This window comes from Capricornis sumatraensis, chromosome 7 (genome assembly GCF_032405125.1).
Source record: "Capricornis sumatraensis isolate serow.1 chromosome 7, serow.2, whole genome shotgun sequence".
NCBI lineage: Eukaryota > Metazoa > Chordata > Mammalia > Artiodactyla > Bovidae > Capricornis > Capricornis sumatraensis.
The window spans coordinates 11827180-11899268 of NC_091075.1; the positions used below are offsets into that span (position 1 = coordinate 11827180).

The 72089-nt window shown below is 36.0% G+C and overlaps 1 pseudogene; it reads right to left on the minus strand.

The window, feature by feature from the left end:
- Nucleotides 1-16688: 16688 nt before the first annotated feature.
- Nucleotides 16689-31024, minus strand: LOC138082258 (peroxiredoxin-6 pseudogene; annotated as a pseudogene).
- Between the last annotated feature and the right edge of the window lie 41065 nt (nt 31025-72089).

A 72089-nucleotide genomic window follows, 5' to 3' on the forward strand; every position in this document is an offset into this window, starting at 1 on the left:
CCAGCCATCTCATCCTCAGTCGTCCCCTTCTCCTCCTGCCCTCAATCCCTCCCAGCATCAGAGACTTTTCCAATGAGTCAACTCTTTGCATGAGGTGGCCAAAGTACTGGAGTTTCAGCTTAAGCATATCCCCATTTAATGTGTTTTTGGCCTCTCTAGAAAGAAGGCTGGCTTTGAAAAGTAGCTATGAGCTATGCAACTTATTCGCATGGTGACTCCAGTTACAGCTATAGTTCTAGAAAGTATTTGAACAAAGACTTTCACAATGAGTGTTCAATATGGAACTGGTAAGTTCTTTCTGTTTATGTGAAGCCCTAGCAGAATTCATTTACTTCTACTTGGCAAATAGTAGCCCATCTCCATGGTCAGTCCTGCTCTATGTCACATGAAGAGCTACAAAGATCTTAACTATCATGATGTTCCAAAAAAACATCACCCTAGCACTTCACAGGGCATCAGCCTTGCCTATAACACTGATGACATTAAGATAATTGGACCTGATGGGTAAAGTTTTGCAAGCATTTTAAATGCTTTCTTATGACTAGCATGTAGGAGATGAAGGCAAAACATTCAGAAGCCTTTTACCTCAGTGAAGTTTTGGGGGTTCCAGGAGTCTAAAGCATGATGAGACAAAATAAGCTGCTGCAAATTTTGGTGAAAATGTTTAGATGTGGAAGGCAAAAATAGGCCCTATCTGAGTGTATTACACTGATCCATTTACCAGGTAAGCCAAACCACTTCCACTTGTGAGTGGAGTCCACAGCAGGAATGGTCTCTATAGCAATCCCACAATGCCATAGCCAGACATGACACATGAGCCTCTGACTCAGCTAATCCAGATTATTTAGTCAAAGATTTTTTTAAGTTGCTGAAGATTTGTGTTTAACTCTAAAACAAGTAATTTTAATACAATTTAACCTGATAAGCCATGAAGAAAAACTGAAAAAAAAAATCTTCACAATAGAAACATAAGACAATAAAAGGGAATAAAAGGTATATACATCAGGAAGGATGAAATAAAATTGTCTTTGTTTTCAGGGGTCATGGTTATCTATGTATGAAATTCCACAGAATCTACAACAGCAACAACAACAACAACAAAAAAAAAACACAAGAATTAATAAGTGATTATAGAAAGGTGACAGAATACAGGTTTGTTATTTCGTTGATAAGACTTGTCCAACTCTTTTGTGACCCTGTGAACTGTAGCCTGCCAAACTCCTCTGTCCATTGGATTTCTCAGGCAAGAATACTGGAGGGGGTTGTCATTTCTTATTCTAGGGGTTCTTCCAGACCCAGGTCTCTTGCATTGCAGGTGGAGTCTTTACTGACTGAGACACCAGGGAAGTTCCAGTAAACCTACACAAACGAACCTGTCTACAAAACAGAAACAGACTCACGGACATAAAGAACAGAACTGTGGCTGTCGAGGGGTATAGGGGGGCAGAGGGATGGAGTGGGAGGTTGGGATTAGCACATATAAGCTATGAAATATATGGGATATATAGGCAACAAGGTCCAACTGCATAGCTCAGAGAATTATATTCAGTATCCTGTGACAGATCATAATGTAAAATAATGTATATACATGTATAACCAAATCACTTTGCTATACAGCAGAAATTAATACATTGTAAATCTACTTTAATTAAAATAATCACCAAAAAATAAAATTAAGCATCATAATATTGATAATAATAATTGTGCCTAGTTTACAGTTATTAAAAACCAAATCATCTGGGTCAAAATTTTAAATGAGTTTATTTTATTTTATAAAGTTGAATAACTGTTGATAATTATAATAATCATCTCTCATTATACATGACAAGTTCCTTTAACCATATCTGAGTTTGTTAATGAAATGACTTTTGTAATGTCCTTAAGGATAAGGGCTGGTTGTAAGCTAAACCAACCACATGATTAGAGGGTTGAAAGTTTCAGTACCACCACTACTTTCATCTTTGGGAAGAGCAGAGGAGCTTGATATTGAGTTCAGTCACTGATAACCAATGATTTAATCAATTGCAGCTATTGTATTCATAAAAACTCAACAGGATGGATGGAAGCTCCATATGAAGGTACTGGGAGAGGGTATGGGAACTCAGAGCCCATTTCTACATACCTTACTCTATGCTACTCTTCCACCTGGCTGGTCTTGCATTTAACACGTTTTCTAAGCCAGTTACTTAGTAAGTGAACTCTTTCTAGAAAGTACTGGGTTATGCCAGACCTTCTAGCAAAGAAACAGAACCTGAGAAGAGGGTCCTCCAACTGAAAATCTGCAGCTCAGAAACAAAGATAACAACCTGGTCTAGAAAATGAGTTCTGAAATGGAGTGATAAGGTTGATTGAATCCTTAACCTACAGGTGATGCTAACTCCAGGCAAATAGTGTCATATCAGAACTGAACTGTAGGGTAAGAACTGCAGTCTCAAAATTCCTTGGTGTGAGGAAAATCCCTACATATTTGACAACCAAAAATGAACTACTGACAGTAAAGGAGACACATAAGATTGTTTTCTTTCCAGTACACAACGATGTTAAGTTTCCCAACTCTCTTGAAATTACACAGAACCAACTGAATTCCAGCCAAAAACGTAAACAGACTTGAAATATACCACCTTCATCTCAACCTAACCTCCTCACTCTTTCTCACTCCATCTGCCAGTCAGATGCAGCAAAATCCTGTCAATAGTTCAAGGACTAGAAAGGATCCCAGATATCTATGTTGCCCTGAAGTTGGTCTACTATATACCCAATAGTGTGTGTGTGTGTGTGTGTGTGTGTGCATGCACACTAAGTTGTTTTAGTCATTTCAAACTCTGTGTGACCCTATGGACTATAGCCCGCTAGGCTCATCTGTCCATGGGCTTCTCTAGGCAAGAATACTGCAGTGGGTTACCATTCCTTTATCCAGAAGATCTTCCTGACCCAGGGATAGAACACACATCTCTTATGTCTCCTGCATTGGCAGGCAGGTTCTTTACCATGGCACCACCTGGGAAGCCCATATACCCAATAGTATCATTCTGTAAAGAAAAAATGTTTCATTGATTTAATGAATGGGACTTTTGAATTATTTTAAACAAGGTTAATTTTTCTTCATCGATACATTTTTAAAAAAATGTGGACAAATTTCTGCCTTCTGGGAAGAATATACATGTGACTCACTTTGTTTTATTTTATTCCCGTTCTTGCCTTATCCTGGATAACTTCAATTGTTTTCACAATTTCTTAATCTTTTCTGTAGCAATAACTTTCACTTTATTTTTCTTCAGTAAACACCTGAGGCCACAGTCAGGATTTATTATTTCCCTGAACTGAACTATATTCTAAATCATGAATTTCAAATCCCTCTATCTGATAGCAAACTTGTTTCCACTAAGTATATTTTTTCATTCACTTTAGTGTTTAAATCCTTTCATATATTTTTAGATTATAATTTGCTTCTTGGTTTTATTTTGCAAACTAAATGCATCATCACGATTGGACATTCAGGTCATGCTTCTCTTCAGTTCCCTTCTCCTGCTTTGCTGCTTTCATATAAACACACTCCCAAACTGGATCTCTCTAATCAAAAATTTTCCCCCACTCCTGAGCTTTGCTGGGAAAAAAAAAAAAAAAAAAACAACTACATAACTTGGTCAGATGGGGCAGATTTACAGTTTCCAATTTTAGCTGAATGCTCAAAATTGCTTGGCAATTCTATCTCTTGTCCATTCAAATGACTCTTGGTTTGATGGCTCTGACCTATATGATGGTGTTGGCAAGCTCTCTTCCCCAGTGTCCTATTAGACAAATTCTTCACGTATACCCATTTGTGAATTTATAAGCTGCAGTCCTCATGTTGTGTTACTCTGGCATTACTCTCTTACTTCAGCTTCCACTTGCCCACACCTGCTTCCCTGGCTTATGGAAAGCTTTACCACACAGCAGCTTGCTATCCTGAAATGCCAGCAGGGGAGCTGTCTCCCAATTTTTTGAGGACATTTCTTACTTGGAGGGTCAGAATGATGCAGAGTTTTCAATGGAGGAAAAGGGGTTCTTGCCAACCTGTTGCCACATGGCATTATTTAAATACTACTTCCCTGGTGGCTCAGGTGGTAAAGAATCTGCCTGCAAGGTAGGAGACCCAGGTTTAAACCATGGGTTGGGAAGATCACCTGGAGAAGAGAATAGCTACTCACTCCATTCTCTTGCCTGGAGAATTCCATGAACAGGGAAGCCTGGGGAGCTACAATTCATAGGGGCACAGAATCGGACACAACTGAGTGATTAACACTTTCAACTTTTAGAGACTCAAAGTATTTCTATAACTCTAAAAGTTTGAGCCCTCCTTCCTCAATCCAAGATGCTCAAATTTGATCCATGTGAGATAAAGAAAAGAGACACACTACCTTCTTTTTTCTCCTTTTTCCTCAAATGTTTGCTTCTATCCAAATCTCTTTTCACCTACCAGGTATAAAGCAAAATATTTCTTGAATACTACTGAAGGCTAAGATTTCATGGGGTCTGTAAAGAAGTATTAATAGACTAAGCATGTTGTCTAACACACACTAGGAGTGATAACACATATTCTTTGTTATACTTATCTAAATTAATCATTGTCTATATATTTCTCAATTTAGCTTATGAAAATAGAACATTCTACCTAAGCCACCTTATTTTTTGATGTTCACATCTGTTCTGCTAACTATAGGCTAAAATTTTTACCTTAAACTTAAAAGAGAAAAAATAATTTTCCCATTCATTTATTCAACAAAAATTCCATCATTCATTCAACATGCAATGAACTATAATGTTAATATACACGCTTTCAAAGCTCATCTTTGTATCCAAGGAACAAATAGTGTAAAGACATGTAATTGAAAACTAAGTTAAATAAAATGTTTAAATTGCTATTATTAAAATCTCTGTAATATATTGTAAGGTCAAATGAAGTGTTAATCATCCATTCGTGTTCAATTCTTTGTGATCTTCACCAGGCTCCTCTGTCCATGGAATTATCCAGGCAAGAATACTGGGGTGAGGCATTGCCATCCCCTTCTCCAGGAGATCTTCCTGCCCCAAGGACTGAACCTGGGTCTTCTACATTGTAGGCAGATTCTTTACCATCTGAGCCACCAGGGAAGCCCCGATGATAAAGTTATTTTGTGACTTGACTAGGAAAGTACTGAGAAATGATGTCAAATGAAGGGAGGGAGCAATTTGATTTGGAATGAAAAACAGACTTCTTTGAAGAAATGGATTGTTTAGTAGGATGTGATTATATAAGGGGTGGGCTCTATCTCCTATAGAAATTAATTACAAGCATCAAATTAATACACGTGGAATGATTCTGTCACATGAGAAACAATGTGTACAATTTAAACATGCAGATGAGTATGTGTGAGTGTACATGCTACCATAAAAAGAAGACCTATTCTTGGCCTCCTTTTCACTAAAAAAAAAAAAAAAAAAGTATGCATTTCTTTTCACTTCTATGGACTATCTGGGAAAATCTGTGAGTGGGTGTCTTTTATTTAAGTTTAGCTATTTACCCATTTTGACATTCTACCCAAGGTATCTTTCATCATTTTCTCCTTCTTCTTGAATTTAAATTTTAATAATTTATTTGCAAATATTTACAGAAAAATTACTTGAGGGAAAATACTATGCCATAAATTATTAATGAGCACTCTTGAGGGGGAATTATATTGATGATTAAGGTTTGATCTTGGCCTTCAAACTATCATCCTCAGACAGCAAGGAAATGATAACTTTGCATCATTCAGATAGGCCTCAGTTTTCAGAAATGGAGCATGAGTATGTGTAGCTCTCTATTTTTTTCTTTTATTCATAAAACAAATTTTAAAACTTACCTCTCAGCCAAAAGATAATAATTTTTCTCTAATTGGGGAATAGGTTTAAGGTCATATACATGTAAAAGCTCTTAAAATCAACTATACTGATAGGAACTTTAAAAAATATACTGAAGTATGATTGATATGAAAAAAGCTATACAAATTCAGTGTATAGACATTGCTGAGTTTGTGTACATCTATGAAAGCTTTCCAGGTGGCTCGGTGGTAAAGAATGAAGGCTTTCCAGGTGGCTCGGTAGTAAAGAATCTGTATTCCAATGCAGGAGACATGGGTTTCATCACTGGGTTGGGAATATCCTCTGTAGAAGAGAATGGCTAGCCACTCCAGTATTCTTATTGGGGAAATCCCATGGAAAGAGGAGCCTGGTGGGTTATGGTCTATGTGGTTGCAAAGAGTCAGACATGAGTTAGCCACTATGCATGCATACATATTAACTACTATGAAACCATCACCATTACAGGGGATAAAAAATAATTTTCCTCTACCCTCTGAATTCTTATCAGATATCTCTATAATAAAAGAGATTAACAAGAGAAAAGCAAACTGTAGTTTATTAATATGTATGCCTTATGCATTTTGGGAGATATCCAGGGAAAATGGGTAATTCAAAGTGGTGACTTAGAATTCAGGATTATATACTATTTTCATAGGGAAAAGGGACAAAAGATGAGGCATCTTAGAAGAGAGTAAAAGAATTTTTTTGGAGAGATGAATGGATATTCAGAATAATAGATGGGAAGTATGATGGTTTGTGACAAAGTTTGTCTGGCTGTGGTATCCACGTCTAGTCTCCTTTCCTATGATGAGTCAATCTTCCCTGGTTGATGAAACTCCCAGAAAGGAAATTTATGATAGCTGAGTTATTTTAAAGCATCTGTCTTTAGGCAGATGCAGAGAGTTCAGAGAAAGCTTCTCCCTGAATTAGGTGTTTTTCAAATACATATAGATCAAAATAATCAATATACCAAAACAGCATATTTGGGCTTGGCATGTTCTAAATACCTACAGTCAAATTTTGTACAGCATATTCTGCTACCCTTCAATACAATCAAAATCATAAACATATTCAGAACTTCACAAAGTTTCTTTTATTAATATTTTTTATGTGTGGCAAGACACGATTGCCTCAACAAATTTTAAGTATACAAATCAGCATTGTTAGCTATAAGCACCATGCTATATAGCAGATCTTGAGAATTTATTTATCTTGCATAACTGAAACTCTGTACCCTCTGACCATTACCTCATTTCTCTCTTTGTGAATCCCCTGGAAACAAATATTCTACTCTCTGCTTCTGCATATCACTACCTTAGATGCCACACAGAAATGAGATAATGCAGTATTTGTCTTTGTGTCTGGTTTATTTTTCACCTAGTATACTGTTGTTGTAAATTGCATGATTTCCTTCTTTTTTTAAAGTTTGAGTGATATTCCCTTGTACATGTACACTAAATTTTCTTTATTCATTCATCCATTGATAGACATTTAGTTTATTTCTATATTTTGACTATTGTGAAAACTAAAGGTGCAGTGAACACAGGAGTGCAGGTATCTTTTGAGATCCTGAAGACAGTTCCTTTGGTTATATACCCAGAAGGGAGATTACTGGATTGCATAGTACTGCTATGTTTATTTTTTTGAGAACCTTCCATACTGTGTTCCAGAATGGCTGTGTCAATTTATATTCTTGCCAACGGTATACCAGAACTTCCTATGCTCCACTTTCCCACTAACATTTTCTATCTTTTTGACCTTTTAATAATAGCCATTCTAAGATGCCTGAGGTGATATCTCAGTTGTTTTGGTTTGCATTTCTCTGGTGATTAGTAATGGTGAGCACGTGTCCACCAAAGAGCACATGTCTTTTTTGAAGAAATGTCTATTCAGTTGCTCATTTCCCCCCCATGTTTTTGACAAAGGATTTATTTGCTGATCCCTAAGAAGCAGAATTCAGAAAAACATCTCTCTCCCCCGCTGCAAGAAGAAAGCTATAATAAAACATTTTCCATCCTCCTCTCCCCTCTTCCAATGGTGGACCCTTCCATGTGCACATTATCATAGAGCAGACTGACATCCAGAAATTGTCAGAAAGGCACCTGGCATGGTCATGTTACTCATGCATTCTGCTACTCCTCCCTCGCAGGCAAGTGGAAACTTTTCTGTAGTTTCTTGCTTTCAGTAGAAATTTACTGAAAATTTTTCTTGATAGCAAAACATTTAAAGATTCTCTCCCCAGGCTCATCTTTCATTTATCTACTAGAAAAGTACTGATTGAAAAAAAAAAATTTTCTCCCCACTTGTGATCAAAACATGGAATACTGAAGAACTTCCAGATTACTCTTAAATTCTTGGGATACACATGTAGATATGTACAGAGGAAGTAGAACCCCAAGTTGTATTCCTTCCCAAAATGGGCAACAGAGGATTTGATTAGAATAGCTAAAAACACACACACACACAACCCAAAAAACAAACCCCTGATAGTCATTTTATTGGGTTGGCCCAATTAGTCTTTCATTTAGTTTTTTTGTTTTGCTTTGTTTTTGGTTTAGTATATATATATATATATTTATTTATTTTAATTGGAGGCTGATTACCTTACAATATTGTATTGGTTTTGCCATACACTGACATGAATCCGGCATAGGTGTACATGTGTTCTCCATCCTGAACCCCCTCCCATCTCCCTCCCCATCCCATCTCTCTGGGTCATCCCAGTGCACCAGCCCCGAACATCCTGTATCATGCATCAAACCTGGAATGGCGATTTGTTTCTTATATGATAATGTCCATGTTTCAACGCCATTCTCGCAAATCATCCCACCCTTGCTCTCTCCCACAGAGAACAAAAGACTGTTCTATACATCTGTGTCTCTTTTGCTGTCTCGCATACAGGGTCATCATTACCATCTTTCTAAATTCCATATATATGTGTTAGTATACTGTATTGGTGTTTTTCTTTCTGGCTTACTTCACTCTGTATAATAGGCTCCAGTTCCATCCACCTCATTAGAACTGATTCAAATGTATTCTTTTTAATAGCTGAGTAATACTCCATTGTGTATATGTACCACAGCTTTCTTATCCGTTTGTCTGCTGATGGACATCTAGGTTGTTTCCATGTCCTGGCTATTATAAACAGTGCTGCGATGAACATTGGGGTACATTTGTCTCTTTCAATTCTGGTTTCCTCGGTGTGTATGCCTAGCAGTGCGATTGCTGGGCCATATGGCAGTTCTATTTCCAGTTTTTTAAGGAATCTCCACACTGTTCTCCATAGTGGCTGTACTAGTTTGCATTCCCACCAACAGTATAAGAGGATTCCCTTTTCTCCACACCCTCTCCAGCATTTATTGCTTGGAGACTTTTGGATCGCAGCCATTCTGACAGGCGTGAAATGGTACCTCATTGTGGTTTTGATTTGCATTTCTCAGATAATGAGTGATGTTGGACATCTTTTCATGTGTTTGTTAGCCATTTGTATGTCTTCTTTGGACAAATGTCTATTTAGTTTCTAGACCCATTTTTTGATTGGGTCATTTATTTTGCTGAAATTGAGCTGCAGGAGTTGCTTGTATATTTTTGAGATTAGTTGTTTGTCAGTTGCTTCATTTGCTATTATTTCCTTCCATTCTGAAGGCTATCTTTTTACCTTGTTTATGGTTTCCTTTGTTGTGCAGAAGCTTTTAAGTTTAATTAGGTTCTGTTTGTTTATTTTTGCTTGTATTTACAATATTCTGGGAGGTGGGTCATAGAGGATCCTGCTGTGATTTATGTTGGAGAGTGTTTTGTCTATGTTCTCCTCTAGGAGTTTTATAGTTTCTGGTCTTTAATCCATTTTGAGTTTATTTTTGTGTATCGTGTTAGAAAGTGTTCTAGTTCCATACTTTTACAAGTGGTTGACCAGTTTTACCAGAACCACTTGTAAAAGAGATTATCTTTTCTCCATTGTATATTCTTGCCTCTGTCAAAGATAAGGTATCCATAGGTGCATGGATTTATCTCTGTGCTTTCTATTTTGTTCCATTGATCTATATTTCTGTCTTTGTGCCAGTACCATACTGTCTTGATGACTGTGGCTTCATAGTAGAGCCTTAAGTTAGGCAGGTTGATTCCTTCAGTTCCATTCTTCTTTCTCAAGATTGCTTTGGCTATTCAAAGTTTTTTGTATTTCCATACAAATTGTGAAATTATTTTTTCTAGCTCTGTGAAAAATACCGTTGGTAGCTTGATAGGGATTGCATTGAATCTATAGATTGCTTTGGGTAGTATATTCATTTTCAATATATTGATTCTTCTGACTCATGAATCTAGTATATTTCTCCATCTATTAGTGTCCTCTTTGATTTCTTTCACCAGTGTTTTATAGTTTTCTATATATAGGTCTTTTGTTTCTTTAGGTAGATATATTCCTAAGTATTTTATTCTTTTCGTTGCAATGGTGAATGGAATTGTTTCCTTAATTTTTCTTTATTTTCTCATTATTAATATACAGGAATTCAAAGGATTTCTGTGTGTTGATTTAATAGCCTGCAACTTTACTATATTCATTGATTAGCTCTAGTAATTTTCTGGTGGAGTCTTTAGGGTTTTCTATGTAGCGGATCATGTCCTCTGCAAACAGTGAGAGTTTTACTTCTTCTTTTCCAATGTGGATTCCTTTTATTTCTTTTTCTGCTCATATTTCTGTGGCCAAAACTTCCAAAACTATGTTGACCAGTGCTTGTTAGGGTGGACACACTTGTCTTGTTTCTGACTCTAGGGGAAATGCTTTCAATTTTTCACCATTGAAGATAATGTTTGCTATGGGTTTGTCATGCATAGCTTTTATTATGTTGAGGTATAGTCCTTCTATTCCTGCTTTCTGGAGGGTTTTTTTTTTTTAATCATAAGTGGATGTTGAATTTTGTCAAAGGCTTTCTCTGTATCTATTGAGATAATTATATGGTGTTTATTTTTTAATTTGTTAATCTGGTGAATTACATTGATTGATTTGCAGATATTGAAGAATCCTTGCATCCCTGGGATAAAGCCCACCTGGTCGTGGTGTATGATCTTTTTAATGTGTTGTTGGATTCTGATTGCTAGAATTTTGTTGAGGATTTTTGCATCTATGTTCATCAGTGATATTGCCCTGTGGTTTTCTTTTTTTGTGGCATCTTTGTCAGGTTTTGGTATTAGAGTGATGGTGGCCTCATAGACTGAGTTTGGAAGTTTACCTTCCTCTGCAATTTTCTGGAAGAGTTTGAGTGGGGTAGGTGTTAGCTCTTCTCAAAATTTTTGGTAGAATTCAGCTGTGAAGCCTGGGCTTTAGTTTGCTGGAAGATTTCTGATTACAGTTTCAATTTCCATGCTTGTGATGGGTCTGTTAAGATTTTCTATTTCTTCCTGGTTCAGTTTTGGAAAGCTGTACTTTTCGAATAATTTGTCCATTTCTTCCACTCCATTTTATTGGCATATAACTGCTGATAGTAGTCTCTTATGATCCTTTGTGTTTCTGTGTTGTCTGTTGTGATCTTTCCATTTTCATTTCTAATTTTATTGATTTTATTTTTCTCCCTTTGTTTCTTGATGAGTCTGGCTAATGGTTTGTCAATTTTATTTATCTTCTCAAAGAACCAGCTTTTGGCTTTGTTGATTTTTGCTATGGTCTCTTTTGTTTCTTTTGCATTTATTTCTGCCCTAATTTTTAATATTTATTTCCTTCTACTAACCCTGGGGTTCTTCTTTTCTTCCTTTCCTAGTTGTTTTAGGTGTAGAGTTAGGTTATTTATTTGATTTTTTTCTTGTTTCTTGAGGTATGCCTGTATTGCTATGAACCTTCCCCTTAGCAGTGTTTTTCCAGTGTCCCACAGGTTTTGGGTTGTTGTGTTTTCATTTTCATTCGTTTCTATGCATATTTTGATTTCTTTTTTTATTTCTTCGGTGATGTGTTGGTTATTCAGAAGCGTGTTTTTCAGCCTCCATATGTTGGAATTTTTAATAAATTTTCTTCTTATAATTGACATCTAATATTACTGCATTGTGGTCACAAAAGATGCTTGGAATGATTTCATTTTTTTTGAATTTACCAAGGCTAGATTTATGGCCCAGAATGTGATCTATCCTGGAGAAGGTTCCGTATGCACTTGATAGAAAGGTGAAATTCATTGTTTTGGGGTGAAATGTCCTGTAGATATCACTTAGGTCTAACTGGTCTATTGTATCATTTAAAGTTTGTGTTTCCTTGTTAATTTTTTGTTTAGTTGATCTATCCATTAGTGTGAGTTGGGTATTAAAGTCTCCCACTATTTGTTTTTAGCATTAGTCTTACATATTGAGGTGCTCCTATGATGAGTGCATATACATTTATAATTATTATATTTTCTACTATATTGATCCTTTGATCATTATGTAGTGTCCTTCTTTGTCTCTTTTCACAGCCTTTGTTTTAAATTTTATTTTATCTGATATGAGTATTGCTACTTCTGCTTTCTTTGGTCTCTATTTGTGTGGAATATCTTTTCCCAGCCCTTCACTTTCAGTCTGTATGTGTCACTTGTTTTGAGGTGGGTCTCTTGTAGACAACATATGCATCCATTCAGCCAGTCTTTGTCTTTTGGTTGGGGCATTCAACCCATTTACATTTAAGGTAATTATTGATAAGTGCAATCCCATTGCCATTTATTTATTGTTTGGGGTTCAAGTTTATATACCCTTTGTGTGTTTCCTGTCTAGAGAAGATCCTTTAGCATTTGTTGGAGAACTGGTTTGGTGGTGCTGAATTCTCTCAGCTTTTGCTTGTCTATAAAACTTATGATCTCTCCTTCATATTTGAATGAGATCCTTGCTGGGTATAGTAATCTGGGCTGTAGATTATTTTCTTTCATCACTTTAAGTATGTCTTGCCATTCCCTCCTGGCCCGAAGAGTTTCAATTGAAAGATCAGCTGTTATCCTTATGGGAATCCCCTTGTGCATTATTTGTTGTTTTTCCCTTGCTGCTTTTAATATTTGTTCTTTGTGTTTTATCTTTGTTAATTTGATTAATATGCGTCTTGGGGTGTTTTGCCTTGGGTTTATCCTGTTTGGGACTCTCTGTGTTTCTTAGACTTGGGTGATTATTTCCTTCCCTATTTTAGAGATGTTTTAAACTATTATCTCATCAAGTATTTTCTCATGGTCTTTCTGTCTTCTTCTTCTGGGACTCCTATGATTTGAATGTTGGGGCATTTAACATTGTCCCAAAGGTCTCTGAGAGTGTCCTCACTTCTTTTAATTCGTTTTTCATTTTTCCTCTCTGATTCATTTATTTCTCTTATTCTATCTTCTACGTCACTTATCATCTCTTCTGCCTCCGCTATTCTACTGTTGGTTCCCTCCCAGAGTCTTTTTGATCTCAGTTATTGCATTGTTTGTTATATATTGATTCTTTTTATTTCTTGTAGGTCCTTGTTAAACCTTTCTTGCATCTTCTCAATCCTTGTCTCCAGGCTATTTATCTGTAACTCCATTTCGTTTTCAAGACTGGATCATTTCACTATCATTATTTGGAATTATTTATCAAGTAGATTCCTTATCTCTCCTTCTTTTGTTTGGTTTGGTGGGCATTTATCCTGTTCCTTTACCTGCTGGGTATTTCTCTGCCTCTTCAACTTGTTTATATTGCTGTGTTTTGGGTGGCCTTTCTGTATTTTGGCAGTTTGTGGAGTTCTCTTTTTTGTGGAGTCTCCTTGCTGTGGGTGGGGTTGGACAGGTGGCTTGTAAAGGTTTCCTGAATAGGGAAGTTTATGTCGGTGTTCTGGTGGAGCTGGATTTCTTCTCTGTGGAGTGCAATGAAGTGTCCAGTAATAAGTGATAAGATGTCAGTGGATTTGGAGTGACTTTGGGCACCCTGTATATTGAAGCTCAAGGCTATGTTGCTGTGTTGCTGGAGAATTTGCATGGTATGTCTTACTCTGGAACTTGGTGGCCCTTGGGTGGTGCTTGGTTTCAGTGTAGGTATGGAGGCATTTGATGAGCACCTATCAGTTAATGTTCCCTGAAGTCAAGAGTTCTCTGGTGTTCTCAGGATTTTGACTTAAGCCTCCTGCCTCTGGTTTTCAGTCTTATTCTTACAGTAGCCTCAAGACCTCTCCATCTATACAGCACTTATGATAAAACATCTAGGTTAAAGATGAAAAGTTTCTCCACAGTGAGGGACACCCAGAGAGGTACACAGAGTTACAGGGAGAAGAGAAGACAGAGGAGTGAGATAGAGGTGACAGGAAGAGAAGCTAAGTTGCTTCAGTCATGTCCAACTCTGTGCGACTCCATGGACTGCAGCCTACCAGGTTCCTCCGTCCATGGGATTTTCCAGGCAAGAGTACTGGAGTGGGTTGCCATTGCCTTCTTCTCAGGAGGAGAAGAGGGGGAATCAAGAGAGAAGAGAACAAGCTAGCCAATAAACACTTCCCTATGTGTTCTCCACAGACTGGATCCCTCCGAGATGTTCACGGAGTTACACAAAGAAGAGAAGAGGGAGGAAGGAGACAGAGGTGGCCAAGAGGATAAAAGGGGGGAACCAAAAGGGGAGAGACAGATCTAGCCAGTAATCAGTCCCCTAAGTGTTCTCCACAGTCTGGAACACATAAAGAGATTCACAAAGTTCGGTAGAGAAGAGAAGTGTGAGGGAGCAGATAGAAGTGAACTGATGGAGAAAAAGGAGAGTCCAAAGTGGGAGAAAGAAGTCAAAGAAGTCTCACTCCCAAGTAAAAATGGGTACTGAAGATTGGGTTCTTAAACGTACAAAATTGATAACAAATACCAAAAAGCAAAGATTAAAAATCAAGAGTAGAGTTTGGATTCTCAAAAATACAATATTAAAGAAAAAAGTCACAAAAATTATAAAATATATATATATGTATATATATGAAGTTTGCTTTTAAAAAGGGGCCTTTTTTTTTGCAAAGTAATAGTAGGTTATAAAAATGAAAATTAAAGAAGTAATAGAGGACTTAAAATATATATATTATATTTTTAATTTAAAGAATGATAATAATAAAAATATATCTAGGACTTTCTCTGGTGTTGTTGTGGACAGTGTAAGATCAGTTCATTTTCAGATAGTTCCTTGATCCGGCTTATAATTCTCAAGATCTATAGGCCCCTTCCTATGTAGTTGGTGCTAACTACAGGGTTTTAATCTGTTGCACCTGTCACTTCCAAGGTGGTTCCCTCTGTTTTGCTTCTTCTGTTTGCTGGTCTCTTCAGTGTCTAATTTCCGCCCTGACTCAAGGGGGAAGTGGTTGACACTTTTTTTAGGCTCACTTGTTCAGTTGTACTGTGGGGAGGGAGAAACACTGCAAACAAATAACACTGGTGTCTGTGGGGAGTGTTTGCAGTGTCTCGGCCACACTGGGTTTGCCCCCACTCACGGCGTGTCTGCCTTCCCTGTCTACACTGCTTAGGCTCTAGGTTGCTCTGCTGGGAACCATCTGAGGGTGGCCCTGGGTTGTATGCACTCCCCAGGTCTAAGCTGCTCAGGTTCAGGTTCTCGGGTACTCCACAGAAACGAGACTCAGTTGGGCCTGTGTTTGTGCCCTTTCCAGGTCCAAGCAGCTCAGGTGACCTGGTGTTTGGTGAGCACAGTTGCTGCAACTTATCGCCGCCCATGTCCCTGCCACTCAATTTTCTGGGTGTACAACCGGCACACCTTCTCAGACAGATGTTGACCATCCAGAATCCCAAGAAGTCTTGGTTAGCAACAAAGCCTGCTTGCAGTTTGGTAGATGACGCCTCTGTGGGGCTGTGAATGCCCCCTTCCAGCTCTGGCTGCCCTTGCCTGCCTGTCTCTGGTGGGAAATGGGCGGGTCCACAGCTGGCTAGCTCTGCTCAGTCCTTTGTTCTATGAGCGGGCCTGGCAGTGCCTTAGGTTAGGGCTTCATGCAGGGTAGCTATCCCACAGTCTGGTTTGCTATTGCAAGTTAGTTCCTCAGATTTCCCTTGGGGCATTCAGGTCCGTTCCTTACTCTAAGCAATACAGGCCGTGCCTCCCTACTCAGCCCCCGCTTGCTAGTGGTGGATGTGGGCGTCTGTATTGCTTCTCTGATGGGAGTTACCATTGGGCATGTAATCTATGGGTTTTAATTATTTATTTATTTTTCCTCCCTGTTATGTTGCCCTCTGAGGTTCCAAGTCTCACCACAGACTCACCAGTAAGAGTGGTACCTGGTATTTGGAAACTTCTCTCTTTTTTAAGACTCCCTTCCCAGGACAGATCTCCATCCCTACCTCTTTTGTCTCTCTTTTTATCTTTTATATTTTTTCCTGCCTCCTTTCAAAGACAATGGGCTGCTTTTCTGGGTGCCTGATGTCCTCTGCCAGCATTCAGAAGTTGTTTTGTGGAATTTACTCAGCATTAAAATGTTCTTTTGATGAATTTGTTGGGAAGAAAGTGGTCTCCCTGTCCTATTCCTCTGCCATCTTAGTACCGCCCTGCCCCCCACCCCACCCTGTTTTTTCCATTCAGGTTTTAAAAAGTGAAATGAGCATTTCGGCTGACACTATGATGGAGCAAAGCAGGCTTTTTCAACCATAAACTGATACCACCTCTTGGTCATAAACCCTGCAGAGATTCAAGATGAGTCTCAAATTTCAAAAAGAGTCAGCAGAGAGTGCAAAGATATATGAACAGAGGAGAAAGCTGCTGAAGGCACAAAGGACCCCAAGGGATTTTTAGAACGATTTTCATTTAATAAGCCAGAGTACCAACCTAAAGACCTTGGCTGTCATCACACCAGAATATTTTTAATGGCTTGCTGCAGGGAAGCATGATGGACAGCTGCCGTCCTCTGGCTCACAGTGTTAGGAGGGCAGCTCCAGCACCAACTCCATAGCAAGCCTATGGCTAGGGGTGTGGTAGAGGTATTTCTTGCCAGATGGGAGCTCATTGGTGAGAAGACTCCTTTAGGGAAAAGTTTTTTGGCTTTCTCTTCAGGAACGGTTGGAAGGACCATCATGCTGTCCCCCTTCTTCCATTCAACCAGGGTGACCTCCTTCTTCTCTGCTCTCAGCTGGAAAGAGAATCTCATCAAAGTTCCTGCCAGTGGTAGCTGAGTAGAGGATGGACAGTTTTGGTTTATTATCAGGACCAAAAATAAACGCCACATGAGCGGTCACAGGCATGCCCTTTTTGTCATTCTCTGCTGGGTCCAGCATACCCAACTGGATGGCAAGGTCCCCATTCTTATCATCAGTGATGGGAAAGCATAACTTTTCTGTGGCTCTTCACCATTGTAAGTGTTGATATCCTTGCTCCATGCAACATAGTCTTCCACGCTGTCTATGGAAAGAGCAATCATCTTAATTTTTCTCTTGGCAAATTCTGGTGCCAGCTTTGCTGCTCTGCCGAGTTCCGTGGTACACACTGGGGTAAAATCCCGAGGGTGCGAGAAGAGAATTATCTATGAGTCTCCCAGATAGTCATGGAAACGGATGAAGCTGATGGTAGTACTTGCCTCGAAGTTGGGAGCCTCATTCCGCAGGAGGAGACCTCCACAAGTGGCGGCAGTGGTGATAGGGACGTAGGAGGAAGTGCAGGACTGCCCGCCACTAGCCTATGGTTCTAGTTTCTCCAGTTGCTCATTTTTAATGTGCTTAGTTTTCATTATTGAGTGATAGAATTTTCTTATATATTTTGGATATTAATCCTTTATCAGGCATATGGTTTACAAATATTTTCTCCCATTCCATAGGAAATTTTATTGATTACTTCCTTTGTTCATTTTTCTTAGTTGCCTGTGCTTTTGTATCATATAAAAAATTCATTGTAAAGACCAAGGTAGAAATTATTTTTATTTTTTTAATCCAAGAGTTTTACAATTTAAAGTCTGTCTAAGTTTTTAATTAAAGTTGATTTCTGTACATGGTGTAAGATAAGTGTCCAATTTCATTCTTTTGTATATGAATATTCAATTTTCTCAACAGTATTCATTGAAGAAGTTATTTTTTCCCCACCTTATATTCTTGGCACCTTTGTTAAAGATCATTTGATTATACATGTGTGGGTTTATTTGAGGGTCTTCATTCTGTTCTGTTGGTCTATGTGTTTCTTTATATGCCAGTATCATACTGTTTTGATTGTTATATTATAGCTTTGTAGTACAAATAGAAAATTAAAAGTATGATGCCTATAACTTTTTTTCTTCTTTCACAAGATTGTTTTTAGCTATTTTGAATCTTTGTGGTTCCATTTGATCCTTAGGATTATTTTTCCAACATTTGTGAAAAATGACATTGAAATTTTGCCATGGATTTTATTAAATCTGTAAATTACTTTTTCTAGTACAGATGTTTGGTGATGGTGAAGTCGCTCAGTCATGTCCGACTCTTTGCAACCCTGTGGACTGTAGCCGACCAGGCTCCTCCGTCCATGGGATTCTCCAGGCAAGAATACTGGAATAGGTTGCCATTTCCTTCTCCAACAGATGTTTAAACAATACTAATTCTTCAAACAGACCTTCCCTATTGGCTCAGCAGTAAAGAAACTGCCTGCCAATGCAGGAGATGAAGAATCGATCTGGAGAAGGAAATGGCAACCCACTCCAGTATTTTTGCTTGGGAAATCCCATGGACAGAGGAGCTTGGTGGGCTACAGAGTCAAAAAAGAGTCAGACATGACTTAGACAAACAACAATAGCAATACTTGAACATATACTATTTTTCCATTCATGTGTATTTTCTTCAATTTCTTCCCTTAATTTCTTGTAGTTTTCAATGTACAAGTCTTTAACTTCCTTGGTTAAATTAATCCTCAAGTATTTTATTCTTTTTGATGTTATTATAAAAATGAGTGTTTTCTTAATTTCTTTTTATTTTCTGAGAGTTTATGCTTAATGTATAGAAATGCAACTGATACTTCAATGTTGCTTTTGTATTCCTGAAACTTTGCTGAAATTAATAACATGGAAGGAAAGAAAAAAATAGAATTGTATTCGGTAAAAGATTCTGATAGACTGAAGCATTTCCAGTGACACTACCAATGTCTTAGCTCTCAACTTCTGTTTCCTGAACTCTTGCTAAATCCAAATTGGCCAGCCAGTGGCTATTCACTCATTCAACAAACATTCAATTATTCATCATGGGCTTAATTGCAGCCCCAGTCTTAATTATGCTGCATCCAGTCCTATAATTAAGACAACCTCAGTTTCTCCAATGCTGGCCAAAAATTTCAACAGATTTTTCAACAATGTTTAGAATCAAGTCATACCAAACTCTAGTAACCTTTCCCAATCTATCTTATAAATTTTTGTTTCCTGTTTTCACAGAGGCATCTTTTTTTTTTTATTTTTTAAACTGTTCTCATATAGCAAAGATGTAGTAAAAATTACAGTTAATGTATTTGGTTGTCTTTCTCCTTCAACGACTCCAATTTTAGCATAGTTTCTAAAAATGTAACTAATTTGGAATTAATGAAATTTTTCTTTTTATTTTCCTAACAAAATGCAATATGGTAAGACAGTATATTGAAAAGAAGTACAATAATTCCTTGGCATCCATGAGGGATTGGTTATACTCTTCCCTCAAATCTCCCCACAAGGCCCCCATAGTAAACCTGAGATGCTTGGATTCCTTAGTCAGTTCCACATTCATGATTCAACCAACTGGGACAAGACCAGCTGTTGGCTGACTCTGGATGTCAAATGGCTGATTTCATGGGCAAGATGGTGCAGGATATACTGAAAATTGCTATTTTAGTCAATTTGATGTTTTTAGATTATGCCTCTGCCTTATTTGATTGAATAGGTCATATAATGACACTAAATTTTATTTTACTTATTAAATATGTTCTGTTCAAAATTTATGTGCTAGTTGTTCTGTAAAACCAAATATAATGCTATTTATATTTCTCTAAATAATTCTCATTAGCAAATTAAGGTTTTCCTTCTTAAAAATAAAACTAATGCAATGCTTTTTGATATATTTTTGATTCCTGTTCATTAATGTGTTATGACAGTCATGCACATGCACACTTACACATCCTTTCACTTAAGTTGGTAAGTAATTATAGCAACAGGAATTTGAATTCTGTACTTATAGTTATTCCTTCTTGATTCTTACTAGTTATTATTATTTTCTGTAGTGATGAGATACATTACAATAGTAAACTAATTATAATATATTATTTTTTAATTTATCAGGATTAATGAATATAGAGCCATAATATATTTCTTACAAAAAATCTGCCTTTTGGATATCAGATTTTTTTCTTTTTGGTTAAGATAAGATAACACTGATTTTGCATTAGCAGAGTATGTGTGTGTGTGTGTGTGTGTGCATGTACACGAGTGTGTGTGTATGTGTGTGTATCTATGTTAAAATACCTTTTAAATTAAAATGTCAAATTCAGCTTAGCACTGGAAGGGCAGTCTATGCTTGTTTGAGGAATGGCTGTTAAGTTGTCTTTTGTCCTGTCAAATTGCAAGCTCTGCTATGGTGATTATTTTAGGCCGAAGGATCACAGAACTCTATATCGATAGTGGCCTGATAAAACTGGAAGAAAGTTGAGACAGTCTATTAATTGTTTTGGAGATTGGATTTTGCACTTTGAATTATTTAATGATATTTTTGCCACCTTCCCTACTGATGAATGAATAAGTCAGGAATTCATTCAAGTTAGCCATGAATAAAGAAGTTGAAATCCACCAGGGTAGCAATTTCCATGAAAAGTTGAATATTTTAGCCTTGTGCTCTAGTTGTAGTTGTAGAGGTCATGTTTGTTCTGTTATTTGCAAAAGCAAATTTTTACTTGTATGTATTTTTTTTTGAATTTTCTCAATGACTATCCATTTAGAAAAAAATTATATATGTTTGTATGTATCTATCAATTTCTAGCCTGAAAGGATTTGATGAGTAGGATTCTTGGGATCCTTTTTTCAAGTGATAAGAAAGGTCTAGGATTAACTCACCCATGTAGATTCTCCAGAATTGCCTAGGAAATCCAGAGGTGTCAGCAGCTATATCCAGCTATAGTGTTGGTGTCAGCTGCTCCTGCTGTGTCCACGTGACATTGTAACCTGACTGTCCTTTGCATTATAATCATGATGCAGTAGCTGAAACTTAGCATTGCTGTCTTTCTTTCTGTGTATCTAATTTTGTAAACTTTCTGCCAGCCTTAGGAGCTAATTAGTAGCTTTCCTACATGTTTTTCTTATTTGAGATAGAGTTTATTTCTCAAGCTGAAAATGACAGAACCAGCACTTAAACAGAAAATTTGCAGCTACATTCTCAAGTGTAAGCTAAATTAAAATTCTATATTTTCCTTCTGAAATAATTATGGTCATTATAAAATGACCATAATTTTAGTCAGCTTCACTTTATTTTATCCTTAAAGTCTATTTTCTTGGATAGTAATATAGCTACAAGCACTTTTTATTTTTGTTTAATTTAGAATTTGCATGTTATAACTTTTTTGATTCTTAACCTTCTTCTTGCCTGGACCCTTCCATTTTAGATATGTCTCTTGTGAACCACATAGACTTGTCAGTTAATTATGTATGTTCCAACAGAGAAAACAGTGGCAGACTTTATGTTTTGGGGCTTCAAAATCACTGCAGATGGTGACTGCAGCCATGAAATTAAAAGACACTTACTCCTTGGAAGAAAAGTTATGACCAACAAAGACAGCATATTAAAAAGCAGAAACATTACTTTGCCAACAAAGGTCCATCTAGTCAAGTTTTTCCCATAGTCATGTATGGATGTGAGATTTGGACTACAAAGAAAACTGAGCGTTGAAGAATTGATGCTTTTGAACTGTGGGGTTGAAGACTCTTGAGAGTCCCTTGGACTGCAAGGAGATCCAACCAGTCCATCCTAAAGGAAATCAGTCCTGAATATTCATTGGAAGGATTGGTGCTGAAGCTGAAACTCCGACTTTGGCAACCTGATGCAAATAACTGGTTCATTTGAAAATAGCCTGAAGCTGGGAAAGATTGAAGCCAGGAGAAGAAGGGGAAAACAGAGGGTGAGATGGTTGGATGGCATCACCAACTCAGTGGACATGAGTTTGAGTAAGCTCTGGGAGTTGGTGACGGACAGGGAGGCCCGGCGTGTTGCAGTCTATGGGATTGCAAAGAGTCAGACAGGACTGAGTGACTGAACTGAACTGATCAACTTTACAATATATAAACAATCATTCCCAGTGAAGTGGGCAGTTCTATAAATCATGAACTTTGAAGCTGAACTCCAATAGAAAGCCCTGGAGAGAAAGGCATGTGGGTTACCATCACCATAAAGTGCTTTTCACTAGTAGCAATATATGTTATCCTTGCAGCAATTTACTCAAGCTATTTAATGCAAGTATAATTGTCTCCATTTTATTGTTGAGCACAGGAAAATCAATTTCCCAAAGAGACACAAGAAGAAAAACAAGGGTTCAAATTCATAGCTTGTGATGTTATGATATATTCTTTTTAAAAAATATATCATTGTCATGCATAAACTGAGATTAAATAGATTGTCCAGCTTCATGCAATCTCTTTTGAATCCACTCATTTACTTTTTCACACTTCTATCTTCATATGCCCTTTGAAACATGACTCCAAAAATCACTTTCTGTCTGGGAAGCAAATGTCTAAATTTGAAGGGAGGGGAGATATACGGAAGTAGAATGTTTAAAAAAAAAGTCCTAAAAAATAATATTCTGTGCATGTATTTACATACTATTCACTAGACTTTGTTCTATAGGCTTTTACCTGCATTGATTAATTAAATTCACATAGCAATCATATGAGGTAGTAATAGTTAAATGATTCATTTTATTCTTATTTTGCAGGTGTGGGAACTAGACAGCGAGATTAAGGGTCTCTTTCAAGGCTGTATAGCTAATAAATGGAAGAGCTGGGCTTTAACCTGAGGCTTTCTGCTTCAGAGTTTATGCCTTTAACCATTCCTCTTAATGACATTTTGTCACACTGAGGATTTTAAACAGAAAGTGCTTTTGTAAGATATTATTTGTTTGGGGAAAGATATTAATGATATTGGAGAACAGTATTGGTTTCCAAGGCATCCCTCAATTAACAAAGACATATTTCTTGGAATATAAAGTTATTAAGATTTGATTTTTCTAATTTATATGTTCCAATAATATATTTTACTACACTAAAAATGATACAATATTTATGAAATATGAATAAGCTATTTAACATTTCTTATCTCAAGACAGAATTTTTAAGCCTATTGCTAATGGGAATTCTTCACTTACTTTTTTAGTCAATAAATTTGAGTATTAGAAATAAAACAACATCATTTCCCACAAATATGCATGCATTGGTCATTTACTATTTAACATGCAGCTGTCCTGATCTTTAGGGATATAGCAGTGACCAAAGCAGTCAATAAAATCTGTAATCTAAAAGGATCACATATTAGAGGGGGAAGCTTGACCATGAACAAATAAAGACAATATGTATTATGTTTGATGTGGTTGCTACTATGAAGCAAAATAAGGAAAGTAAGCAGTGTAGATAAAAAATAAAAAGCAACCTTGATAGTAGACATGAAATTTTATCTTTAAGGTGATCAGGAAAAGAGAAATTGACATTTAAAAGTCAACATAAAGAGATAAGGGATAAACATCCATGTATTTTAAGGAAGGGAGAATTCCAGGCAGAGGCACTCACAAAGCACTATTCCTGATGTGGGCAGATGCCTGGTGTGTTCCCTTGTATTAGGAAAGTTGGTCAAGCATATACAGAGGAAGTCTGTGGATCTTTTCTTTCTTTCCAAGAACAGCAAATTGTAGATTTCATGGAGTTAAAAATAAGGAGTATTTTCACTTTTTAAAATAAAAGTGTATTTAAGACACAAGTTCCTTAATGATATTATGTATGTTTTTTATGAAACATGATGAATATTTTAGGTATGTCAATTAATTGTGATCACTCATTAAACTTGACAGCTTAAATACAAAATACAATATTTTTTACATTTTTAATAATTTATTTATATGTATTTTGAATATCTTTCAAATATAGCTATTTTACTTCATAAAATTTTTCTTATTAAAAATATACGTTTAAATCACCCAATTATAATAGCAAAAAGAAACACAAAAAATGAAAACAGTTTAAGAGATCTCTGTGATAACATTAAACATAAAATGGGGTCCCAGAGAAAAGAGATAGAAGAAATCAAAAATGTGTTTGAGGGAATTATGGCTAAAAACTACATGAACCTGAAGAAAGACAGATATCAAAGGTTTAGAAAGCAGAGAGCATTCCAAGCAAGACTAACCCCTAGAAACCACATCAAGAAATATCACAAGTAAAACTGCAAAAGTTAAAGATAAAAAGAGATTCTAAAAAGAAGAGAGAAAACAAAAGAGTCATATACAAGGGAAATTTCTGTTCAGCTATCAGCTGACTTAAGGAATATTTACAGACCAGAAGAGAGATGGTATGATATATCCAAAGTGCTGGAAGGGTAAATCTATAATCTAGGATTCTCTACCTAGCAAGATTATTATTTAGAAACAAAGGAAAAACAAGTAACTTATCATATATTAACCCCTTGGTAATAAAAATCAAAAAACCTGTATTAGATATAATGAACAGATGATCTGTTCTTTAATATAACTGTGATTTTAAAGTCTCCTACTATTATTGTATTATTGCCATTTCTCCCTTTATGTCTTTTAGTATTTGTTTTATATGTTTTGGCGTGCCTAATATTTGGTGCATACATGTGAACAGATTTTATCTCCTTCCTTTGTATTGATTGTCTCTTGTATCCATTATCATTATATAAAGGCTTTCATCATTTTTGTTAAAAGAAATATGTTGTTATCCCCTCTTTCTTATCATATCTATTTGCATGAAATATCTTTTTCCATTCCCTCATTTTTAGTCTGTGTGTGTCTTTGGATCTGAAGTGATACCTTGAAGTAAGTAAGTAGAAAGAATGGGATTTTTAAAATCCAACCATCTACTCTGTGTCTTTTGATTGGATCATTCACTGACATTTAAAGTAATTATTGATAGATATGCTCTTATTGGCATTTTATTACTTGTTTTCTAATTATTTTTTGAGTTTTTCTCTGCTTATTTCTCCGTTTTGCTTCTTCCCTTGTGGTTTGATTTTCCTTAGCAGTATGCTTGTGTTATTTTATGTTTATTTCCCTGGGTTTGACAAAAAAAATCTTATATTAATGGACAGATCATCTAGATAGAAAGTTAAAAGGTTTTCTTTTAAATTTTTTTAAACAGTGGTATGAAATGAAACAATAGGCCAGTTGAACTCAATAAGTACCTATAGGACATTATATCCAAAAACAGAAGAATACATGTTCTTTTCAAGTGCCCATAAATTGCTCTTCAAGATAGATTACATGCTAGGCCACAGTACAAGTCTCAATAAATTTAAGAGGATAGAAACTATATCAAGGACTTTGACTGACCAAAATGGTATGAAACTAGAAACCAAATGACATAAATAAAAATGGGAAAACAACAGGTATGCAAATACTGAAAGGTTGTTGCTGAGCCATGAAAGACACTGGGATTCTTGGCCTCTGGAGGAGAGGAATTTAATCTGGGGCCAGTGACGAGGCTTGATCACTCAGAGCTTTTGTGTAATAAAGTTTTATTAAAGTATAAAAGATAGAGAGCACTTCTGACAACAGACATCAGAAGGGATCAGAAAGAGTGCCCCCCTGCTAGTCTTTAGCAGGAAGTTATATATCTACCAGCAGGCTGCTAATTAGAAAAAAGGAAATGTCCTAAAACTCAGAGTGGCACCAGGCCCCTAACAGCATAACATGGATTATGAGAAAACATTGGCACAAGGTTAGTCAACCTGGGCCATAAAATAATTGATATGAATCTTGAAGAAAGGCAGGTTTCTAAACAAATACAGTCTCATCAGGATAGGTTAGGTGAACATTTGCATAAGTAAAACATACTGGTTTGTTGGTTAAAATACACTGGTTTGTCCAGTTGGTTCTGAGTCTTAGGTGGAACAGACTTGAAGAAAGACAGAGTCTAAGCTAAATACATAGTTCATTAACACAGCTTAAGAAAAATATTTCCATAAGAAAAGCTCAAGGGTTGAGAAAAGTTAAATTCAGGTGGAACCAGGTGTTGTCATGCAACACAGAATTTTAAAAGAAATCTTTTAATTTTGTATAGAGAAGGGAAACAAATCTGGCACTTATAGTTTGTTTCCTCCTGCTGCTGAAGAGACAGAGAAAAACTGTCTAACACTTGCAGTCTATTTCCTCCATTTGGGCCCCCCTAGCCTTCTTGCCTGTTACCCTCTCAACACTAAACAAAAAGCTACTATAAAAATGATGGGTCAATGATGATATCAAAGAAGAATTCATAAAATACCTCAAGAAGAAAGAAAATAGAAACACAGCTTTCCAAAGTCCATGGGATTTACCAAAAGCAGTTTTAAGAGAGAAGTTCATAGTAATACACACATCCCTCAAGAAACAAGAACAATTTCAAGTTAACAACCTAACCTACCACCTAAAAGATTAGGAAAAGAAGAACAAAGCTTAAAATAAGCAGAATTAAAGAATTAATAAAGAGAAAGAAAATAAATAGAAAATAAAAAAAATAATATGAAAGATAAATGAACACAAGATGGAGGTTTTTGAAAAAATAAAATTGATAAATCATTAGCCAGTTTTACTAAGAAGGAAACAAAGTACCCAAATAAAAATTATAAGAAATGAAAGTGGATAAATAACAACCACAACCAAGAGATAGAAACAAAATCAGAAAAGAATACTATGAGTAGTTATACATCAATGTAGTGGACATCCAAAAGAAATGGACAGATTTCTGGAAACATACAACCTGCCAAGAAATGAAGCAAGAACAAAGACAATTTGAACAAACTGAATACTAGTAGTGAAACACTAACCTATAAAACTTCCAGCCAACAAAAGTCTTGGACTATATGGCTTCACGGGGAAATTCTATCAAATATATAAAGAAGAATTAATATCTAACCTTATCAAACTATGTCAAAAATTGAAGAGTTTATTACATTTCTGAATGTATTCCATGAGGCCACAATTACCCTGATACCAAAAACAAACACACAGTACAAAAAGAGAAAATCACAGGCCAATATCTTTGATAAATATAGATACAAAAATCCTGAAAAATATTAGCAAACAGAATCCAATGAGAGATTAAAAGGGCCAATTGAACTCAATAGGTACCTAGGTATCTCAGTTGGTAAAGAATCCCTCTGCAATGCAGGAGACCTGGGTCCGATCCTTAGGTGGGAAGATCCCCTGGAGGAGGGCATGGCAACTCTCTCCAGTACTAGGGGCTTCCCTGATGACTCAGACAGGTGGTAAAGAATCTGCCTGCAATGCAGAAGACATGGGTTCTATCCCTGGATCAGGATGATCCCCTGGGGAAGGAAATGGCTTCCTACCCCAGTCTTTTTGCCTGGGGAATCCCATGGACAGAGGAACCTGGCAGGTTACAGTACATAGGGTCCCAAAAAGTCAGACATGACTGAACAACAAACACTTTCATAGGGTGTTATTTCCAAAATCCGATATATATCCAATATTATACATCATGATCAAATTAGCTTTATTTCAAGGATTCAAAGATGACTTGATATCCACAAATCAATCAATGTAATACAACAAATTAATAAAAGGTCAGAAAAAAGCCACATGGTCATCTCAATAGGTGCAGAAAAATCATTTGACAAAAGTCAACATTCATTCTTGATTAAAAGAAAAACAAAAACCTCACCAAAGTAGGGATGGAGGGAACAAACATATCTCAACATAATAAAGGCCATTTACATAAAACCTATAGCCAATGTAATATGCAATACTGAAAAACTGAAAGCCTTTCTTCTAAATTCAGGAACAAGCCAAAATCGCTTACTATTGGCATGTTTATTTAGCATAGTATTGGAATCCTAGCCACAATAGACAAAAAAAAGAAAATAAAAGAAATAAAAAACATTCAAATTACAAAGAAATGAGTAAAACTGTCGCTATTAGCAGTTTAAGTGAACTTTGTATAGAAAACTCTGATGTCTCCACCAAAAAAGTATTAAAAAAATCATTATGAATTCAGTAAAGGTGCAGTATACAAGATTAACATGCAGAAATCTGCTGCTTCTTTCAGTTCAGTTTAGTTCAGTCACTCAGTCGTGTCCGACTCTTTGTGACCCCATGAATTACAGCATGCCAGGCCTCCCTGTCCATCATTAACTCCCGGAGTTCACTCAAACTCCCGTCCATCGAGTCGGTGATGCCATCAGCCATCTCATCCTCTGTCGTCCCCTTCTCCTCCTGCCCTCAATCCCTCCGAGCATCAGAGTCTTTTCCAATGAGTCAGCTCTTTGCATGAGGTGGCCAAAGTACTGGAGTTTCAGCTTTAGCATCATACACTAGTAATTAAATATCAGAAGGAGAAAGTAAAGAAGTGCTGTTTAAAATTTCATCAAAACTTAAAATACTTAGGAGTAAACTTAACCAAAGTAATGAAAGACTCATAATCTGGAAACTACAGACTACTGATGAAGAAAACTGAAGTTGATAAAAAGAAATGGAAAGATAGCCTATGCTCTTGGTTTGGATGTAATATTGTTAAAATGTCTGTACTACCCAAAGCAATGTACAGATATAATACAATCTCTGTGGAAATATCCATGACATTTTCACAGAACTAGGACAAATTATCCTAAAATTCATATGGAAACAGAAAAGATGCTGAATTGACAAAGCAATCTTGAAACAAAATAACAAAGTTGAAGATATGACCTTCCCAGACAATCCTATGAAGCTCAGGTGGTCAAAACAGTATGTACTGGCACAAAACAGACACATAGATCAATGGGACAGAATAGAAAGCCCGGAAATAAACTCACATACCTATGGTCAATCAACACAACAAAAGAGACAAAATATGTAACAAAGTTAAGACAGTCTTGTCAATAAGTGCTGCTGGGAAAACTGGACAGCAACATGTCAGAGAAAAAGCTTACAACTGTTTCTCATAATACCATATACAGAAATAAACTCAAAATAGATGAAAAACCTAAATGTAAGGCCCAAACCATAAAACTCTTAGAAGGGAACATAGGCAGAACACTTTTTGGCATAAAACATGGCAATATTTTTTGGCTCTGGCTGGTTACATGTTAGTAATTAGTTTTACAACATGCAGGTGCAGAAGAATTAACAATTACAGCATGCAGGTACAGGCGATATCATTAATCTGAGACAACTTGACCTTTACTTTCAAATCTTTGTTTGCCATCTGTGAGGTGGGGGTTTCCTGGTTTTTCTTTAATGATGGTTAATGGGATTCAGAGCCAAGCCACATCAAAAGCAATAAGAAACAAAAGCAAAAATAAAGAAATGGGACTTAACGAAACAAAAGCTTTTGCACAGCAAAGGAAACCACTGACAAAACAAGAAGTCAAACCAGGGAATGGGATAAAATATTTACAAACAATAAGACTGAAAAAGTGTTGATATCCAAAATATCTAAACAGCTCATTAAAGACAATCTCAAAAAAAAACAAAAACAAAAACAAAAAAACCCAACCAACTCAATCAAAAAATGGGCAAAGACTTGAATAGGTATTTTTCAAAGGAAGCTATACAGGTGGATAATAGCCACATAAAAAGATGCTCACTATCATTAATTATGACAGAATTGAAAATTAAAATAACAATGAGATATCACCCCACACCTGGCAGAATGGCTATCATCAAAATGTACAATTACAAACGTTGATGAGGTTGTGGAGAAAAGAAAGAGAACACTGGAATGCTGATGGTGGGAATATAAATTGGTTCAGCCACTGTGGAATCCGGTATAGAAGTTTCTCAGAATGTTGGGGGGAGAGCAAGAGGGATTTCATCCTGAAGACTGTCAGCCATCTCAAGGCAGGATGTGAACTGGGTCTGAACTCTGTTAACCATCCTTAAAGAAAAACCAGGAAACCCCTCCTCACAGAAGGCAAACAAAGATTGGAAGTAACGGTCAGGTTGTCTCAGTTAGATTAATGATAGCACCTGCACCTTCATGTTGTAATTGTTAATTCTTCCTCACCTACATGTTGTAACGGAGAAGGCAACGGCGCCCCTCCAGTACTCTTGCCTGGAAAATCCCATGGAGGTATTACATGGAGGGCTCCTCCTCCCATGGAGGAGCCAGTGGGCTGCAGTCCATGGGGGTCTCTAAGAGTTGGACACGACTGAACGACTTCACTTTCAATTTTCACTTTCACGAATTGGAGAAGGAAATGGCAACCCACTCCAATATTCTTGCCTGGAGAATCCTAGGGACAGGAGAGCCTGATGGGCTGCCGTCTGTGGGGTTGAACAGAGTCAGACACGATTGAAGTGACTTAGCAGCAGCAGTAGCAGCAGCAACCAGCCATGTAGCAAAAGGTATAAAACTGAGTCCTCCTATATCATTGGGGTCCTTGTTGGGAACAAATTCCCCTTCCTTGGACCTGATAGCTGAAAGGTCAGGGCGAGGTCAGGATGAAGGTCAGGGCAAGGTCAGGCATGAGGTCAGAGGGCGCTGCAGACACACCCCGAAGACGGCCGGCAACCAAGCCGACCAATCAATAGCCGACACGAAGCCCTCGCCGTCCAATCAGGAACCGACACGGAGCCCTTGAACACCAATCACCACTGAGCCCGCATTTTCTTCCTTATATGGGAGCCCCAGCCCGGGTTATAAAACCCCTTCCCCACCCCTCACACCTCGCAGACTCCACAGACTCCCTTTACCCAGCAGACTCCCTTTGCTTCACAGACCCCCCTCGCTCCCCTGCTTACCCGCCCCCGGGAGTTCTGCCCGAGAGCGACCGCCCAATAAAAGGCCCTGTTCAACGGTCCATAGGGGTGCTTCCTTCTTCCCGTGGCGTTTCTTACAATAGCTTAATGAACTATACTCCACTGTCTTGAGTGTCCTCTGAGAAGTATTTTGTGACTTCAGATTCTACAACAAAAATACTAAAAATAGAAGTACCATATGATCCAATAATTTCACTCCTGAGTGTGTATTCTACATGGACAAAGAAAAAAAAATATTAATTAAAAAAGATACACACACCTCCATATTCATAGCATTCCTATTTGCAAAAGTCAAGCTCAAGAGGTAGAGGACATATGTATATCCAAGACGAGCCATGTTGATGTATGGCAAAAATCAACACAATATTGTAAAACCATTATCCTTTAATTAAAAATAGATTTTAAAAAATCAGAGAAAGACTAAGTCCTGTTAAGACTATCATGTTACTAGTGTCTGAATCTGTCCTATTCTCTCCATTCTCAGTGATGCTACATTATCAAGACAACATAACTCTTTTGTGGAGTTGTATGAAGCAACTTTTGTCTGACCCTCACCAAATCATTTTCCAAAACACAGGCAATGGTATTTTCTTAAATACAAATGTTATCATGCTATTATTTTGCTAAAACAGTTGTTCATGTGCCTCCCACTTTTCCTAGAAATCTCTCACAACTTTTTAAAGTACGTACTTTACTAGATCTAGTTTATTTTACTGTTGAGTATCTACTCTACTCTACTCTGCTGTTCTTTAGTTCATAACCTCGACATGAGTTCTGTGAAAACTTCCTTAAACCAAACCTGGTTCAGTTTCACAAACACACTGTTTATCACCATGCATTTTCATTCCTTGATAACTATTCTTTCTCTACTAGTTTATAAACACTGAGAAGGAACTGTCTTTTAAACTTTAATATGCAAGGCTGAGTGTAGTGTTGGATTTAACAAATAGTATTTGCTGCTCCTTTAGAGCAGGCATAGTTAATACATGATTTGAGTCCTATTTTGAAGCAGGTAATACACTAGGTACTATAGTGATGTTGGATGTATAGTGAAGTGTTAACTTGCCTCCCTCGAGTAGCTTATTGTTTAATGTTGGCCATGCAAGGTATAAACTCATGGAAAATGATGAATGGTAAGCTATTTACCTTTGTCAAATACATAATACTGGGAAAAAGTTTTGTATGAAGTAATTCGAGGACAAACAAATAATTCTTTAATGCTTCTTTCCAAACCCCAATTAAGCCTCCTTCCTTGGCTGTCAAAAGTGTCATTTCCATGATAAATGAGAATCAGGCATTCAATTTGAAAAATAAGCAAGCATTTCATGAATAAACATATTCATTTACATTCAGTTATATAACAAACATTGAAATTCTCTCATGTGGTTTGTACTATCCTAAATATGTAGACAAATAGCCACTAGTCACGAATAGTTCACATGATAAAAAGAGAAGAAGCAAACACATAATTTAAAACAATATGGTGATATTTCAATGATAGCCATTTGCAGAAGGTAAAAGTTAGAATCAAAACTACCTTGAATATCCATGAATGTCTGATATATTGGGGGAAATGGGTGGTATTATAATGATTAAACTGACTTAAATGTCCACATGTCATCATTTTAATATCACTTAAATTTAATGGATATTTTCTGATATCTTCAAACATAAAAATTTATGTTACAACACTATAGCTCTATTATTTAATAAAATATATGTATATCAATAGTTGAAGTGAAAATAATTAATTTAATTATGTGTGGATAATTTTATCTCATAAATGTTTATAATGTAGATTATTTCTTCAGTAATGCCTTATATAGAATCTAAATTTTATATGATTTCTTTTCTTTTCCAATCCTTTCTTAGGCTAAGTGAATGTTGATCAGAAATTAAACAGTGAATGGAGAAAATGTAATAATTTCAGCAATTTAAAGTTTTTATAATAATTATGCAGAGGTAGTTAAATCTTTAGTTTAAAAATAAAATTATTAGTAACAGAAAAAATGGTTATGAAGTTTGATAGGATCATAGAAAGACAGATTATAAATTTTCCAATATGGTACAGTCATTTTTAGAAGCATAAATACACGGAGCCAACTTAAAGACCAAGCTTTCTTTCCTGCTGTTTTAGTGCTTTGAACTTAGAGCAATTAGTTTAAGTTAGTTTTCAGTCAATATTGAGGGTACCATTTTATGTAAAACAATTTTGTACCAATTATCCACCTTTGGAGTATAGTTAAGAACAAAGTGTTATTAGGCAGTTCATGTCATTATTTGAAGGAAAAACAAATGAGTACTGTCTTCTGCTAAAGAAAAGGCACAATGCTGTGTCTCACTTAGGCACTGGAAAACAAGGTGTTTTTCTCCTCAACAACCTTGAAAATGGATGTGAATCAGTAGTATTTCCCCAGAAAGCAAAACCTACCTCCGGGAACATCACAAGATACACCTTCTGGCCCACAGCACTGCACATTTGGAATGCTGCTGAAAGAGGTGGAGATCATGGTGACAGTGGCGCCCCAGTGGAGAAGGTGCTAGGACATGAAGATAGATCTCCCTGACAAAACCAATTACTATTTAACACTTTTCGTTGACCCAGGGACAGTTTCTTCTCTCTAAAGACGAAAACTGGGAACACCTGCATTGCATTAACAATGTTAAATTCCAAAAAATGACTCAGATGAAGGAACTATTGAAAGGTTAGTTATTCACATAAGTGTCATACTGAAGCAAGTAAATAAAATAATATAATAAAAAGATGTTTCTATCAAGAGAATCTAGGACAGATTTCTTGATAATTCAGACAGCTTTCCTGATATTTCACACAAAATGTGTAAGGATGTCTGTGATTCCATTCCTACTTTAAAATACTTTCACGCTGACAAAGCTTTAAAGTAATTCTACATTAAACCATGGCAACTACATTTTGGTTGATTTTACATATTTTCTGTGTTTTTCAAAATTATTTCTTTGTGATACAACTTAGTGAATTAACTGTTTTTCTTTTTTTTCCCCAGGCCTGTCAGCTTAAGGATGCACAATACTTGCAGAAATTTCATAAACAGTTTAATTCCCCACCAGTGTGACCTGAGGAGTCATCAGACTTTTTGTTTCCCTCTTCTTCTGAGTATCTTATAACACATGTCCTCACAAAAAAGTCTGAGAAGTTCTTTCCATTGTGATTCCCATTCTGCTACCAGTCCACATGATATTGCCCTTGAGCAAGGGTTTGGGCCATTTCCACCTTTACTCTTTCACCTGTACAACTGATTGTCCTAGAGGATAGGGACCCTAGCTGTTCCACTGCACTACCTCCTCATTCTATATTGCCGCTGGAGACTCACAAGGTGACAATGCCGAACACATAGATTCACTTTTCTGAGGAACTAGTTAAGTCTTGCGTATATAGATTTTGTTTTCCAATACAGATTTTATGTTAGTTTTATGGAAAGGCATAAACTATTTTGAAGATATTAATATATACACAATTACTGGGGTAGGAAATACTTAAAAATGACTGCAGAATCTTGTGGTATCAGAAAACTAGGAAGTGTTCAAAAATTAAAACAACAAATAGCTCACCCAGGATGAAATGTCTGTCAAAGGGATACAGGAGCAAACTGAAAGAGCTCCCAGTGGCCAAACCTGGAACTGTTTGAGGAAAAATGTAGAGTATTCAGCATTACATTAAAATCCAATGTATACATTAGTATTCATAAGTCCATACTAATGTAAATAAATACATGAAATGTAAATGAATGTATGACATATAAATAAATAAGAGAAATAACACAAAACTTTTGTACAGAAGAATTGTAAATAATAAGATAGTCCACTCTCAAGGTAATGAAGCGTTGCTGCTGCTACTGCTAAGTCGCTTCAGTCATGTCTGACTCTGTGCGACCCATAGAGGACAGCCCACCAGGCTCCCCCGTCCCTGGGATCCTCCAGGCAAGAACACTGAAGTGGGTTGCCATTTCCTTCTCCAATGCATGAAAGTGAAAAGTGAAAGTGAAGTCGCTCAGTTGTGTCTGACCCTCAGCGACCCCGTGGACTGCAGCCCACCGGGCTCCTCCGTCCATGGGATTTTCCAGGCAGGAGTACTGGAGTGGGGTGCCATCACCTTCGCCGCATGAAGCGTTAACTCTTTACTATTTAAGAGTAAGCTGTGAAGAATGACTTCCTTGCAAAGAGTACAGTACCGAAAGAGAAAAAAAAAAAAAAAAAAAAAAGATGTACTTTTAGTGGAGAAATCTGTAAAGCACTACTTTAGTCAGTGATTAAGGTCAGGATCTACAGTAAGTCATGCTCCTAGAATGATATCATGTGATGAAAACTGTATTGTACTTTTGCACTTTTCTTATGCTTCTAAGCTCTTGCCTAAAGATCTGAGCAAACTTTGGGAAGCTTCATGCAAACATTATGGTTCTACTTAGATTCTATCTCTCTAATTCTTGCAAATATTTCTATATAACTTCCCTGGTGGCTCAGTGGTCAAGAATCTGCCTGCAACGTAGGAGACTCAAGATCGATCCCTAGGTTGGAAACATTCCCTGGAGAATGAAATGGCCACCCACTCCAGTATTCTTGCCTGGAGAATCCCATGGATAGAGGAGACTGACGAGTTATAATCCATGGGGTCACAGGAGTCAGTAGGATTTATCCACTAAACCACCAGCCACCACCATCCCCTAATTAGAGTCAGCTGTTCAGATATTTTAAAAACTCTATTTAAATGGTTTAGACATTATTGAAATAATATTTTATTATTTAATATTTTATACTGCACTTAATAGCCATGAATATTAAAATGGTAGTTATAAGTGACTCTTTTTTATTTTAATATACTTTTTTTTAGGCATTCATGGTGCATCCAGATTATGAACAAAAAAGATGGAAACATTAGAACAACATGGTTCTTTTAAAGTATTAGATTATATTTTAGAAAAAAAAAATTGTGTGGGCTTCCTATCACAGTGTTTTCAGTAATAGTAGTTGATGTTTTAAAATTATAGCTTAAAGCAAGAATTATAGGTATAAAAATAAGAAAAAAAATCATTTTAATATCTTTCCAACAGAGACCTTTTCAATTGTTATTTAACTGAGTTTCCAGGGATGAATTTCTCGCTGTATAAGCATATAAGAGGGCATGGTCTCTCAACAGTGAAAATTGTTTGAGTGCATGAGGAATTTGAAATTTATAATGAATGATATAAAACGTTTCCATAACTGATGTTATTTATCTTCAGTGTTTCATATATGTCAGTGCTTATTTGATACTTCCAGTGGTCATGTACAGAAGTGAGAGTTGAACTGTGAAGAAAGCTGATTGCTGAAGAATTGATGCTTTTGAAATGTGGTGTTGGAGAAGACTCTTGAGACTCCCTTGGACTGCAAGGAGATCCAACCAGCCCATTCTAAAGGAGATCAGTCCTGGGGTTCATTGGAAGGACTGATGCTAAAGCTGAAACTCCAAAACTTTGGCCACCTCATGTGAAGAGTTGACTCATTGGAAAGACTCTGATGTTGGGAGGGATTGGGGGCAGGAGGAAAAGGGGATGACAGAGGAGGAGATGGGTGGATGGCATCACTGACTCAATGGACATGAGTTTGGGTAAACTCCAGGAATTGGTGATGGACAGGGAGGCCTGGTGTTCTGCAATTCATGGGGTCACAGAGAGTTGGACATGACTGAGCAACTGAACTGAACTGAACTGGACCAGTTGTTAGTTTAATTCTTCTATTTTACGTAATGAATGTAAATTCAATATTTTTTCCTGTTAGTGACACTCTTTTACATGGAATATTAGGAGCCATTCTTATTTTTTGCTGGATTTTCAATGGTTTTGACCAGAGACAAAAGCTCCTGTCTTCAAAATTCACTTTGGTTCTGACTGCTCTCAGGGGAATAATGACCACACAAAATTGGCAAAGGTTAAGACACTAGTATTTACTTAGATCATTTTTAAATAAAAACCCTGTGTAAGGGCAATTATTCAATAATACTTGAAAGAAAGCTGCCAAAATAAAACCTTCAGAGGAAGAATGTTTCTATTCTACCTTCATATACATGATATCTGGGAACATATCAAGAATGTTAACATGGGGAACCCCATACTTTCTCTGCTATAAAGAAAGGAGCAAACTGGCAGGAAAAGACATTTTTAGTACTGGCATGAGTTTTGTAAAATGTAAGATCAAGTAATTTCTACCAAATAAAGAATGACCACAGTTGGACTCAACGTCAACTTGGGTAAAGTCAACAGAAGTTCCCTGGGGTGTATGTATGGCTTATACTTTGTTCCCAGTTTGTCTCCAGGCATACTGATATAGATTGTGCCAGCATCAAGGACAAGGCAACAGAAGGGCCTGTGGAGCAGATGCATACAGGATATTTCACAGGATATTCACATAATTTTATTCTTAAAAATATTCTGGGGGATACACTGATGATGTACTTCTGAGATAAAAATTCTTATCAGAAAGTTCAATTCTATGATATTCAAAACTTGTTTTTGTAATTTTAAATTTGATTTATGGATCGTTTTGAGGATCTGATTTGGTCTAAGAAAGCCATACTTTTTAAAAAATGCACATTTATCATGCTCTTCCAAGATGTTTGCAAATTCTTCAGACTGCATATATCCAAATGGAGAATGACTGGAACTTAAGTTTTAGAACTTCTATATGGAATGTCATCATTTAACTAAAAAAGATAAACAGGTAGATAAGAAGATGATTAATAGACATTGGATGTCAATGTCTGTCATTTTTGCTCTTTTTGGTATTTTGTTACATTAATCTGGCTTTTTTAATCAGTTAGTGAGATCTGGGGATAATAAGGACAAAATAGTTGATTTATATATTTTTAAATATATTGAATATATAAAGGCCAAGAAATGTATGTATATCATAGGTAAAGTATGTAGTTGTAAGAATGTTTCAATAAGTGAATGACTAAGGCAAAGAAAAATCACTCCTAATTAGAAAATCAATTCAATGGATATGATGAATAAAATCAAGTAAATTATTCTTGTCTGTTATTTTAGAATCCAAAAAGCTCTGAAAATAAAAGTTTTTTGAAAGTGACAGACTTTTGGCTATACAATCTGAATTGAATTTTAGTGAAGCTATATATGATCATTATTTTATATTATTTTATCCTCATTCCTTTCTGAGAACATACATATTTTATGTAAACCTTTGCCCTTCTGAAAACTTAAAAATAGTGTCTGAAATAAATCTGGCACTTAAATAAGAATCATTGAATCAAACTAAGAAAAATATACTGAATTACACATCTTATTTTTTTATATTTCTATTTTTTAACTATTTTGTTTTCCAGCATATTCTCCTTTTCTTTTGCAAAGAAAGGGAAATCTGGTGTCACTACCTGTTGAAGACCAGGATCTCTGTGTATTCTTGAGAATTTACTATTCTCTAAGTAAAGGGAACATTGTTTTAATTGCTAAGCCCTGTCCAACTCTTTTGCAACCCCATAGACTATAGCCTGCCAGGCTCCTCTGTCCATGGGATTTCCAGGCAAGAATACTGGAGTGGGTTACAATTTCCTTCAACAGGGGATCTACCTGACTCAGAGATTGAATCCACGTCTCTTGCATTGGCAGGCAGAGTGGTTCAGTGGTTAAAAATCTACCTACCAAATTGGCAGGCATGTGTCCAATCCCTGGGTTGGGAAAAGCCCCTGAGAAGGAAATGGCAACCCACTCCAGTATTCTTGTCTGGGAAATCCATGGTCAAAAGAGCCTGGTGGGCTACAGTACATAGGGATGCAAAAGAGTCAGACATGACTTAGGGACTAAACAAGAGTGACAAATTAAAGGGAATAGTCAGATTTGGAGTCATGATTATTCATGCTTTTTTCCTGGATTACTTAATTTTATTAAACTCAGAATTCTCATTTGATAATAAAATTAATATACAAATAATGGGTTACTAGGCTAATTATGGTAAGCAAAAATTTCTAAAGTATGTAAATACTTAGTATATTTCCATTTGTATTGAACTATGTAACTACTTCAGAAGGAATCTGGAGAATATTAATAAAGTAACATCTGTGGAAAAAATACTTGTTTCCATTAATAATTTATAATTAATAAATTATTCATAAAATTGTTTCATTAATAATTAAGATGTGAAGAATCAAAATTGGTTTATTCTTCACTGAAATGACAGTGATAATAATAATTATAGTAAATACTCAGTATTTACTCTTTACTTGGTGCTTTTCTAAGCATTTTACCATTTAACTACTTATGTGAAAAACCTTATGCATTAGATACCATTATAATTTACTTTTTTTTTTTTTTTAACAGAACAGGGAGCTGAGGCACAAATGTAACTGCTGAAAATAACACATCAAGCAAATGACTGAGAAGGTCCTCTTAACTATTGTACTATATGGTTGCTATTAGAAGTCAATTATGTCTAGATGTATTTTATGAAAACAGCAATATAGCATTTTAGGAAAACAATTCTCTTATTAAAAGACTAATTCCTCACCAAAATACTATTATGTAGTCAATATTTCTATTTTCCATGATTGGTTGGTAGATGGTAAACAGTTTTGTCATGAGCAGCAAAATCAAAATTTTTCATTCTGGCAGATAAAAATCACATGCTTATTTCATTAGCATGGCTTTATAGATCACTTTTTAAACTCCAAACATTATAGACAGCTTTTTCTTAAAAATGCTAATGGCCTTGTTAATTAAAGTGCAATGTCTATTTTCAAATTTCTCTTTGAACCTGGGGCAATTTTTTTCATTCTTCTATGTCTCATGAAGCCATAATAATTAGTGGTAGAATCATGGTTTGAAGTTTAGGGTATTCATTTCAGGAAAAAGAAGTTGAGCATAATTTTAAGGCTAAACTTATACAAAATTGCCTTATTATCACAGTGTTTCAGCATAACATGTGCTGAAAAACAGCATAGTACTCCAACTAGCCTAATTATCTTTTAGACACTGAACAACTTGCTATGAACAGCAGACAGAGCTGCCTGCATTTCCCAGAGCATCCAAACAAGTACATGTGGAATTTGATCATTCAAAGTGCTTTTGAGTTGTTCTCCTAAGGTAATTCTCTATTCCTGGTGGTATTCCCCATTTGTCACTCCGCTCCTTTTAATGCTCTATTGCACTGTCTGCTTTGCTTTGTTTTGTATTCCCAGCTGCTACTCAGTTCTTGGCTCTGACAGCTGGATTATGAATGACATTTGAGGTTAATTAAATCAGTGATGAATTTTAAATGGAGGCACATAATTAGGGCAGCAAGACCTAGAAGAAAAATCAAATTTACTGAGAGTAGTCTAGAGGAAACCAAGTATGATGCCCCAGTTAGAGAGGAGCCGAGCCTCTAGGAATTCTCCAGAGCTTATCCAGGAAGTAAATGTCTACCTCAAATGGAGAATCCGTCACTCATCATACCATCTAGACAGCATGAAACTGGGTTAGTGTCATTGTTTGGACCATGTAGGATATTAAAAATATGGATGTGATTTCTGAATTTTCATTTATAATTGCATTCGGCACTATTTTGACAGAACTTAGGACACCACCCATGCAAGCATAATAGATTTTTTTTTTCTGAAAGTCACATATCAAAATGCAAAGCACCAAGCTTCCTTCATAATAGTGCATAACAGAAAGATGTTTAGAAATGGTTTAAATTCTCCAGACTTTGAAAAAATTACTTTTTACTGTTGTTGTTGTTTTTTTTTTTAAGAAAAACTTCTTTAACATATCTTTTCCTTTGTTTTGATCCTCCACATCAATACTGATCTTAGTCTAAACTTCTCACTTATAAACTTCTGACTTAGTCTAAACTTGTCACTTATAAACTTCTAAGCTTCTCATATATAAACTCAAATTTGTATGTCACAATATATGTAGACTAAAATTGAAAATTTAAATTTGCATTAAATGTTATCTTCATCAGTCCCATAAGACAAACAAAAATGTCAAAAATCTGCAAATATTGGCACCTACAGAGCACATTCTATAACAAAATGCTTACTTTAGCAGTTTATTGATCCCTATCTGAGAAAGAATAATATACATGTAAGAGTATGTTTAACACTTTTGAAGATAAAAGTTTATTATTCTACTTAACAGTTTATTTTCAATAAATAAGTTTTAATACATTATCTTATATCTTAATACATAATCTTTTAATACATTATAAGATAATGTATTGTATCCCACTATGCAATTAGTTCTATGTCTGTGAAACTGACAAGAACTACAGTTCAAGTAGGGCTTCTACTTCCAGGCATGCTGCTGCTGCTAAGTCGCTTCAGTCGTGTCCAACTCTGTGCAGCCCCTTAGACGGCAGCCTACCAGGCTCCTCCGTCCCTGGGATTCTCCAGGCAAGAACACTGGAGTGGGTTGCCATTTCCTTCTCCAACGCATGAAAGTGAAAAGCAAAAGTGAAGTTGCTCAGTCGTGTCCGACTCTTAGAGACCCCATGGACTGCAGCCTTATTAGGCTCCTCCCTCCATGGGATTTTCCAGGCAAGAGTACTGGAGTGGGGTGCCATTGCCTTCTCCAAAACTTTTAGGCATGAGTAAGTGCTAAAACTGCAGAGTAAACACAGGAAACTAGACAAAATGTATAAAATGACCCTTTTCAGTAAAAGGACAAAAAGCAGAGCAGGACAGTTATCCTGCCTTAACAGAAAACAATAAGGTTAACCATACTATCACTGTTGAGTTTGCAAAACATTCTTCACAGAGAAAATCAAACAAAGCCAAGTAATTCTGTAGAGTTAAGGAACCAGAGATAGTTCCAGGTTGCTGAGTCAGCGGAAATCTGTGGGGACACTCACTGGAGAGGAAGACGCTAGGCAGAGAAAGAGCTCAAGAAACCTGTGTATTATCCCCTAGAGGATGATATTGACTATAGTCACATAGGCATAGGGTGAAATTGAAGAGGCCAGGAAAAGAATGACAAGGGGGACGAAGCAGTTCATGTATACCTGCCTGCTTGTGTGTTAAGTCACTTAAGTCATGCCCTACTTTGTGCAATCCTATGGACTGTAGCCCCCCAGACTCCTCTGTCCATGGGATTCTCCAGGCAAAAATACTGGAATGTGTTGCCATTCTCTCATCCAGGGGATCTTCCCAAACCCTGTCTCTTATGTCTCCTTCATTGGCAGGTGTGTTCTTTACCACTAGGACCACCTGGGAAGCCCCATGTGTATCTAGCTGACTCTAAAATTCCATAGCACAAATGGACAGTTTTTGTTGAATGATTGTGATTCAGTAGACTCAGGCAGGGGCACCACCTTGATAGTAGAACTAATCTGGTCTATAGTGAAAATTCAATGAGACTTGTATTAACAAGGATTGTAAACAAGCCTCAAATACTCACCTGAATCACAAGGAAATTGAATAACTGCTCAACCAACTTGAATACCCCATTTCATTGTGTGAGTGTTTAAATTACTTTTCTACATCAGTCAGATACAAAACAAGTAAATAAGATGAGGAAGGGATACTACTGTTACTGTTAAGTCACTTCAGTCATGTCCGACACTGTGCAACCCCTTAGACGGCAGCCCACCAGGCTCCCCCGTCCCTGGGATTCTCCAGGCAAGAACATTGGAGTGTGTTGACATTTCCTTCTCCAGTGCATGAAAGTGAAAAGTGAAAGTGAAGTTGCTCAGTCATGTCCGACTGTGAGCGACCCCATGGACTGCAGCCCACCAGGCTCCTCCGTCCATGGGATTTTCCAGGCAAGAGTACTGGAGTGGGGTGCCATTGTCTTCTCTGAGAACTGATTCCACTTTAAAGTCATGCCAACACAACTCCAAGGGATACCTTTTAATTTTCCTTCAACTGTTCTTCAGTAACTTCCTTCACCATACACTGTAAGGATAACAAAGTCTCCTCTTCTGAACAGTGGTCTTATCCCTTCCTCCATTGTGCTGGCATGACTTTAGAGTGGAATCAGTTGTCACACTTGTAAGATTATCTACAGAGATTTATCTGTCCTTATGCACAATAGGAAAAGATAGATTCTTGGAATATCCTGGGTTGGACTTTGCCATATGAGGCCAACTATGGGAGAGACAGGCAAAATAGTAAAAGTTTGATTATAGATTTAGGATTCTGGGGAAGTCATTTGTGCAGCCTATATCTCAGTTTTTTCACTTATAAAAATAGATGGTTGTTCTTAATGATTCTCTACAACTTAAACACTTTAATAATTTATCTATTTGTTTTATTACAACAAGCGGAATTTTAGTTATTGGCTAGAAATGGGAAATTTTTGCAGAGACCGTAAGATACTATTATGTTTGTTCTATTTCTCCATTTACACTGAAAACAATAGTATAAATGCTGACCTAAGCTTCTTAAAATAGTTTAGAGTTTTAAAAAATGTTTAAATATTTACTCTGCTAAAATACAACGATAGAATCTGAAGGATAATTGTTATACTCTGTTGAATAAAGAAAGCCTGAGAAGAATGAAAGATAATAGTGGTAGCTAGAATCCAGACTTGAAATATAAGCTCTGATACTAAGCATAGGACTGATTCTATCATAAACATTATGGTTCTATAAGTGACAGTCATTCAGTCATGTCCAACACTTTGCAACCCCATGGACTATACAGTTCATGGGATTCTCCAGGCCAGAATATTGCAGTGGGAAACCTTTCCCTTCTCCAGGGAATCCTCCCAACCCAGGAATCAAACCCAGGTCTCCTACATTGTAGGCAGATTATTTACCAGCTGGGGCACAAGGGAAGCCCAAGAATACTGGAGTGGGTAGCCTATTCCTTCTCCAGGGGATCTTCCTGATCCAAAATTAAACCAGGGTCTCCTACATTGCAGGTGGATTCTTTACCAACTGAGCTATAAAAAATTGTTTTCAATTTTTAGTAAACAAGTATGCTTATTGATTAATACAACTGACGTTTCCTTAGGACTATTCAAATATTATATACAAATAAAAATTCTTATTCATGCAATATTCATGATTTTATTGTGAAGATAAAATAGTTTAAAGACTAATTGAAAAAAGAAGAAAAGATATAGTTGCCCAATTAAGCACTTCAACATTAAAAGTGTAATATGTCTGATGACATTTAAATTTAAAAGGCCATGCCTTGCTTCCAGCTCTGCTTTTAATTCTAAAATATCTGGCTTAATGAAAATCTTTAATAAGATTATTATCTTTCCTTTCTGGAATGAGATGCATATATAATTTTACATGAGTCTGTTATTCAAATGACAATGATGCTATTTGATTGGCTACATAGTATAGATATTATTTTCCAAAATATTATAGAAATATTTTTTCAAAGATGTTATAGAAAAATAAAGTTAAATAAATAAATCTTTTTTATATAAGCCATAAAGTTTTTATTTCTGAATACAGAAATCTTTCATTTTAAATCTGTGGTTTTATTAAATAAAAATTCAAACACATTTAAATAGATGAATTAAAATTCTTAAATTATAATAAGTTGTTTTTTAAAAATTTCATGTTATTTTTATTATAAGAATATCAGAAGTGAATGGGAAAAAATAGAGTATAAAGTGACTTCTCTACTTCTATGATTATTTTGAGCCTCTACCTTCTGCTCCCTGTTCAAGCGATTCAGATATATGCACTGCAGGAGACATGGCTGAGAACTATGTTTGGGTCCAGGGAGAAAATAAGAAATCAAATTAAGTTACTTTGCTGAAGAATATAATAATCTAATATTTTTATCTGTTTGTGGGTTCTGCACTAGTAAACCTGCATGCCTATGAGTGAGGGGACAATTTAAAAAGCAAAACAAATCAGAGGTTAAAATGTAGGGTATTTAAATCAAAGTACAGCAGAGGGAAATTTGATCTAAGTGGTAGGGCCAGGGAAGCCCTTGTGTTGGATATAACTTGTCAATGCAAAGTTAAATCAGGAATAATGCATCTTTAGGCTGAGAAATGTGGGAAGGATTAAATAATGGGATGAATAATGTAGAGATTGAAAAAGCATAGTATTTTCAGAGGATTCAGTTCAGTTCAGAGGACTCAGGGTAGTTTAAATACAGTATTTGAGGCAAGAATTGGCTGTGATGCTAAAAAAATTTAATCACATTCAAATTATAGAAGGTCTTGAATTTTTTTCTAAGAACCTTCATGTCTATTTTCTAAATAGTTGAGAACCATATGGGATATTCAGAAAGGTAAATGAGAAAATCCCATCTGTATTAGGGAGGAAAGTTCTGACAAATATATGAAGAATTAATTGGAGAGAGAAGAAAGAGTCACCTGAGAAAAATGAAAATACTAATTATAATTCCCATAGTATAACGTTATTGAGAAACAGTTGAAGTGAGAATAGAATATTAAACCAAAAAAAACAATGTTATTTGCTTGAAAGTTAATTCAAGTTTGTAACTGAAATGATTATATCAATATAAGACATCTATCTACCTGTTGCTTATAAAAGCATGTGCTATTGATAAATCATATTTTAGAATCTAATTTCAAGTATTTACAATTTATTGTCAATTGACTGTACATTAACAACTGTTAAGTGTTGAATGAGTGACAAGATAAAAATAATATCTATGATATATACTTCAAAAATATATAGATACTAAAATTATGGCTTATTTGCAATATTCAAACTTGTAATTATGTGTGTCTTTAACCTTACATATGCTTCAGTCTGGCAGATAAGATCAGCAATACACATACTAACCTTTCTTTTCATGTTTAGCCTTGAAGACTTAGTTTTTAGATGAAAATATATCCCTATTAAAATTGAGGAGTTAGCATACTTCTTGTCTGCAAATGCTCACTTGACTCAACACAGACGTTTACTCTGTACTCTGTTCCTTTGTTTCCCACATATTGAGGTTCAGAGTGGATAGGAAAGCCAAATACTAAGACCATCTGTCAGGACCTCGGGGAGTTTGTCATTATTCACTGCTTCCTCATGGTGTAAGGTCAATACCACAACAACTTATGATTGAATAAATATTCAAGAGGAAGACAAATTGTTTCAAAGTAGGAACTACTGGCAGTCAATACAATCAGTGTAACAAAAAAGCAGAGAAGCAGCTTCAAGACTCTGTGTTGCCACTAGGGACTGATTACTTTGGGGAGCTGAGAAGTCTCAACCTAAAAGTAGCATTGTTATAAGTGGCATTATTTAATAGTATCTTCCCAGATATAGTTTCTAGCTACCCAAACGTGCTTATTTCAGCATGGGTGGCAAATTATATTTGAAAATAAGAACAAATGAAAAGGTATTTATCTTTATCCATATGTGGTACTTCCTGTAAGATATAATCAATAGAATGTTGTCTTAGGAGATAGTTAATTCTAAATAGAACAACGTTAAATGTTAAAAGCTTTCATTTAGGAAATAGGGTAAAACATGACTTAAACTATAATAAATATTTCCTTTGTCCAAAACTGAATAATGTATGATAAAATTTTTGACAGCTTCTAAGAGAGGGTAATAAAATCTACCTGATATTTTAAAACTGTGTGCTAAGTAACTTCAGTCGTATCTAAATCTTTGTGACCCAATGGGCTGTAACCTGCCAGACTCCTCCATCCATGGGATTTTTCAGGCCAGAATACTGCAGTGGGTTGCCATGCCCTCCTTCAGGTGATCTTTCTGGCCCAGGGATCAAATTCATGTCTCCTGTGGCTCCTACATTGCAGGCAGATTCTTTACCTCCGAGACACCAGGGGAAAAATACAGCATGCTAGACATTGTACATTAAAAAAAAAAAAAAAAAAAGAAATCCTATTTTCTTCATTGTTTCTTTAGTTTTTCCCTCAGCAGAGTTAGTTTACCTGGATCAGCCATGCTAATTTCACTTTTCAGGGATAACTATAAGTACCTTTATCTTTACCCAATTCTACATGTAACTGGTCATTTTTACTTCAATAAGAAATGTTTTGATGGAACTGAACAACATATTCCAGTACAGTTGTAGTGACTCTACAATCATCCCAGGCTACATTTTCTGGTAAGTGTTGTAGAAGCTAAAGGCTGTTAGTACAGAGGTTGTACACAGGATGACATGTCTTTATTAATAACACGGCAAATATGCTATAGTAATGTATGCATTTTTGCTGTTATATACCTATAACCAAACTAATATTGAAAACATAAAGTCAAATATTAAATTGCATTTGCTCTCTTTGACATAAATTGCAGTATTTTTTTTTCTGATCTACCTCCTATAATAATGAAAATAAAAGCAAAAATAAATGGGATTTAATTAAACTTAAAAGCATTTGCACAGCAAAGAAAACCATCAACAAAGTGAAAAGATGATGTGCAGAATGGGAAAAAAATATCTGCAAATGAAGTGACCAACAAGAGATTAACCTTCAAAATATACAAACAACTCACACAGCTCTAGGTCAAAAATCAAACAACTCAATCAAAAAGTGGGCAGAAGATCTAAACAGACATTTCTCTGAAGAAGACATCAGTTCAGTTCAGTTCAGTTCAGTCGTTAAGACATACATATTGTCAAAAAGCACATGAAAAGATGCTCAATGTCACTAATTATTAGAGAAATGCAAATCAACACTACAATGAGACACCACTTCATACTATTCAGAATGTCCATCATCAAAAAGTCTACAAAAAATAAATGCTGGAGAAAGTGTTACTCTCCTACACTATTGGTGGGAATGTAAATTGGTAAAACCACTATGGAAAACAGTATGGAGTTTCCTTAAAAATGATGTTACTCCTACACTGTTCGTGGAGAAAGTGTTACTCTCCTACACTGTTGGGGGGAATGTAAATTGGTAAAACCACTATGGAAATCAGTATGGAGGTTCCTTAAAAATGATACAGAAATATCACTACTGGTCATATATCCTGAGAAAACCATAATCCAAAGAATGCATGCACCCCAATGTTCATTGCAGCACTATTTATGATAGCCAGAACATGGAAGCAACGTAAACATCCATAACCAGAGGATAAGGTATCCATAGGTGCATGGATTAATCTCTGGACTTTCTATTTTGTTTCATTGATCTATATTTTTCTCTTTGTGACAGTACCATACTGTCTTGATGACTAGCTATGTAGTATAATCTGAAGTCAGGGAGGTTGATTCCTCTGTTTCCATTTTTGTTTCTCAAGATTGCTTTGGCTATTTGAGTTTTTTTGTGTTTCCATACAAATTGTGAAGTTATTTGTTTTAGTTCTGTGAAATAATGTTGATAACTTGGTAGGGATTGCATTCAGTCTATAGATTGCTTTGGGTAGTATACTCATTTTCACTATATTGATTCTTCTGATCCATGAACAAAGTATATTTCTCCATCTATTTGTGTCATTTTTATTTATTTCATCAGTGTTTTATAGTTTTCTATATGTAGGTCTTTTGTTTCCTTGGGTAAATTTATTCCTAAGTATTTTATTCTTTTCATTGCAATGGTCAATGGGATTTTCCCCTGAATTTCTCTTTTTGTTTCTCATTGTTAGTGCATAGGGATATGAAGGATTTCTGTGTATTAATTTTATATCCTGAAACTTTACTATATTCATTAATTAGCTTTAGCAATTTTCTGGTGGTGTCTTTAGGGTTTTCTGTGTAGAGGGTCATGTCATCTGCAAACAGTGAGAGGTTTACTTCTTCTTTTCCAATCTGGATTCATTTTATTTATTTTTCTTCTTTGATTGCTATACCTAGAACTTTCACAACTATGTTGAATAGTAGTGGTGAGAGTGGGCACCCTTGTCTTGTTTCTGACTTCAGGGGAAATTCTTCAATTTTTTGCCATTGAAGATAATGTTTGTTGTGGGTTTATCATATACGGCTTTTATTATATTGAGGTATTTTCCTTCTATGCCTGCTTTCTGGAGAGTTTTTTTTTTTTTATCATAAGTGGATGTTGAATTTTGTCGAAGGCTTTCTCTGCATCTTTTGAGATAATCATATGGTTGTTATCCTTAAATTTGTTGATGTGATGTATCACATTGATTGATTTGGAAATATTGAAGAATCCTTGCATCTCTGGGATAAAGCCCACTTGGTCATAATGTAGGATATTTTTAAATATTTGTTGGATTCTGTTTGCTAGGATTTTCTTGAGGATTTTTGCATTTATGTTCATCAGCAATATTGGCCTGTAGTTTTCTTTTTCTTGTGTCATCTTTGTCTGGTTTTGGTATTAGGGTGATGGTGGCCTCATAGAATGAGTTTGGGAGTTTACCTTCCTCTGCAATTTTCTGGAAGAATTTGAGTAGGATAGGTGTTAGCTCTTATCTAAATTTTTGGTAGAATTCACAAATGAAGCCATCTGGTCTTGGAGTTTTGTTTGTTGGAAGATTTTTGATTACACTTTCAATTTCTGTGCTTGTGATGGGTCTGTTAAAATTTTCTATTTCTTCCTGGTTCAATTTTGGAAGGTTATACTTTTCTAAGAATTTGTTCATGTCTTCCAAGTTGTCCATTTTATTGGCATATAGTCCCTAACAGTAGTCTCTTATGATCCTTTGTATTTCTGTGTTGTTGTTGATATCTCCATTTTAATTTCTCATTTTGTTGATTTGATTCTTCTCCATTTTTCTTTTCTTGATGAGTCTGGCTAATGGTTTATTTATTTTATTTATCTTCTCAAATAACCAGCTTTTAGCTTGTTGATTTTTGCTATAGTCTCCTTTGTTTCTTTTTCACTTCTTTCTACTCTGATTTTTGTTACATCTTCCCTTCTATTAACTATTGAGTTCTTAATTTCTTCTTTGTCTAGTTGCTTTATGTATAAAGTTAGGTTATTTATTTAATATTTCTCTTGTTTCTTGAGATAGACTTGCATTGCCATGAACCTTCCTCTTAGCACTGCTTTTACTGAGTCCTATATGTTTTAGGTTGTTGTGTTTTCATTTTCATTTATTTCTATGTACATTTCAATTTCCTTTTTGATTTCTTCCATGATTTGTTGGTTATTCAGAAGAGAGTTGTTTAGCCCCCATATGTTTGTGTTTTTAATAGTTTTTTCTTGTAGTTGACATATAATCTTACTGCACTGTGATCAGAAAAGTTGCTTGAGATGATTTCAATTTTTTTTTTTTTCCTGAATTTACCAAGGCTACACTTATGGCCTAGGATGTGATCTATCCTGGACAGTGTTCCCTGTGCACTTGAGAAAAAAGGTGAAATTCATTGATTTGGGGTGAAATGTCCTATATATATCAATTAGGTCTAACTGGTATATTGTATCATTTAAAGCTTGTGTTTTCTTGCTAACATTGTTTGGTTGATCTATCCACAGGTGAGAACAGGGGTATTAAGTTTCCCACTATTATTGTGTTGCTGTTAATTTCCCTTTTCATACTTGTTAGCATTTGCCTTATCTATTGAGTTGCTCCTATGTTGGGTGCATCAGTTCAGTTCAGTCACTCAGTTGTGTCCGATTCTTTGCAACCCCATGAATCACAGCATGCCAGGCCTCTCTGTCCATCACCAACTCCCAGAGTTTACTCAGACTCACGTCCATTGAGTCAGTGATTCCATCCAGCCATCTCATCCTCTGTCATCCCCTTCTCCTCTTGCCCCCAATCCCTCCCAGCATCAGAGTCTTTGCCAATGAGTCAACTCTTCCCATGAGGTGGCCAAAGTACTGGAGTTTCAGCTTTAGCATCATTCCTTCCAAAGAAATCCCAAGGCTGATCTCCTTCAGAATGGATTTGTTCAATCTCCTTGCAGTCCAAGGGACTCTCAAGAGTCTTCTCCAACACCACAGTTCAAAAACATCAATTCTTTGGCACTCAGCCTTCTTCACAGTCCAACTCTCACATCCATACATGACCACAGGAAAAACTATAGCTTTGACTAGACGGACCTTAGTCGGCAAAGTAATGTCTCTGCTTTTCAATATGCTATCTAGGTTGGTCATAACTTTTCTTCCAAGGAGTAACCGTCTTTTAATTTCATGGTTGCAATCACCATCTGCAGTGATTTTGGAGCCCCCCAAACTAAAGTCTGACACTATTTCCACTTTTTCCCCATCTATTTCCCATGAAGTGGTTGGACCAGATGACATGATCTTTGTCTTCTTAATGTTGAGCTTTAAGCCAACTTTTTCACTCTCCTCTTTCACTTTCATCAAGAGGCTTTTTAGTTCCTCTTCACTTTCTGCCATAAGGGTGGTGTCATCTGCATATCTAAGGTTATTGATATTTTTCCCGGCAATCTTGATTCCAGCTTGTGTTTCTTCCAGTCCAGCATTTCTCATGATGTACTCTGCATATAAGTTAAATATGCAGGGTGACAATATACAGCCTTGACGTACTCCTTTTCCTATTTGGAACCAGTCTGTTATTCCATGTCCAGTTCTAACTGTTGCTTCCTGATCTGCATACAGATTTCTCAAGAGGGAGGTGAGATGGTCTGGTATTTCCATCTCTTTCAGAATTTTCCACAGTTTATTGTGATCCGTGGAAAAGAAATGAAAAAAGCAAAATGGCTGTCTGGAGAGGCCTTACAAATAGCTGTGAAAAGAAGAGAAGCAAAAAGCAAAGGAGAAAAGGAAAGATATAAGCATCTGAATGCATAGTTCCAAAGAATAGCAAGAAGAGATAAGAAAGCCTTCCACAGGGATCAATGCAAAGAAATAGAGGAAAAGAACAGAATGGGAAAGACTAGAGATCTCTTCAAGAAAATTAGAGATACCAAGGGAACATTTCATGCAAAGATGGGCTTGATAAAGGACAGAAATGGTATGGGTCTAAGAGAAGCAGAAGATATTAAGAAAAGGTGGCAAGAATACACAGAAGAACTTTACAAAATAGATCTTCACGACCCAGATAATCATGATGGTGGGATCACTCATCTAGAGCAAGACATTCTGGAATGTGAAGTTAAGTGGGCCTTAGAAAGCATCACCACGAACAAAGCTAGTGGAGGTGATGGAATTCCAGTTGAGCTATTTCAAATCCTGAACGATGATGCTGTGAAAGTTTTGTACTCAATATGCCAGCAAATTTGGAAAACTCAGCAGTTGGGTGGATATATAGTTATAATTGTTGTATCTTCTTCTTGGATTGATCTTTGATCATTAGGTAGTGTCCTTCTTTGTCTCTTTTCATGGTCTTTATTTCAAAGTCTATTCTATCTAATATGAATATTGCTACTCCTGCTTTCTTTTGGTCTCCATTTTCATGACATATCTTTTCCAATTCTTCACTTTCAGTCTGTATGTGTCCCTTGGCTTGCAGTGGGTGAGAATATATAAGGGTCTTATTTTTTTTATCCACTAAGCCAGGCTTTGACTTTTGGTTGGGGCATTCAACACATCTACATTTAAGGTAATTATTGATAAGTATGATCTCGTTGCCATTTACTTTGTTGTTTGGGGTTCGATTTTATAAACCTCTTTGTGTTTCCTGTCTAGAGAAGATCCTTTAGCATTTGTTGGAGAGCTGGTTTGGTGGTGCTGAATTTTCTCAGGTTTTGCTTGTCTGTAAAGCTTTTGATTTCTCCTTCATATCTGAATGATATCCTTGCTGAGTATAGTAATCTGGGTTGTAGGTTTTTCTCTTTCATCACTTCAAATATGTCCTGCTATTCCCTTCTGGCCTGAAGATTTGCTATTGAAAGATCAGCTGTTATCCTTATGCGAATTCCCTTGTGTGTTATTTGTCGCTTTTCTCTTGCTGCTTTTAATATTTGTTTTTTTGTTTGATCTTCATTAGTTTGAATAATATGTGTCTTGAGGTGTTTTGCCTTGAGTTTATCCTGTTTGGGACTCTCTGGGTGGAGCTTGGTTTCAGTGTAGGTATGGAAACTTTTGGGTGAGCTCTTATTTATTAATGTTCCCTTGAATCAGAAGTTCTCTGATGTTCTCATTTTGGAGTTAAGCCTCCCGCCTCTGGTTTCCAGTCTTTCTCTTACAATAACCTCAAGACTTCTCCATCCATAAAGTACAGATGATAAAACAGTTAGGTTAATGGTGAAACAATTCTCCACAGCGAGGGACCACCCAGAGAGGTTCACAGAATTACATAGAGCCAGAGGCAAGGGAGATAGAGGTGACCAGGAGGAGAAGAGGGGAATCAAAAGAGAAGAGGGCAATCTAGCCAGTAATCAATTTCCTAAGTGTTCTCCAGAGAGAGTCACAGAGTTAAGTAGAGAAGAGAAAGAGGAGGAAGAAGATACACGTGACCTGAGGGAGAAAAGGGGAGAGAGCAATCAAGCCAGTAATCAAATCACTGAGTGAAAATTGATACTCTGGATTAGATTCTTAAGGGAACAAAACTGAAAACAAATACCAAAAAGCAAAGATTAAAAATCTACAATAGAGGTTAGTCTCTCAAAAATACAATTAAAAAATACAAAATGAAATCAATTACAAAATTTAGCATATATATATATATATATATGAAATTTGCTTTAAAAAAGTTTTTTTTTTTTTGCAAGGTAATAGTAGGCTATAAAGTGAAAATCAAAGGAGCAATAAATAACATTTTTTTTTTTTAATTAAAGAGTGATAATAGTAAAAATATATCTAGGAATTTTTCTGGAGCTGTTGTGGTCAGTGTGGGGTCAGTTGAGCTTCAGATGGTTCCTTGCTCCATCTTGTACTTGTTCTCAAGGTCTATAGGCCCCCTCCAATGCTTAGTCAGTTTTAACTACAGGGTTTTAATCTGTTTTATCTGTCACTCACAGAGCAGTTCCCTCCTCTTGGTTTATTTTGGCTTTCTCTTTTTGCAAGTGTCTTCTGTGTCTAATTTTTGCCCTGACACAAGGGGGTGAAGGTGGTCACTAATTTAGGCTTACTTGTTCAGTTGTGTGGTGGGGAGGGAGAGACACTGCAAACAAATATTACTGGCTTGTGTGGGGAGTGCTTGCAGTGTATGGATCACACTGGATTCGCCACAGCTTAAGGCAGCATGTGCTTCCCAGGTCTACACTGCTCAGGCTCCAGGATGCTCTGCAAGGGGACTGTTAGAAGTGGGCCCTGCATTTTGTGTACTTCCCAGTTCTAAGCTGCTCAGGTTCAGGGGTACTCCACAAGGGCACACACTCTGTTGGACATCCATTTTCTGCCCTTCCCAGGTCCAAGCAGCTCAGGTGACCAGGTGCTTGGTGAGCACACTGTCCCAGGGGGGCTGTGTGTTTTAATCACCTCCCTGGTCCCGGCTGCTTGGGTTCCCGAGTGTACTACAAAAGCACCGTCTCAGATGTGCCATGTGTCTCCTCTGGGGAGCTGATCTCTGGCTGCAACCCTCCTGGCAGATGTCAACCATCCAGAATCTCAGGAAGACGAGGTTAGCAACTGGGAGCCTGCTCACAGTTTGGTGGAAGATGCCATCTCTCGGGCTGAGATTGCAGCTGTTCCTTGCCTTCTCCCTGGCTGTTGCATGCCTGCCTCTCAGCCTTGGGGGCAGGAGAGGGGCCTGTATGCAGCTGGCTAGCTGTCCTTTGGTATTTGCTTAATCCTTTGTTCTGTGAGTGGGCCAGGCTGCATGTTAGTCTTTTGCAGGAAAGTTCTCTCTATTTTTTCTGCCTCTGGTAATCCCATAGTTTGGGTTAGCTCATGTTAGCTCCCTCAGATTGTCCTCAGGGCATTCAGGCCTGGTCCTTACTCTAAACATTGATTATGCAGCCCACGTTTCCCTGCCCAGCCCCCGCTGGCTGGTGGCAGATGTGAGCATCTGTGCTACTTCTCCACTGGCCGTTGTGGTTAGGCGTGTATTCTGTTTTGTTTTGTTTTTACTTTTCTCCCTATTATGTTGACCTCTGAGATTCCAAAACTCCCCACAGACCTGTTTATGAAAGGGTTTCCTGCTCTGTGGAAACTTCTCCTCCTTCACAACTCTCTCTCCAGGATGGGTCTCCATCCCTAACTCTTTTGTCATTCTTTTTGTCTTTTATATTTTGTCCTACCTCCTTTAAAAGATAATGGTCTGCCTTTTTGGGTTCCTAGTGTCCTCTGCTAGTGTTCAGAAGTGTTTTTGTGGGAGTTGTTCCTCATTCAAATCATATTTTGATGAATTTGTGGGGGAAAAAGTGGTCTCCATGTCCTATTTCTCTGTCATCTTGGGACCACCTCCTTCAGAAGCCAATCTCTTTTATTAGACTTATGTTCAACTCTTTTCCTTCCCAAATCACTGTCTTCTCTCTGCAACTTTAATATTTATACATAGATAATAATCATTGACTTAGGTCAGGAATTAGAAATGCTAATTTCAGGATGTATATATAATGCTAATAACTCTTTAATGGTTAATGCATTTGGCTCTGGATCTTAATTGGCTCCGGGGCCAAGGAGACTAGGTTGTTTTCCTGTGGAGAACTGACCCCATGAACATTCTGAGGAAAATGGAACTTGGGCTGGCCTCTAACATTTGTAAGACTCACGGCAAAAGCTCCAAGCGAGAGCTCACATATATTCTCATGAACTTAACTATTGATTCAGTTCACAAATTTTATGTGCATCTTAATTTTTATAGATTACTTCACTAGTTCACTTAAGCTTATTTTCCCCTGTGAATTCAAATTCCATATTATGTTTCTATCATAAGCATTGTTCTATCATGACATAAAGGCTTAAAAGTAAAACATGTATTCAATAGTTGAACTATGAGTGTATTTTTATAAAAATGAAAATTTAAGTAAATGAAAAGTTTTATGACAATTATTTTTTGTAATTTTAGTTGTCATGTTTTTACATAAAATTATCTTAATATTAAATGATATGATACAATATTAGTATGCCAAAATTTTTACATAAAGCTATTTTTATTTTATATGTTTAATTAAATGTCATTAAAGATATCATAAACTTAGACCCACTTCCAATTCTGTGCCTCAAAGTTATCTAGTTGATAATGTAAAAAATGTGATACACTTCATGAATGTTCTGTTTCCATCATATGCACAATTTTAAGAGTAAGATGAATTGTTTAATATTTCAAATGTACATGAGCCTCCATTTGCCACCTTTGCAAAAATCATTTATAATTCATGAGTTCCTCTGAAATCACAAATGGGAACATCAAGATAAGAAAACAGATGTTTAGTACATAGGGAATCAATACTTAATTATGCAAGAATCTATTGCATTCTTGCTGTTTGAGAAGAAGGATTTGACAGGTTAATTAATTTGCCTTTCCTCTTATCTAAGCACATCCATCGCTCAAATCCTACATACATTCTATATCAGTATCTGTCTCTAACATTGGCAGGAATACAATATGTAAATTTCATGGTTCTCAGATGCAGTTGTATTTCATTTTGAGGTCATAGGGCTTTTGTCTTGTATGGAGCACTGTTTCCTTAGGACCTTAAAGGTGTGGTTCAGATTTATAGATGGTTCTCTGACAAGTGCTGAGTGCTAGACTGTGAATGAGGCTCCTGTGTGTTCTTTAATAAATGTATTTTCTGTTTGTGTTTGTGAAATGTCCCCTCAAAATTGCTAGACCTCCCTCTCTTTTTGGGATGGAAATGTGGTAACCAAAGTAAGTAATCCATATATTTCACATTATTTTTTGAATGTTATGCTAATTCCTCATGGTAACTCCATGATTTACACTAGTTCTAAATTACCTAAGAAAAAAATGACTTTTAACTTAAATCTTGGCAGAAGTCATGTAAAAATTAGCTACAGCTTTTTCTGGTAGCAGTCTAGTGTTAAGTGTCATGACTGGAGATAGTCAGAAAAGAAATATAAGTTACCTGACTAAAGTTCCATTGATTTAAATTTCTTCAATTTGTACACTCAGTAAATCCAATCCCCTTAAGTCCTAAATTCTCTATTCATCCCATTTGGAGTTGGTAATCTATCCTATTATAAAGTATAAATCTTGTGAGCATTTTAATTCCTTTGCTTTTCTCTCCCTACTTCACTTTAATCCCTGGTGGAAACCTAATTGACTTTCTTCTCCAGGTACACAGGTAAATACCTAGGAAAACAATAAAAAAGAGCAACAGCATGGAATATTGATCAGACTTACTTTAAATGAATGGCTAGAAATGTCAAATCAATCAACACTGCCCAGTAATGCTCCACATTTCCCTCCCATTTGCCTCCTTGTTCTCCAGGGCAACTGGTCACATTTCCTCTTTCCCTCAAGAGTCTCCTACTCTTTCCTTCAAACAATGGCACTGCTGTATATTTGAGTGAGAAAAGATAAATCATAAGAAACCAATGTTTCAGCTTACTAATAGCAAATAAGTGCTGCCCTCCTTCCTGTTATGAATGAACAATTTGCCCCTGCTTTCAAATTCTTGGGCATTTGTACATCCCAATTTCTTCTGCTATTTGGGGGACTTATCTCTAATTGTCTCTGTAATATTCTATAGAGTATCAATTTCACTCATGCTGCTTGATCAATCCTCTTACACATCAATGTGTTTTAGTGTCTTCCCCTATGAAACAGGAGAAAATAAACTCTCCATTTTCACTATTCCTCCATTTAACTACAACTCTTTTTTATAGTTATCTTTCTGAATGAACTTAAGGGAAAAGCTCTATCTTCTGTTATCTGCATTCATGTACCTCCCCTAAGTTTGTTATTAATCACCCTTTGCTTTTTAATTCCCTAGGTGGTGAGGAATCTAATTCTATGTTTTATATAACAGCTATAAGCTAATGACATCTCATTGTCACTCCTGAGTTTTATGCTACCTAACTAATTATTTAATATATATATATATATATATATATATACCTGGATGTCTTGAAAGTTCTTATACTGTGCTGTGCTAAGTCACCTCAGTCATGTCTGACTCTTTGTGATCTTATGGACTGTAGCCCACCAGGCTCCTCTGTCTATGGGATTCTCTGGGCCAGAATACTGGAGTAGTTGCTGCCCTCCTTTAGGGGATCTTTCCAACCCAGGGATTGAACCTGCATCTCTTATGTCTCCAGCATTGGCAGACCTGTTCTTTACTACTTGTGCCACCTGGGAAGTCACCTTGTAAGTTCACACTTATTCTTAGAATACTTAATCCCCACTTTCACCTATGTACACTTTTATTTTCTCTCAAAGAGTTATGCTGCAATCTATATAGACTGTAAACCAAAAATATCTAGTGTTTGTGATTTATAATAAAATATTTATATTTTGGCTTTGTATCTATATCAGGAAGAGTTCTAAAGCCACTGGAATTTTCTAAGTGATGATAGTCATAAAAGATATCTTTTGCCATGTTAATGAAGTGGCTCTTGGAACCCATGTAAAAATGGGGACTGGAAATTATAGTCCCACTCTCCCCCCAACCAAAACCTTTAGGAAGGAGAAACGATCTGGAGACTGATTATAGTCACCACAGGCCAATGCTTTGGTTAATCAACCATACCTATGTAACCAAGCCTCCACAAAACCCTCAAAGGAGAGAGACTGAAAAGCCTACAGGCAGGGAACACATGGAAACATGTGAAGAGAGGCATGCTCAGAGAGGGCATGTTGCCCTGTGCATCTATTCCATCTGGCTGTTCCTGGGCTATATACATCTATAATAAACTGGTTATCCAGCAAGTAAAATGTTTCTGTGAATTCTTTGAGCCCCTCTAGAAAATTAATTGAGCCCAAGTAGGGGTTCATCAAAAGCACAAATGTTAACCTGACTTTGCAATCTACATCTGAAAGGTGAGTCGTCTTGTAGGACTTAGCTCTTAACCTGTAACATTAGGACATTATCTTCAAGTAGATAGTGTCAGAATTGAGTTATACTGTAGGACATGATATCAGTATCAGAGCAATGCTTGTTTTTATTGGGAAACACCCAAGTTCCACACATGTACATCAGAACTGAGTGCTCAAAAGTCTTAGCTCTCTTTCCTTTACACTCTATATCCATTCCATCAGGATCACCATTATCATAATGTATGCTAAATTGGTCCAATTTTCTCTACCTCTGACAGCCAAACTGTTCCATACTACAATCATTTCTCATTTGAACATTGCAAAAGGCTCTTATACCCTTGGGCTTCCCTGGTGGCTCAGATAGTAAAGTATCGGGCTGCAATGTAGGAGACCCTGGTTAACCCTTGGGTTTGGAAGATCCCCAGGGGGTCTTCCCAAACCCTAACCAAGGAAATGATAACCCACTCCAGTATTCTTGCCTCGGAAATCCCATGGACAGAGGAGCCTGACAAGATACATTCCACAGGATGACGAAGAGTTGGATATGACTGACTGGCTGACAATTTCACCTTTCACTTATACCCTTGCTTAGATTGCCAACACTGGTAGACATTTCCTGGAAGCAGGTTAGAAATTCAGAATTTCAGATCTGCTTAATAAAAATCTCTATTTTAACAAGATGCACCCTCATGTAATTTGTGAGCACATTAAAATCTGAGAAGCCTTAATCTGTGTAATCCGACTCTTGCCTATCTAGGTGACCTTATTTATTAGACTTCACCCATGGCTTATAATGGCTTTCTTCTACCCTTTCTCTCCCAGCCCTAAATTGCCACATTCTTCTTCTATTTAGAATATTTGCAGTGGTTGTGTTCACTGCCTAAGATATTTGCCCATGATTATTAGTGACTCTGCCATTCAGATGTTTGGCTAGGTATTACCTCTTGAGAATGTCAGATACAATTTGTATTAATAATTGTTCTCTCAGGGTTTTTCAAGTCTTGCATCTGATTTGTTCCTGACTACTTTTCAAGGATGTTTATATAGGAAACAGCTGTACAATATAGATTGTGGTCCAATCTGGAGCAGAAGACTTTGTTTCCTGAACAGGACAAATAAAAGTAATATCTCCTTCTATGCAAAGGTTGTGTAGATTTTCTAGCAGTCACTTTTTAAGACTGGGGTTTCCCAAGCTTGAATTTCTTCACTGTGTATACAACATTTGACCGGGTGTGGCTATCCATCACCATCCTGGGACTTGAGGCCATAGGGAAAAGATGTAAACATGAAACTTATGCTGGCTCCTGTGCTGTGAATAATAAAACCCCTTGTCATCTCCGATTATCTGTGAACGTGTGGCAAGAAACAAACAGACTTCAGAAAAGAGGAAAGACTGATCGGGAATACACAGAAGGGCTGGAACGAAGATGGCCAGTGAAGAAGCGGAATGTCTTTTCTGCAAGGTAATACTAATGTAACTATTTGCCTGAGTTCATGTATCAGAATATAGCTTCTTCAACAAAAAATAAATTAAAATGAATTAATGTAAAATACTTAAAAGTTATATTTTCTTTTTGAAAATTCAGAACTTAAATGTTTCTGAACAATTAAATCATATGATTTTGCTTATTTTTTGATGCTTTTTTCAAAATTGAAACAAAAATTGTTAGGGAAAGCACATCAGAATATGCAATATGGAAAAACACCAATCATACTTTACTCTGTTACTTCTGCTTGAGCAGCTTCATGATTCTAAAAAGACTATGACTCTGTAATCTTTAACAGTTCTAAATGCTTGAAAGAGAATTTTATAATTTTGTTCCTCTATATCGGCAAACTCCATGCTGAACTTTTGGGGATGAAAAAAGCATTATTTCAACATCTGAATTAATAGCATTTCTCAACTATAAATAGCAATGGTAACTAAAATTTTAGGGTTACTCTATTACTACAAAATAACTTGAGATACATTTCTTTAGTGCAATTCTAGTGTTTATAACAAATTTATTGTATTAATTGGGATTCAAAGCATTGTTTTGGTAAGAGGATGTGAGAAAACACTTATCAGGAAATTTATTCACAGAGAAATAAGAGATAATAAATATGATATGGATTGGTAGTTATTCTGTTAAACTTAATGTTGCTTGCTAATTTGATATTGATTTATATACTGTTATTTCACTCTATACATATTAAGTAATATTAAAAATAAATATAGCCAAACCAAATATTTCCAATAGCAAAGACATAGAAACAACCTAAAATTCCAGCTGAGCTGTTTTAAACCTTAAAAGATGATACTGTTAAAGTGCTGCACTCAATATGCCAGGAAATTTGGAAAACATAGGCGTGGCCACAGAACTGGAAAAGGTCAATTTTCATTCCAATCTCAAAAAAGGGCAATGCCAAAGAATGTTCAAACTACCATACAATTGTCCTCATTTTATATGTTAGCAAGGTAATACTCAAAATCCTTCAAGTGCTGGCTTCAGTAGCACATGAACCAAGAACTTCAAGATATACAAGCCAGATTTAGAAAAGGCATTGCAAGCAGAGATCAAATTGACAACATCTATTGGAACATAGAAAATGCAAGACAATTCCAGAGAAACATTTACTTCTGCTTCATTTATTACATTAAAACGTTTGACTGTGTGGATCACAACAAACTATAGAACATTCTTTAAAAAATGGCAGTACCAGAACATCTTACTTGTCTCCCTAGAAACATGTATGGTCAAGTTTCTTGAAACTTGTAGAATCAAGAAGCAACAGTTAGAACTAGACATGGAATAATGGACTGTTTCCAAATTGGAAAAGGAGTACAACAAGGCTATATATTGTCCCTGCTTATTTAACTTCCATGCAGAGTGTATTATACAAAATATCAGGCTCGATGAATTCTACACTGGAATAAATATTGCTGGGAGAACTTCAGATATACAGAAGATATCACTCTAATGATAGAAAGGGAAGAACTAAAGATCCTTTAGATGAGGGTGAAAGAGGAGAATGAAAAAGCTGGCTTAAACCTCAACACTGAAAAAAATAAAATCATGGCATCCAGTCCCATCATTTCATGGCAAATAGAAGGGGAAAAAGTGGAAGCAGTGACAGATTTTATTTTCTCAGGATCCAAAATCACTGTGGATGGTGGCTACAGCCTTGAAATTAAAAGACACTAGCTCCTTGGAAAGAATTCTATGACAAACCTAAACAGCATATTAAAAAGCAGATACATCACTTTGCCAACAAAGGCCTGTATACTCAAAGCTATAGTTTTTCTGGTAGTCATGTACGGATGTGAGAGTGGGCCATAAAAATGGCTGACCGTTGAAGAGTTGATGTTTTTGAATTGCGGTGCTGGAAAAACTTGAGAGATTTGGACTAAAGGAAATCAAAACAGTCAGTCCTAAAGGGAATCAACCCTGAATTCACTGGAAAGACCATTCCTGAAGCTTCAGTACTTTGACCACCTGATGCAAAGAACAGACTCATTGGAAAATACCCTGATGCTGGGGAAGACAGAGGGCAAGAGAAGAAGGTGGTAGTAAAGGAGAGATGGTTAGATAGCATCATTGATTCAATGGACATGAATTTTAGCAAACTTTGGTGGAGGTGAGATAGTGGAGGACAGAAGAGCATGGTGTGCTACTGTCCATGGGGTCACAAAGAATCAGACACAACTTAGTGACTAAAAAACAATAGATTTATCTTAAGAAATATAATATAATTCAGGGAGCAATGGAATGGTGGGGATATTAAAATTCATCAAAGATTGAGCAATGAAATTAAACATATATATCTTGTACAAGAGAAAGCTCTTGGCTGGCTTTAACCATATGAATAATTGTTATGCAAAAGCTGACTTGTTCTGTACTCCCTACTTAAGTTTTTGATAGAGAGAGTAAGGAGAGAAAGTTTTGAGAAAGTAATATTTTATCAGAGACTTAAATCATGTGATGCAAAGAACCACATAAAGATTTGATGATCAAGAGCATTACAGGTTAAAGGAAGAGCAACTGTGAAGGCCTGAGGCTAACATGAGAAAGGGAAGTTAGAAAAAGCAGGATTTTAAACACACAAAATGTGCTATGTATATAATGTGTGGGTGTGTCAACATTACACCAAATAGATACCTATTGATTTATTTATGCCATTAAAATCCCTTTGATAGAGAAGGGGTCTGGTAAATTATATAGAGATACATACAATGGCTGATAATTCTAAAGCTAACTTTCTCTTAATCAGTGCCAAATGTTGATTTAATAAGAACAAATAATTCTTCAGATTTACTTCCAAAGTATATTATTGACAATAAACAGTAATATTTTGTTTAACTGAAAGTTAGATCAAATGACACTTAGAAATACTTTTCATAACCATTTAGAAAAAATGTTGACAAAAATTTATGCTCTGTGTTTATGAGTAGGATTTTGAAAATCTTAACAGGGTAAAAGTTGCAGCTGACAAATCAAAACAAATTATTTACATTGCAGTCAAATATATCTTTTGTCAAGTTCTGATTGATAAATTATCACTGATTTTGATAGTTTATTTTTTTTATGTCATCTTGTCTTCTAACTTCCCATTCTTTGCTCCAGTCTCAAGATTTCAGAAGATTGCTTTAGTACAATTTCCTTATATAGATGTAAATTACATTTTTGTAATCCTGATGACATTTTAAAAATTATAAATTTCTGATAAACTCTTGAAGATATAAGATTATGCCATTGTTATCTTTGGAAAATTGAATTAAAGATATACTAGAAGGGCTGGGGATAGAAAATTGGAACAAAAAGAAGCCAATAAGCCAAAAATGTTATAGTGTTGTAAAACAAACATCTACTTAAAATGACATGATCTTTTACAAAGTATATTTAATACAACATTAATTTACTTTTCACAAATTGATAAATAAATTAGGTTTATTTTATAAATTTTTTGAATATGCAGGAAACATCAAAAAATATTGCACAGTTTGTTAAAAGTTGAGTAGAAGAGCAAGAGTTAAATAAAAACTCTTCTTCCAGCTCAAGATTTTTCATACTTTTAGACAACCATGTTTCCTACAAAGATTTTACTACCACGTTGGAGAATTTGTATAATTAATGACAATGAAAAATCTAAATAAGTAGATCCATATTCCTCCTCAAATTTTCTGTAGCATTTGATCATGTAAACTTTCTATTCTATTTGAAACTGCATCTCTCTTATTTCTCAAAATCTTAAGATTTTTAGTCAATCCTTTCTGATTTTTTTTTAAATTTTTTCATACTGCTTTTTTGTTTTACTACCCAGTTAGAAGATTTTGGACTTCCTTCCCAGTATTTACCCACTTCTTTAATTAAAAATGTATTCATCCTTATAAAGTAAGAAATCAGTCACTAAAAAGACAATTCTCCCATTTCTACTTCCAGGACTGATCAGTTTCCCACAATTCAGACTTTACTCTGGGTAGAAGCTGTCTACTATAAAGCATGTGTAGGTGTATGTGGATGGGAAGTATAAAAACCTAGAAACGTTTGAAATAACAATGTTGAGAGATGTGATAAGTCATATAAAATTGGATAAAAATAAGGCTTACCAGAATTGAAGAACTGACTTTACTATGGATATGGACTTTACTATAGATATGGAATAGATATAGATATAGAATATAAATATGGAATAAAACTGATAAACCTGTTTGAAGAATTTTTTAAAGATACTTTTATATTTCAATATTCTATTTTTCCTAATGTTAATATTTATTTTTCCTAATGTTATTATGAAAAGGTATTGATCTCATGGACCCACTAAAAGTGTTTGGCCCCCAAGCAATTGGATGGATACAGTTTGAAAATTACTGCTTTGTAAGATCATTATATTCTATTTCATTTTCTCCAAAGTATAGTCAAATAAAAATTGTTTCTGAAAGTATTTTTCCTATACACTATTGTTAATTTCTCTAACTCTAAGTAACTATCAAATTCTATATCTGCAAACAAAGCAACAATATTTGGCAGAAGATTAAACTTGTGGAATGGAATTAAATGATAAACAGCATGTGTTTTCAGCTTTTTGACCAGATTGGACTGGTATTGATTGCTGTCTAAGTCTATGGCAATGTTTTATACTACTATGGATTTATTCTTTCAGGCTCATTTACTGTGCCAGCCATAATTTTCTTTCAGCATTGACTCCTTGTTATCTGTTACAATTCTAGAATTGACAGTACAAAAATAAACTATAGAGTACCAGTTAATACATATAACTATGTTGTATGCAGGCCTGGTTTTTATGAAGACTTCTTTTAATATTAAGTAATATTATGGTTCTTTTATTAACTATTATTAAAATTAATATAGTGATTGTCTTCATGATTGGTTATATTTTGAATTATTGTATTATTGTGATTGACCTTCCTGGAGCTGCATGCTCAAGATTATGTGATAAATGTTAACTAATGGAGAAAACTTGAGTTTCCAAAGGAAATTGTGGTGCTGTTAGAAAGAGGAAAATATTTGCCTTTAGTCTGAGTTATTAAATAGTTGACTCAACTCTGTAATTTGAAGGCATTTTGTATATCAGGTCCAGAGAGCCAAAAAACAAGAACACCAGGAAGTGTCCCATAGGGCCTCACTCTCCTGGAATATGAATTGTTAGCCAAATGACAAAGAACAAAAGACGAGGTAGAGTTCAGTTATCTTTATGGAAATTGAATGAAGATACAGAGAAATTTTAATCTTTATTTCATAAGATTGTATTCTGTGTTTCTGTAATTTTATCATAAGACAGGTTTTCTATTGAGACTAGTACTCAAAACAGTTTCTCTGTGATGACTTCATAGTATGTCACCTTGGAGGAGCTAAACTAGCTTTTCCAGAATTCCTTTCCAATGTATCTCCAGGTAGCAGGGGCCATGATAAAGATTCTTGTTGAAGACTGAAGAAAAAAAGTGAAACACCAGCTATTTTCTGTACGTTACAGACATTCTTGTTTTTCTCACTGCTTGCATCTATTCCACATTCCCCTGCACCATTTTTCAGATTATACACATCCTAAGCCTGGTGTATGTGTTTCCCTTCATAAGCTTCCTCCCGATCTTATCCCCCATCTCCCATTTTTAAATCAAAGTCTGCAGCAATAACATGACACATGACAAAGATTTTTGCCTTTTCTCGTGGACTCCAGCTTATATTTGTGGGGACCAGATTATTCTCCCTACCTTAATCCATCTTTCTTTCCTAATTGCCTGCTAATCTCTGGCTTCAAGCTGCAACCCCTGAAATCTGACATAGCTTTACAGAAATAGCTACTGGACTTGCATAAGGTCTAATCCCTGTAAGATATAGCGGCCTTTACTTTCATATAAAACCAAGATTTTTGTGACAAAGAAGTTAAATCCAAGTTAACTTTATTTTTAGAATGTTAAGAAAGCGTGTGTTATGAAGTATTTTCTCAATTTTTTTGTTTTATATATATGGAGACAAAAAATGGATATGAAAAAAATGCCAAGGTTATACACAATTTTTAGAAAGTATGTTGAAGTGTATTAAATTACTATTGGTAATTTTAGAGAGAAGGACACTGCCATCAGCAGCAATCATCTTATGAAGGAAATTGAAAACAGTGGGGAAAATTTGCCTTGAGAAATTTGATTTATTTTATCTTAGGCCAAGAGAAACATAACAACAAAAGTGAGGATTTGTATGCATTGTTTTTACCAGCGCCTAACTTAATACAGGTGCTAAGTTGCTTCAGTCATGTCTGACCCTTTGCAATCCTATGGACTATAGTGTGCCAGACTCCTCTTTCCATGGGATTCTCCAGGCAAGAATACTGGAGTGGATTACAACTGACATTATTATCATATTTTTCTCTCTTCCTGCTGGAATGCAAGTTTCATAAGGACGGATATCTTTTTCTGTTTTCTTTATTAAATATTCAGTGCCAAGCACCCAGGATACAACCAAGCACAAAATAAGTGCTCAATAAATATTATGTTGATGAAGAAATAAAAGAATGAGTGAATGTGTGAAGGATTAGAGTGCCTTTCTTTCCTCAGGCTGTCTGTGTTTTTATGGAAAAGAACTCCATGTGGTTAAAATAAAAATCAGCCTCTGTGCTCTTAATCTGAAAGACACTCTCTTAGCATATAAAAGCAACACAAAGGTGATGCTCAAAGCATCAAGAAGAATATGACTGAAGAAAAACAAAAACGCACAAAATGACAAAACCCCCTTTATTTTTGTTATCGGCTGAATATTTACATCCCTACCTCTCAATCTACATGTTGAAACCTAATGTCAATATAATGGCCTTCAGACTGGGGCCTCTGCAGTGAGATTATGTCATGAGAATGGAACCCACAAGAACGGAAATAGTATGCTTATAAATGAGGCCCTAGAGAGGTTTTGCTCCTTCCAACATGAGGAAACAATGAGAAGTGGGCAGACTATAACCCAAAAGAAATCTCTCACCAGAAATATGCTGGCGCTATAACTTGGACTTCCAGTCTCCAAAAATTGTGAGAAATAAAATGCATAAGGTTTATAAGATCCTGGTCTCTGATATTTTGTTGTAGCAGTGTAAACAAATTAAGACTGTTCATTTTTCCTAAAGCTTATGTAATCTAGGCAGTTTCTCTTAATTTTTTTTTTCTCTTTCTCCATTAATAGGCAATGACACTTCTCTCCCTCACATAGAAAACTTCTCTTAGCTTGTTAGCTAAGCATCTCCCCATTTATTTCTCCAAACAATCCTAGTTCCATTTAATCCACCTCTTCTTTTAGCTTTTATAGGTATGAAGCGGAATCCATTTAACTGAGTAAAAAGGCCAATACTGGATCAATAAGAAACTTTACAAAAATTAACTAAAAATGGATGAAAGGCTTACATGTAAAATCTGAAACTCTAAAAATGCATAGAAGAAAACACAGAGAAAGTCCCTGACATTGGTTTTGGCAAAGGTCTATTTTTAGATATGACATGAAAAGAATAAGCAACAAAAACAAAAAAGAAGTAGAAACACAGTTAAAAAGCTTCTGCACAATGAGAGAAACCCTCAAAAAAATGAAAAAGCAACTTATGAAATGGGAAGAAAATATGGATTAGAAGTTAGTATCTGATAAAATGTGTCTAAAATATGTAAGGAAATCTTATACTTCAATAGAAAAACAAAACAAAACCCCACGAACACCTCTCTCCTCAGTGGGTCCATTCCATTAAAACACAAGTTTCCTGAAGGAGATGGACATTTTGTTTGGCCATCACTGCACTCAGTGGTTATACTATGCTTGCTGTGTAATAACTGGAAATGCTTGTAAATAGAATAAATTGTTAACTTTATCTTTTTGGATCAAAGTGTTAATAGCATTTTTTAAATATCCTTGATGCTGATTCATTTTATGTTTACAATAGATCTATAGCTTTCTTACATCCAGATCAGGTAAAATTTTCTTTTTTTCTACTTTCTGGGATTTTTAAATTTCCTAATGTCTGGTGCTTTTTTCTTCATTTCCTAATTCATGATCAAATTTTGTGATTATTCCAGAAACGTTAATGATAAAATTTCTCTGTTATTATGGTACAGAATTGTACTATACATACAAAGATTAAAGATAGTACTATGCAGGTTATTGAAATTAAAAGTTATATTTCTATATCCATATTTTGGGGATTCTATGTGAGAACTCATGTGCTAAGACTGATTTAAAAAATATAGCTCTAGTGAAAAATTTTGGTTTTTATTGCGGTTTCTGGCTTTACATATTTTTAACTTTTTATTCTGCTTTATTTCATTATTCTCATAGTTTCTGGCTATGGATTTTTTACATATGCAAAATTCACATTATGCTGGCCAAAGGATTATGATAGATCACATGCTATGGAGTCACTAGGAAAGTGTTTTCTATTTTTGGATACAGATATGAATAGAGGTGGTCCATTTCTGAATCTCAGCACTGCCTTTTCTTGATGCAGTGTCTAGAGATACTGCAGCCATTTATCAATGGGCAAAATTGACAGACAAAGAGTGGCAGAGTAGAAAATATTGTCAGATCGTGGCTTTGTGCTGACTTGAGATGATAAATTTTCTTACTGTTAAAGAAAATGACGTGGAAAAGATACTATCCACACATGCAATTCTCTAAAACATTCTTCAAGGAAAAAAACCTGATAATTGTACACCCCATTTTTTCATAATTTGAGATGCTTTGACTCTGTTCATTTTACAGTTCAGTGAATGTTTCCCTGTAAAAATTTGTAAAATTTTTAAAGGGTGTAAAAATTTCCATCCTTCTTTACATGAATGCTTCATATGGTAGTCTTTCTTTAAAAAATGCAAAATTGTAATATGCAGAGCCTCAGTAGAATTAATTTCCTAGGTTGTTTGATTTTTATAACAAGAATGCCAAATTCTACACTTCTCTCTGATGTGCAGGAAGTTTACTAGAGTATGTCTTGTCCATTCTTTTTCTCAGGGACGGAAGCCTTGTGAAGTTTTAGCCTATAGCTGTGTTTGTTTTCTTTCTGAAATACTGTACTGCTTTTGAATTATTTTCCCCTTTTATTTGTTTGATTTTCTCCTTCGTAGATACACATTATGTATAAACTGGACCTCATTTTTTTCTTTTTTTTTTTCTTTTAATTTAAATTTTTATTTTTACTTTATTTTACTTTACAATACTGTATTGGTTTTGCCATACATTGACATGAATCCACCACGAGTGTACATGAGCTCCCAAACATGAACCCCCCTCCCACCTCCCACCCCACATCATCCCTCAAGATCATCCCCGTGCACCAGCCCCAAGCATGCTGCATGCTGCATCAAACATACTGGCGATTGGTTTCTTACATGATAGTATACATGTTTCAATGCCATTCTCCCAAATCATCCCACCCTCTCCCTCTCCCTCTGAGTCCAAAAGTCCGTACTACACATCCGTGTCTCTTTTGCTGTCTTGCATACAGGGTCATCATTAGCATCTTTCTAAATTCCATATATATGCGTTAGCATACTGTATTGGTGTTTTCCTTTCTGGCTAACTTCACTCTGTATAATCAGCTCCAGTTTCATCCATCTCATCAGAACTGATTCAAATATATTCTTTTTAATAGCTGAGTAATACTCCATTTTGTATATGTACCACAGCTTTCTTATACCTTCATCTGCTGATGGACATCTAGGTTGTTTCCATGTCCTGGCTATTATAAACAGTGCTATGATGAACATTGGGGTACATGTGTCTCTTTCAATTCTGGTTTCCTCAGTGTGTATGCCCAGCAGTGGGATTGCTGGGTCATAAGGCAGTTCTATTTGCAATATTTTAAGGAATCTCCACACTGTTCTCCATAGTGGCTGTACTAGTTTGCATTCCCACCAAGAGTGTAAGAGGGTTCCCTTTTCTCCACACCCTCTCCAGCATTTATTGCTTGCAAACTTTTGGATCACAGCCATTCTGACTGGTGTGAAGTGGTACCTCATTGTGGTCTTGATTTGCATTTCTCTAATAATGAGTGACGTTGAGCATCTTTTCATGTGTTTGTTAGCCATCCATGTGTCTTCTTTGGAGAAATGTCTATTTAGTTTTTTGGCCCATTTTTGATTGGATCATTAATTTTTCTGAAATTGAGCTGCAGGAGTTGCTTGTATGTTTTTGAGATTAGTTGTTTGTCAGTTGCTTCATTTGCTATTATTTTCCCCCATTCAGAAGGCTGTCTTTTCACCATGCTTATATTTTCCTTTGTTGTGCAGAAGCTTTTAATTTTAATTAGATCCCATTTGTTTATTTTCGCTTTTATTTCCAATATTCTGGGAGGTGGATCATAGAGGATCCTGCTGTGATTTATGTCGGAGTGTGTTTTGCCTATGTTCTCCTCTAGCAGTTTTATAATTTCTTGTCTTACATTAGGTCTTTAATCCATTTTGAGTTTATTTTTGTGTGCGGTGTTAGAAAGTGGTCCAGTTTTCCCAGCACCACTTGTTAAAGAGATTGTCTTTAATCCATTGTATATTCTAGCCTCCTTTGTCAAAGATAAGGTGTGCATAGGTGTGTGGATTTATCTCTGGGCTTTCTATTTTGTTCCATTCATCTATATTTCTGTCTTTGTGCCAGTACCATACTGTCTTGATGACTGTGACTTTGTAGTAGAGCCTGAAGGCAGGCAAGTTGGTTCCTCCAGTTCCATTCTTCTTTCTCAAGATTACTTTGGCTATCCGAGGTTTTTTTGTATTTCCATACTAATTGTGAAATTATTTGTTCTAGTTCTGTGAAAAATACTGCTGGTAGCTTGATAGGGATTGCATTGAATCTGTAGATTGCTTTGGCAAGTATACTCATTTTCACTATACTGATTCTTCCAATCCATGAACATGGTATATTTCTCCCCATCTATTAATGTCCTCTTTGATTACTTTCATCAGTGTTTTATAGTTTTCTATATATAAGTCTTTAGTTTCTTTAGGTAGATATATTGCTAAGTATTTTATTCTTTTCATTGCAATGGTGAATGGAATTGTTTCATTAATTTCTTTTTCTACTTTCTCATTATCAGTGTATAGTAATGCAAGGGATTTCTGTGTGTTGATTTTATAGCCTGCAACCTTAGTATATTCAGTGATTAGCTCTAGTAATTTTCTGGTGGCGTCTTTAGGGTTTTCTATGTAGCGGATCATGTCATCTGCAAACAGTGAGAGTTTTACTTCTTCTTTTCCAATTTGGATTCCTTTTATTTCTTTTTCTGCTCTGATTGCTGTGGCCAAAACTTACAGAACTATGTTGAATAGTAGCGGTGAAAGTGGGCACCCTTGTCTTGTCCCTGACTTTAGGGGAAATGCTTTCAATTTTTCACCATTGAGGATAATGTTTGCTGTGGGTTGGTCATATATAGCTTTTATTATGTTGAGCTATGTTCCTTCTACTCCTACTTTCTGGAGAGTTTTTATCATAAATGGATGTTGGATTTTGTCAAAGATCTTCTCTGCATCTATTGAGATAATCATATGGCTTTTATTTTTTCAATTTGTTAATGTGGTGAATTACATTGATTGATTTGCGGATATTTCAGAATCCTTGCATCCCTGGGATAAAGCCCACTTGGTCATGGTGTATGATCTTTTTAATGTCTTGCTGGATTCCGATTGCTAGAATTTTGTTGAGGATTTTTGCATCTGCATTCATCAGTGATATTGGCCTGTAGTTTTCTTTTTTGTGGCATCTTTGTCAGGTTTTGGTATTAGGGTGATGGTGGCCTCATAGAAAGAGTTTGGAAGTTTACCTTCCTCTGCAATTTTCTGGAAGAGTTTGAGTGGGATAGGTTTTAGCTCTTCTCGAAATTTTTGGTAGAATTCAGCTGTGAAGTCTTCTGGACCTGGGCTTTTGTTTGCTGGAAGATTTCTGATTACAGTTTCAATTTCCGTGCTTGTGATGGGTCTGTTAAGATTTTCTATTTCTTCCTGGCTCAGTTTTGGAAAATTGTACTTTTCTAAGAATTTGTCCATTTCTTCCATGTTGTCCATTTTATTGGCATATAGTTGCTGATAGTAGTCTCTTACGATCCTTTGTATTTCTGTGTTGTCTGTTGTGATCTCTCCATTTTCATTTCTAATTTTATTGATTTGATTTTTCGCCCTTTGTTTCTTGATGAGTCTGGCTAATGGTTTGTCAATTTTATTTATCTTCTCAAAGAACCAGCTTTTGGCTTTGTTCATTTTTGCTATGGTTTCTTTTGTTTCGTTTGCATTTATTTCTGCCTAATTTTTAAGATTTATTTCCTTCTACTAACTCTGGGGCTCTCCATTTTTTCCT